The following is a 71010-nucleotide window of genomic DNA, read 5'->3' on the forward strand; positions in this document are numbered from 1 at the left end:
ATTATTTTACTAGTTTGCAAGTAACCTATAAACAAAATTTCTTGCGCATTCGAAAAAACGGATGCTAACACATTTTTGGCCGATTGCTGGACATGAACTCATATCGGAGCCGAATAACCAGGTTCACATCACTCTTTAGCCTCTTGCTTTGTTTTAGAATCATGGTGATAGATCTAAGACTCATCTATAGTCACAAATCGGCGCACGAAATCCGCTCTAAATGCTGCTGAGAAAGTCGCATTCGAATGTTTTTTTGTTCCATTGTTTGCGAATGGGACACCCATTGTGCACTGCGTATACAAACTCTCTGAAGCCCAATACTTCAATCAAAATATTGCTTATGCCCAGGTAATTAAAGATAGTATAACACAATTGGCGAGCCTCGTTAAATCTAGAAATAGACTTGTGGAAACATTCGTAAATACTCAGCGATAATTTATTCCTGCGCCTCCAATCGGCAATTGTTTAAGTCCTCATGCAACAAGAGATGAATATCGGTCTCACAGATGATATTACGAAAATGCTTCAAATCATTTGCATCAAGTAGAAAATTCGAAATTTCGAAACAGGAACTAATGTCGATTTCTAAAAAGTATAAATAAAAGTAAACCTTATAGCACACCTATAGACGCTATAAAAGAGGCCGACCGCAAATTTCGCATTCTTTTATTTCTCATCCCGAATTTTAACGAATTCTTCTTTTGACTTCGATTGCAATTTTTCAGCCATTCCTCGTAGTGGTTTTTCGATTTCGTCCCCTAAGTTGGTTAAAACTTTTTGTCATTCCAATGATTTACGCCTGGTCGCTGAGCTTTAAATTATGCACTTTATTGCCAAATCTGCGCTGTTTAAAAGTCCTCAAAAACTATTAGGAAAAAATTGCTCAAATTATATTTTGGTGATTTATAAGGTACTTTTTATTAAAATTATATTAACTTTAATTTTTTATTGTAATTTTGTTGCAAAACACAGAGAAAGCAGCAAATAGTCGTCACGAATGGAAGCTTTGCACTTTATTTGGCCGATGGAATAAATCGCAAAATATGGTTCATTAAGGCCACGTAGTGGAAAGCATTCGGCACGTTTTATTTCACCTAATACTCAAAGTACTTAAAATTTTTAACGCTTTATTTACTTCATCTAATTTCAATACAAATTATACTGTTTCGTATTAATAAGTTTTCATTATAACTTACCTTGCCTTTTTGTATAAATTTAATTCCAATTAGTCTTTTGGCTTTTGTGATAAATAATTAAAAATGTCTGGAAAGTCGTTCAAATTCAATGTGTTTTTTATTTAGTTGTGAATAATTCATCGTTTTCACAAAGTGTTCAGTCATGACTAATTTCATAAAAACCTGTGCACCTGCACCATTCCTTAGCCTTCGGTGTGAGTGACACTGAAAAGCAGTGGAATTCAGAAATTATTCTACATTGAGTGTCGAGACTGCCTATTTAATTAGTCGCTGAACGATAAACTCCATACAGATAATTGGTAATTTCACTTAACCCTGAAATAATAAGATGTTTTTGTAGTGCGTTAGTCATAAGAAACATAAATTTTATATGCCCACTACTCCTGGCCTAACAATGGAAAAATTAGTACTAGGTTGCTCAATAAGCTTTGTGGTTCGATAGGAGAAGGCTTAGCTATTAGCCTAAACTTGTTTTTGTTATGTTGGTACCACTCTACATACGTACGTAAGCGAAGTATCATTTCAATCTCTCATTCATTCTTTGTTTACAAGCCAGTATTTTCTACAATGGAAAAAATCAAATCTCAAGCAGTGATTGAATTTTCGATTTTAGAAGGTTTAAAAGCAAAGGAAATTTATGAACGAATATTGAAAGCGTATAAGCCATTAATTAGTACAGTAAAAAAATGGGTTGGTGAATTTAAACCTAGTCGTACGAGCCTTGAAAACGATCCACGTCAAGAACTTCCCAAAACAGCAACAAGACTAGAAATCGTAAAAAACATACAGGATATCGTATTGGAAAATCGAGAAAAATATTTAATAGAAAACCTCCGCATCTCATTGGGCAGTCTAAGCAATATTTTGACTGAAGTTTTGGGTTTTAGAAAGCTCTTATCCGCTGTGCACAAGGGGTGCCTCATTCGCTAACAATGGAACAAAAATACATTCGAATACGTCTTTCCCAGCAACATTTAGAGCGTTTTCGAACGGATGGATGAGACTTGGGTCCATCACGATTTTTTTTGTTTTTTGTTTTTTTGATGGCTGAGGTAGGATTAAAAATGCCTTCGCACTTTCAACGACCGTCGTCTACTGCGTCGTGTGGTGTGGCCACTAAAACAATCCCTCCTCTCCTTCTGGTGAGACACCCTTCCCGGAACAGCTTTCTATATTATCTAGTTCGGGAGTGCCAAGAACGGGATTCATAAAGCACCAATTCCATTCACCCACATCAGGGTCCACCATATTTGTAGCCAGCATTCATGCTATAGGCTCGTCTTCTTGAGTCTCTATCTGTGCGGCTTCGCTTTGTTGCACTGTGTCGAGGCACATCACCACGATCCTAAATCAAAACGCGAGGCTAATGATTGGTGTGAAAGTGGTTACTCGGCTCCGAAACGAGTTCGTATCCAAAAATTGGTCGAGAAGGTGTTAGCAGCAGTTTTTTGGGATGCGAAAGAAATTTTGCTTATAGGTTACTTGCAAACTGGTAAAACAATAAATTCTGAATATTATTGTAACCTTTTAGACCAGCTAAAGGAAAAAATTCGTAAAAAAAGACTCAGTTTGCAGAAGAAAGAAATTATTTTTCATCAGGACAATGCAGCGCCACACGAGCATTTTGGAAATGGCTAAAATCCATGAATTAAAGTTTGAACTGTTGGAGCATCCACTGTATTCAACAGATTTGGCCCCTAGTAACTTCCATCTGTTTCCAGACCTAAGAAACTGCATGCGTGGAAATCGTTTTTCTTCAAATGATGAGCTCATAACAACTGTGGAATCGTATTTTGCAGCCCTTCCAGATTCTCACTTCTGGCATGGAATTCATAAATTGCATTCGTGTTAAGCAGTTTTCGAGCCCTTTATCCAGTCGCGTTTCCTTGGTGTTTCTTAAATTGTGTGGTATCCAACGCGAATACACTTATTTTCACTACAAAGTTATCATGCAACATCCTATTGATATTCATCATACTAATTCTTCAATTTCACGGTATATGACACACCAATCTTGCGCAATCGATTCGCTCACCGCATAAATATTTTTTGGCCCAACAGATCTTGGACGACCTTCCCGTAATTCAAAAGTGAGCGAATAGTGTCCACAAGAAAATGCATTGTGCCAGTTTTTACGGTGCTAAAGGAAGGCCCGTGCTCCAACCATTTTTTTAAGCCAATGTAAAAACACTAATATGGCTCACACATCAACACTTTCTGAGTGCGTTTATAGCAAAATATGTAAAACTTTCCAATGGAAATGTCAGATGGCGCCTGATAACGCTAGAAGAGCCTAAGGCCAGAAATATAAATATATAGTAATCCTCTTATATATACATACATATATGTATGATTGTAAAATAAGTATTTTTTTCTTTTATTGAGTATAATAATAATTTTTGCATTCACAAAAAAATATATTGCATTAAATTATATAACATACGGTCCACACTTACTTAATTTGACGTTCATCACACCCTTCATGCGGAGCAATATGTAATTACTATTTTTTTTTTGTTTTTGTAATTTTTTCGTCATTACGATCAGCGCAAATAGTCGACTATAATCAATGTTTTAATTTATTTTTTAATTTTTTTTGTATAAAAATATAGGTCATTCTATAATAAAAACCATATTAAATCAAGTTTCCGATTTTATACCAGGTTTATAAAAATTCTACAATTTTTCATCAAAATTTCAAAACTTTAAAACGGAATTAAAAAAATTAGGTACGCAGTTTTATAGCCTATATATAAGTGATTCTAGAATACCAACTTGAAGCGAAAGTAGCGGAAAATTCTCGATGATATTTTCGACATATTTTCTCTATATAAAAAATATTTAATTTTACTAAAATGTTAGGTCTTTAACACGTGAACAAAAAAAACACGTTTTTTTTTTGTCCCAAATGAGTTTTATTCATCAACGATATTTCTTTATCTTTTACCTCAATATAGGCCTCAGTTTCAGCGATAATCTCTTAGGTTAGGTTAGGTTGAAGCGGTTATCCTGTGGGACACACTCAGGCTCATAGCCCATTGTGATGCCGCGTGAGAAGCTTGTGCATAGCTCTCCTAAAACCAGAGTGTGCTTTTCAAAAATTTTAGAATATTTCTGATTTCTGCAGAACTGAGATCTTTCAACTCATTAAAAAATTGTTTACCTGGAATAGTAAGCCCATGTCTGGATAGAACAGGGCAGTGGCACAGAAGGTGTAAGATTGTCTCTTCCTCGTCCTCATCTAGACAACTTCTACAGAAGTCATGTGTTTGCACACCCATTCTCTGGACGTACCTACCTATAAGGAAGTGCCGCGTTAGGACTGAAATCCGTCTACTAAGACTGTGTTTATTTTGGCTTAGCAGAGACTCTGTGTGTTTAGCATTGAGAGTCGGCCACAGTTGACGGGCGATTTTGCAGGTGACTTCATTACGCCATCTTTCGTTTGCTTCCTATACAATTTCTTCAAGGATGAGTAGCTTACATGTTTGTAAGGGTATCCCTATATCATTGTCTATGTACTCATCAGTCAATTTGGTACCGAGCCTCGCTAATTCATCGTCTCTACAGTTACCCTCAAGGTCACGATGGCCAGAAACCCATGTTACCTTTAGGTGAAATGACTCAGCCATCTCTTTAAGAGATGTGTGGCATTTCATGGCTACCTTGGAGGTTGTCGACTGTTTTGTGAAGGATTTTATCACCGCTTGGCTATCAGTAAGGTAATCTTTGCAATCGTGCGAAATTTCCCACCGGCGAGCATTTTTTTGTTTTTTTGGTAGGTCTACGAACAGCCAGTAGAAACTTTGAGCCAAATCTGGTGAATCCGGTGGATGTAGGCGCAATTTAAAGTTCAATTCAAGTAGTTTTGCAATGGTTATGATTGACTTGTGACACGGTGCATTGTCTGATGGAAAAAAATTATGAGCAAACGCGGCACCCATTTTGAACAGAGCTTTCTCATAGTCAAATGCTCATGCAATATAAAGCCAACTCGCACTTTTGATATCTTTGCGAAGTCAGCTAACTAACGCAACTTCACTTTTCGATTATTCAAAACGATTTTGTGGAACGAAATCCTTTTTGACCATTGTTTTGAAAATAATAAAAGTAATGTCACTCTGAGCGCAATAACTCACGAACTAATAAATAGAATATCACTAAATTTTAACAGCTGTCGTTTGCTAATACGCCAGGTGTGTAGTTCTTCTAGTTTTTCAACTTTTCCTGTAAATAGACCCGAAACCTGACACCATTTTTAATTGTTGTTTTTAAAACATATTACTCCTAAATTTTTTAGGATTGCTGCTGAAGTACCAGTAATGGAGCACAAACTGGCACAAGTGCCTTTCATGTTGTTGTTGTTGTTGTAGCAGTATCTTCGCCCTGTCAGTGAAGTGTAATTACCGGTCGTCTTCGTCTAGCTCATCTAACGGTAGGCCCAGGAAACTGGCAGTTTCCACGGGTTGGGTCCAGAGGGAGAGAGGTGTTAGATGAGTGGGTTTGGTGGGGCATGTGAAGAGGTGGTTAGAGTCGTGCGGGGTACCTTCACATGCTGGACATATGTTTAGTATGTCGGGGTCGATTCTGGATAGGAAGGAGTTTAACCTGCTACAATATCCAGAACGCAATTGTGCCAAGATTACGCGGGACTCTCGAGGAAGCTGGAGCTCTTCGTCTGCGATAGGTGGTGGTTGGACTCCGATAACGGCATTCGGGGGTCGGGAGCTTAAGAAGGTGGTAAGGGTATCCCGATGAATGTCGTTAATTGCCTGTCTGTATACTGTCTGATCCTGGAGTGGTCTGTCCGTTTTGTCCTGGATCTCGTCCACGTAGTTGAGGAAGTGTCTCCTGATGTGCCTGGGAGGTGGCTCAGGCTCGAGCAGGTGTCTGCATGGGTGAGGCCTACGGTGACACCCAAGCAGAAACTGCTTGCCGAGCATTTTGTTGTGCTCCTTAACCGGGAGCATGTGCGCCTCGTCATGCAAATGTTGGATAGGGGACATCAGGAGACATCCTGTCACGGTCCTGATGGCAGTATTCTGGCAGGTCTGAAGCTTGGTCCACTGCGTATCACTGGTTCCAGGCGACCAGACAGGCGCGGCATAGTTCAGAACCGGTCGGCCTATTGCTTTGAAAGTCGACAGCAACATTTCTTTGTCTTTGCCCCAAGTGCTGCCGGCGAGCGACTTGAGGACCTTGTTGCGATTCTGTACTCTCGTTGCAATAGCGGTTGTGTGCGCTGAGAAGGAGAGCAAGCTGTCAAAGGTGACTCCCAAAATTCTGGGGTTGTTTACCGTCGGTATTGGGGTGTCATCGACGTGCACCTGAAGTGGCAGCTTGACCTCCTTTGTCCAGGTGGTAAAAAGGGTCGCCGTGGATTTAGTGGGAGAAAGTTTTAAGTTTCTCGCAATGAAGAAGCGAGAAAGGCGGGCGAGGTAGTCGTTTACTTTTGAGCATAGGCCATCAATGTCATTGCCCGACGCCATTATCGTGCAGTCGTCGGCATATGAGACCAGTGAGACTCCCTCTGGTGGCTGGGGGAGTTTCGAAATATAGAAATTAAAAAGCAAGGGTGAAAGGACACCACCCTGCGGTACTCCTTGCTTTATTTTTCTCTGTTTTGAGGTTTGGTCTCAAAATATTACCGACGAGTGACGACCACTCAGGTAGTTCGCGGTCCACCTCTTCAGCTCTGGCGGGAGTGTCGACTGTAAAATGTCATCTAGTAGCGTGGCGTGGCTGACTGTGTCGAAAGCCTTTTGTAGGTCCAACGCTACTAGGACAGTCCTCTCGCAGGGGCGGTTTTGGTTTAGTCCGCGGTTTACCTGGGTGTTTATGACGGTGAGTGCCGTGGTGGTACTGTGCACTCTACGGAAACCATGCTGGTGTGGGGCTGGAGTCAGATGTTCAGTGAGGAGTGGGAGTAGAAGGGCTTCAAGGGTTTTCACTACTGGGGTAGGGAGAGTTATTGCCTTTCATCTCTTGCTTTGCTATCATTAAGTACGGTGAAGAAATATCAGACCCTGTCTGCTATTTTCCGCTCGACAATTTGAGAAGAGTGTCGTATCATATTTTCGGTATTCGAAATTAACCCATATATTCGCTCAGCTGTTAGTGGACTCCATTAGTTATTTCTCTTGTGCAGTATAGTGAAAAATTAAAGCTTTCGTAACAAGCCCTCCAACACAAAATGGCTACATTTATCCGCGACATAGAGCCCCATGCAATTACAAGTTAGACTCCCATATCAAACAGATGCCGCCAAATGATGTCAAATGAAATAAATTTGGTTTGATAAATTCATTGCGTATATTAATATGTACATAAGCATTTTGCCATAAAATGTAAGTAGCAGTAATAAAGTTATATTCTTAACTCTATGAATATGTATCTATGTATATACAAAAATTGTGAATATTCTGTCAAAAAAAATCCCTGAGTATTTTTATTAAAATGTTTAGTTCTTTTTAATGAATAAATCGAACGGTATGGCGCCCAAAAATAAATTCATAACGCGCAAGAACATCGGCTCCCAAGTGTCACGTGTCTGAGGCAACATAATTTTGTAGACCTGGCGCCAATATTGATTTACAAAGTCCAGAATAACCGCATCTAAAGGAGAGGGAAAAGGAAATATTATTAACAATTTTATGTAAAATATTAATTAAATGAATGCATTTTCAGTATTCAAAATCCACAATTAAGAATAAAAATAAATTTCCTTTAACTTTATTAAGTTAAATTGTATTTAATTAAATTCAAATAGAAGAATATTTAGTATTAAATAAAGTTAAAAATAAAGTATCAGAGCAAATTTGATCAAATTTATCCTTTGATTTAATCGAATTGGATCCAATTCAAATTAACTTTATTTCTTTTATAATTAATTTAAATTTGGTTTAAGTCATTTCAGTTCAATGCAATTTAATTTTATTTAATTCAATTCAATGTAATTTAATTTAATTTAATTTAACTTTTAATTTTTAAATTTTTTTTATTTAATTTAAAATTTTATTTAATTTCTGATTTCTTTATACTATTTTATTTTACTTGGTATCTATTTTATTTTATTTATTTTTATTTCATTTTATTTTCAATATTTATTTTTTTCTGATTTCTTTACTTTGCCTTTTTTGTTTTTTTATTTGGCTTCATTATGTTTTATTTAATTTAAATTTTTTTAATTTTTGATTTCTTAACTTTTTTACCTATTTTTGTTTCATTTTATTTTTAATTTTTAATTTCTACTTTCTTTATTTTATTAATATTTTATTTCTTTGTATTTTATCAAATTTTATTTTATTTTTAGATTTTTAGTTTCTGATTTCTCTTGTTGATTTTATTTTACTTGGTTTTCTTGTATTTTACTTAATTTTATTTTATCTCATTTTTAATTTTAGATTTTTAAATTTTTTTTTTGTTTCATTATATTTTATCTAATTTTATTTATTTATTTTTTAATTTATTAATTTCTGATTTCTATACTTTTTTATTTCTTTACCTATTTTTGTTTTATTTTATTTTTAGATTTCTAGTTTCTGATTTCTAATTTTATTTTATTTTGTTTTACTTTATTTTACGTTATCTTATTTTATTTAATTGTTTTCCTTTTTTATGTTCACATTATTTAATCAAATTTTTTAATTTCCTTAAACTTTTTTCTGTTAATTTTGTTATACGAGTATTTTATATTATTTTATTTCATTTTTTTATTTATTTTATATATTAATTTAATTTGATTTTTATTTGTTTTACCTTATTTTGTGTTATTTCATTTATTTTTTATTATTTTTGTTTTTACTTTTTATTTACTGTTTTTCCTTTTATTCCTTCCCCAGTTCATTTATTATATTTATTTTATTTGAGCTTAATCCATCTCGGCTATTGCCGGAGATTACACATCCCGGATAAAATTTCAAGGGATTGTGCTCTGGTGGAGCGTAGTCCAAGTTCTACGCCCATGCGATTACTATTGCTTAAATATTTAAAAATCTACGAAGTATTGCACATGTGTCCAGTATGGTCGACTTCCGCATGTCTTCTAAAAGGTGTTGGCAGTCATACTTCTTTAAATTTTTTATTAAATGCTTAGGCACTAATCCAGTGAAAGATATAATTATTGGTATTATATTCACTTCCCTCGCTTTGTATATTCGTTTCAGTTCTATGGCCAAAGCTGAATACTTCGATACTTTGGTGGAGTATGTGCTTTGGATGTTGCGATTAAGGGGCACCGCTATATCGATTACTTCGATCGTTTTATTTGTCTTGTCGAACAAGATAATGTCAGGTTTGTTGGCAGCTGCTGTTTGATCTGTGGATATAAATCTGTCCCAGTACAGTTTAAAATTTGCATTTTCGATTATTGCCTTTGGTTCATATTTAAAATACAAGACTTCTGCTTCTAAGAGACCGTGTTTTATCGAAAGTTGTTGGTGGAAGATCTTTGCTATATTGTTATGTCTCATGACATATTCACGGGGGGCAAGTACGCTACATCCAGCAATTATATGGTCGATTGTTTCACCGTAAATGCCGCACCTTCGGCATCTGTCTTCTATTGCCTCGCCATGTATCGACCTTCGGAAATTCCTTATTGGAATAACTCGGTCTTGGATAGCGATTGCGAAACCTTCTGTTTCAGAAAATAGCTTTCCTCTTTTCAACCATAAATTGGATGATTGTGCGCCTATCCATTCCATTTCAAGATCATGGGGATGGGCACCGTGTATTGTTTTTGCCTTCCATGCTGCGATCATTTCTGCTGGGGATTTAACCCCCTCAGGTACTGGGAAATCCTTCTCCATCAGACTTAGCGGGGTAAAGCCGTTATCTGCCATAGCGATAGCTTTAAATAGATGAGACTCGCTGCTTAGAAAATATGTACGTAGCTTTAAAGTTTGCGAAAAGTGTAGACGCGCTATATTAATGATTCCCCTCCCACCAACGTTTAGAGGAAGCGATATTCTTTCCACAGCGCTTTGAGGGTAATGGCTTTGGAACTTTGTAAAAGTGGTGCGTATCAGCGTTTCAATCCGAAGGATATCTGTCTGAGACCATTTTATTACTCCAAACGAGTGTGTCAAGAGAGGTATGGCCCAGGTATTAATTGCTTTGCATTTATTTCCACTGTTCAGTTTAGTTTTTAATACAGCTTTCAGTCGTGCCTCAAATGTGTTAATGAGGTTTTTCTTTACTAGCGTGTGGTTGATTCCTTTAAGTTGCAATTCCTAAATATTTATACGATTCGCTGCTATGCAAGTTGTCTATAATAATATTTTGATCTACTGCGTAGTTTTCTTCGGTTTCATCTAGCTGACCTCTAATTAGATGTATTATTTTGCACTTATCTGTCCCAAATTCCATTCCTACGTCATCACTGAAAGCTTTAGTGACATCTATCAGCTCATGGAGCTTATGCTTTTTGTTTGCGTAAAGTTTCAAGTCATCAACAAATAGAAGATGGTTGAACGTATGCTCTCTTATTTCTGTTTTGATTGTAAAGCCGTTTTGCTTATGTGTAAGAAGCCTGCTAAGCGGGTTGAGGCCAATGCAGAACCATAGGGGGCTTAAGGCATCCCCTTGGAATATACCACGTTTGATTGAAATTAGTTTTGAAACAGTCCCATTTAAAACCAGTTCAGAATTCCACTTGCTCATTATGCGACCCAAGAGGGCAACTGTGGCAGCATCGACTTTGTAAATTCTAAGGAATTCTTATTATTTTATTTTATTTTATTTTATTTTATTTTGTCTTACCTTATTTTATTTTTATTTTTTAATTTATTTTATTTTTCCCTCACCCTTTTTAATTTTCTCTTTATTTAAATAAAGTTTTTTATAGAATTATATTTTTTTTTAGTCTTTTTGTATTTGATATTATTTTATTCTATTTTCTCTTTATTTTTTTTTATTCAATTCAATTTTTTCAATTCTAATTAATTTAAAATTATCTACTTTAACTATTTTCCTCTATTGCTATACTTTTTTCACTTACTCAATGATGGATCTGGCACAAGATTGCTTGCATAGATTTGCATATCACCTATCTCCGGCTCGAAATTGAATTTCGTCAGCCGCAAGTAAGTGTGTCCGTCGCGCTCATAAAGTTCGCCTTCCGACTCGGAGCTCAGCAGAAGATCGGCTAATTAAAAACAAACAAAATGGACGCTCTTGTTACTTCTATTCTCTTTCTCTACTAGTTACTATTACTCTTCCCCCCCCCCCCCCCCCCTCTCTATCTCTCACTCTCATACTTACTCATAGTCACATTGAAGTAGCCCTTCGGTGTCATTTTCACTTCATTTATCTTTAAATCTGCCTTGTAATTACCCTCAACGTAGAGGCGTGGCATTTTGGTAACCAATTCCATGCGCACATTGTTGCCATCCAAATTGAAATTCACCTTCTGCACATCGCCCTCGCTTATGCCAAATACGCGGACATTACGTACCTGCACACGGCCCTGAGCGAAACTGCCGCTCACATCAATGTTGTTGCGCTCAATAATGAAAGGGTCCATGGGCGGTATATTCAATTCCTTGATGCCATCCTTTAGGCGGGGAGTCAGCTTTTGAAAGGCGCGTTTGATGCATTCATTGATATTTATGTCGCCCTGTTCGCAGGTAGGTATATCAGCAGCTAAGTATACATGAATAAAAATTGAAAAATAAGAATTAGTGAGCAGACGAAAGACTTAAGCGACGAACTCGCGCGCTTTTTCATACATTTTTACTATAGCTAAAGAATTCGTTCTAATGACAAACTATTATTAAGCTCGTCATAAATGTTACAATAAATAATTTCAGGTGTGATCACTGTGAATAAAGTCAAGTGTCCTTGGCACAAATATCGAAGTCGTTTGATATCACTGAGGTTAAATCGCAGCCATTAACTTGGCGTAATAGCAGCGCTGCGCAGTAAAACGTGTCATTTAGAATCTAATAACTTTATACAAGGCACATCGAAATCTGAAATTCTAAACACAATAAACGATTTGACTGCTTTTGGCGTCGTTGACACTAATTTAATTAAGTTACGACTCAATTAATGAGCCGTGCATGTTTGAGTATCAGCATAAGTTGGCCTATGCTTTGTTTGTGACTTTTGAAGTTTTTTTGTTTCTTTTTTCACAAATTTGGTTATTTCGTCTTTCTAAACAAATAAACCTCAGAAGTACAGAAAATCTTGATAAACATTTCGATGATCATACACCTACACACACACGTGCACCAAGGTTGCGGGTCTCCATTACAAAAATTATTGTATTTTATGACTTCCGCCCACATTTTTCGGAACAATAATTATATGTACGTGAGCTGGACCGACTTGGCAATAATTCAAAAAATCAAATTTATTATTTTACGCTGTAAATAAAATTAGTTTTTAAAAATGTTTTTCCAAAAAATAAAAGAGTTTAAAACTTTATGGGTTTGCCATTTAAAGGACTTTAAAATAGTACCAAAAAAGTAGTCGTTTTTACTCATAGCCACATTGAAGTATTCTTAATATTTTTCCGGATATTTTGTTTTTTTGTCTTCCATCTTAAGATGTAATAAATTTTATAATTTAATTCCGTTGGAAAACCAGTGCCCATTTTTTTTGTATGGAAAATGATGCACCCTAATGTAGGGCACACAATTTGTCAAGGAAGTGTTTTGAGATCTACTAATCTGCGAAATTCAGACATATTGCTTGAGAAAAAATATATTTTTTTCATGATTTTTTTTTTCAATACTTGGTTTTATTTGACTAATATAAATAATTCATAAGTCAGTAGTAAAAAATACAGCAATTTTGCTAAAAATTAGCACAAAAATAAAAAGCCAAAACAACATTCACTCCAAACACAACTGTGAAGAAAGTATTTTTGCATTTGCAGTTGATAGCTTGAAGTTGTATTGAAAAATGAAATGAGAATCAGTACTTTGCATGACTACCCCGAGCATCTACAGCACCTTGTAGTCTCCTTCTCATATTTGTAGGTCTGGAAAAGGCTTCCAATCGGGTTCCAAGAGGTCTAGTATGGAAGTCACTTAGAGAAAATCGTATTGCAGAAAGCACTGTAAACGTGGTTAAGGATACGAACTTACACAAGTCGGATGTGTTAGCGGTGTATCTGAGAAGTTTTCCATAGCGTAGGGGTACATCAGTGCTCGGCCCTCAGTTCCCTTATTTACAACCTGGTTCCCTCAATCCTCTTATTTTCAACCTGGTAATGGATAACCTTTGACACTGTTGTACGCCGATGATGTCGCGCTACTATCTGAGAATGCTGATGCTTTACAAAATAAATTGTCACATTGGGCTGAAGTTTTGGCAACAAATGGCTTACGCATAAACAGACAGAAAACACAACACGTCACTTTCGCTTTCAATGATAGTGGCCAGATTCTGAAATTTCATATCGATGCTGAAACGATATCCACGTCTGAGAGTTGCAAATATCTTGGCTCCATTGTAAGCGACCGCGAAGTGATGGACCGCATCAAACCGGCTGGCAAAGTAGGCGTACAGTGTCTGTCTTGTGTGACAAAAAGATGCCAATAAAGTAAAAAGGCTAAATTTATCAAGCTGCCGTTAGACCTGTAACCCAACTAATGAACCCATCCTCCTAACCATCCCACCACCACCTCTCCCCGCCCTCTCCTGTCAACCCATCGGTTTTCTCTTTTACCTTATCTCCTTCACCATGGAGTCACAAAGGACGAACTCGTTTAAATTCGTGTGATCATTACTTGGGCAGCCATTCCAACCTAACCTAACCTAGACCTGCAACGACGTATGCCTCAGAATTCTGGCCGTTGTCTGCTAAACAGGAGCAAAGCATCTACATATGTGGCGGAGATTCAAATGCTGCGATAAGCATCGAGCGTCACAAAACTGCAATAAACGCATCAGAGGTAGCTGTCATGTGGCTGCAATAACAGAGAAATTGGGAGAAAATCGTTTGCGCATATGGCACATTATGAGAGGACTGGAAGAGCTACCATCAATGGGACGTGGCCGACGCTCTAAGTCCTGACGAAACACCATAAAAACGATATGCAGTGAGGCGAAGTCAACGAAAGGATAACCCAGGATCGAGTACTAAAACTAATTTCTCTTGTCCGATTGATTTTAGATGAATCTCAAAGGGCAAAGGATGATCACCGTAAGAGACTCCTGGAAGAACGAGCTCCACACAAACAGCGATAACTTTAACAATTATTTTTTTTTTTTGCTAAAGTCAAGTCAAATCATGATGTATCAATGCTATGTTTTTATTTTTGTAAAATAAAGCAATTGACTAGGAAAAAAAAATTATTGAAAATCATAATTTTTTCGGGCCTCTGACTAACTCCATAAGCCACTGAGTACAGAATATGAATGTATTTACATTAGGGCGCCCTAAAAAATTTTTTTTTATTCCCCGCTGTAAATCGTATGACAAAAAAATCAGTCACAAAATTTTTTTTTTTTTCCTTTTTCTTCTATTCCAAGACTTTGAAAATTACTACTGAATTTGCATAGGAAAAAATACACTTCTCCGTGAATTTAGAACAAAGTGTTTGTAGATCGATTTATTTAATTTCCCTTTTTATAAGAATTTAACTACACAAACGTCCAAAACGTGATATCATATGCCTCATTAAACCAAACAAATTTTTACTATTTTTACGTGGCCTTGTGAAACCTCCAAAATTACAAAAAAAATATTAAAAAATACAAAAAAAAAAATATTTTTTAATCTCGTTTTGTTTATATATTTTAGCCTTAAAATAAATTTGGGAGGATAATAACAAAAACAAAAATATCCTTTTTGAAGAAAAATATCCTTTTTGTTTTTGACCACTCTAATGTACATATGTATATCCACATACATAAATATGTACGTTTATACCAAAGCCTCATTTTCAGATCATTGATCCATGTTTTGTAAAGCAAAAAAAAGGGCACGGGTAAAAACAAAATAAAAAGTATCAGATTAATATCTAAATAATGGCAAATCCAATACTTGGCGAATCAGTAAAAGATCAGGAAAACATTTTTGGAAATTTTACATCTATCTTTCAATAAATCGACATCAGTTAGTATCCTCACAAATTCCCTATTATTGTGGACGGGAGAGTTTCAAAAGATTAAAACCACAGTCCAGAAAAATTTTTCATGGTTAGTATAGGACAAAACCATAAAAAGATGCATTCAAGATGAGGAAGGTCATCATCAAATCTTCCTCCTCCTCAACAGAAAACTGAAAAAACTCCGGCAAATATCCAAAAATTCTACACAAAAAAATCATTTTGAGAAAGCCGTCGCACACATTTTCATATACCAAAAAGCCAAAAATGTTGAGCTTTCTTCAAATTCAATTTTTTTTTAAATATTGAGAAAAAATATGGGAAGTAAAATTTTTTTAATTGTTTTTTTTGTTTTTGATTCAAATCTTTTTTAAATATTGAGAAAAAATAAATGAAGTATTATTTTTTTTTTATTTATTTATTTATTTTTTTTTTAATCAAATTTTTTTTTAAATATTGAGAAAAAATATATACAGTATTATTTTTTTTTAAGTTTTTTGTTTTTCATTCAAATTTTTTTTAAATATTGAGAGAAAATATATGAAGTATTATTTTTTCACTTTTTTTAGTTTTAAATTCAATTTTTTTTTTAATATTGAGAAAAAATATATGAGATATTATTTTCTTTAATCTCTTTTTTAATTCAAACTATTTAACCTGCTATTTTATGGCTTTTAGTTTTTGAACCAACCTGTAAGTTCTGTAACAACAGAAATTTTTCTGGTTTCCTTAACAATTATGGCGCAATATTAACCATATTTTTTATAAACTTTTTTACTAAATAAAAAAAGTGATTTTGGCCTTATTTTGACCATTACGCGCTCCATTGCTTGTCGTGCAGTGTGTTGTGCAGTTCACAAATGTCAAATATGAGAGACGTACGACGCCATTTGCAAAAATTGTAAAATCTTCCGAAATGGTGATTAATTTTACTAGCACTTTTATTTTTCTGTCCAAAATATAGTCCTTGTATGACAGAAAAGAAAGTAAAAAAAAATAATTTCTTCCACCGACTATTTAGCATTTAAACTACTCATTTTGTCAAATTCAGATGACGATAAATAAAAATAAATCCCTGGAAATGTCAATCATGCATGAGTTTGTATGTCGCCGATTATTATTATTATTTTTTTTTTGTCACAAAATATTATTTGCATGTCTCTATAAAATTATTTCCTTATTAAAACCACAATTTATGGCATACATATGGGTTTTCTCTCGCATGCGATTTTTTCACACGCTATCTAGTTAAACAAAGACAACCCACTGAGCTTCATTCACAATACACACATACATACATACAATTATAAGTATATACACTGTTGCTTGTTGTTATTATTTTGAAGTGCAGATATATAACTGTTTTTATGTATTTATGCAATAAAAGTACGCGTACTTAGCACAAATTTATGAATTAAAACCGGAAATTGGTTGCACTCTTAATAGCTCTAGTTTTTCAAGAAGTTTAGTGACATACATTTTTTATGGTTGATTCTTTATAATTTAACAAATTATTGTTAATTTTTAGTAGTTTTATAACAAATTATATACATCAAGATTTCAAATTTTGTACAAGATTTATAAAAATTCAACAAATTTTCATCAAAATTTGAACGTTTTAAACAGAATTAAAAAAAAAATTTGGTCCATTAAAATGTAATATAAGAAATTTTTGCACTGCCCCGAAATTCTCATTGATTTTTGATAATATTTACCTAAATATAACCTAGGAGTATATATATGAATAATATGAAATAAAATATACTGCTTTTATTTAAATTAAATGCGCTCCAAACGCGAAATGACTGTCAAATACATTTGTAGACAGGGCTAGGCTTGCGAGCTAAGCTTGACAGACGACAGCGTTAATTTTAATTAAAAGCATTAATGCGCAACAACTCGTGCATTACCACCATACTAATGCACATTTTATTGTTGTTTATTTTTAATGCACATTTACTCAGGCGTCAACCCTCGAAATCAGTGTACAAACTGATATCAATTCCAATTTAATAACATCGTCGATAATTTACATCTATTTATAGAACTTAAAATTGATTTTAAATCGCCAATGACTCGTATATTAAAAAAAATATTTAAAAAATAAAAATTAATAAAATATACATTTTTTATATCGGTAATTACGCGTATATTAAAAAATAAAAAATTCATTTTGCGCCTAATTATAGCAACTAGTTTGAACAACTCTAAGCAAAGAGGTAAAAGCAGTTGATCTATAACGCCTCACTTTGATATGAAAACACGTCAGGGGTTTGCCAAATGCACAAAATTGTCGGCTGTCAGATAAAAATTGCAATGCACACTAGAGCATAAACCATTAACCCTGCCATCTCTTCGTCTGTTACGAGAAATGTACCCAAAGGGGTTAAGTGCATTTAGGGGTTATACGCAGTTATGAAGCAAATAAAAGACGGGTTGTCAAGGATTTATCCTGAAGAAACTTCAGAATATTTTAATTTGAAAATTTTTGGCGGTTATAAAAGCATCCTTCAAGAATGTAACAAAATTTGGTTATTTATGAAAATGTTGATTATAGAGCTCGCTGCAGGCGATTTCTGGAACCTCCTTTAAAAAAAGACGATTTACGGTGTACATCGTAACTCAGGATTGGATTATCTGAAATCAAAAAACCAAACAAATTTTGTTAATATATTAGATTATCTAGTAATTAATCGTTCGGCTAATCAAAATAGTGAATTTTCACAAAATGGCAGCTTTTAAAAGAAATGATTTCGATTTTTACGTTAAAATTTGGCCGTAAAGTGATTATAAAATGGAAAATAAGTATCAGACTTACAAAAGGAACGATTAATTACTAGAAAATGTATCTTTAAAGATTGAGTTAAAACGGTTGACCGATCAAACAAGCCGTTTTCGAGATATCGTGTACACCGACTTGAAAAATGCCGTTTTGAAAAAAAAACACGTTTAAAGTTTCAATACCTACCTTAAAACGTGCCGAGGCATCTCTACATATTTAGGTATAACTCCGAAAGTATTGCTTAGATCTACTTCAAATTTCGTGCGTATACTTTTGAATATATGTACATTACAAAAATGCAATAAAAAAAATCGATTTTTTTGAAAGTCATAACTGCGTATAACCCCTTTAGGCGGCTTACAACATGAGTTAATTTGCACTAAAGCCGTCTAAATGCGCATTAACCCTGCCAGTTGACTACCCTATGTAGGTATATCTTGTAAAAACTATTTATATTAGTAAAGCAGCTATGAATGTTAGCATTAACATTTTCTGTTAAGTCTGTTAGGGTAACAGACTTGTGTTACATGCGTTCTGAGAGAAAGCGTGCAATAATTGCATGAGAATTCCGACATTTGAATGCGATGTGTGTATATTTTTAAGCGTAAACTGCAATTAAGACTTGTTAGAAAGAAACTACTTTACACGCACATCTTCACTATTGATTTTTTTTGTACGTGTACGAATGGGGAAGATGCAAATCTGACAAGCGCGAGAAGCGAGCTTCTGATATACCACCTATCTACCGTTAAGAGGTTTTTCTATTATAAATTTCTCGAGAAATTCTCATAAGTGCTAAACTCCTGCACAAACTCATTACTTTTTCTTTACGTACGGTGTATTTCAGTGCCATTGCCGATGTTAGTTTTGATTCGGTTTAGCAGATCATTAAAATTCACTCCACACAAATATTATCAGGCCTTGAAAGTGAATGAAGTTCACTCTTCTCTTTTGAAGGATGAATGACTGGTCTGTTAACTATTTCCATTGCCTTTCGAGCACAGAACGGGGTAACAGTTATAACACGAGGAAGCAAAACGATTCATTCGATCAAATCGTTGCTTGTGTTCTGCATTTTTTTGTTGTTGTTGCTTTTCACATAGTAAAAAATAAAACGGCACTCCATGGAAGAAAGCGTTATTTTATTTTATTGATAAAAATAGTAATTTTAGTTAAGTATGTATATACATATGTATTAAATATATGAAATTATTAATTATTTTATAGCGGCCGCCGTAGCCGAATGGGTTGGTGCGTGACTACAATTCGGAATTCACATAGAGTACGTAGGTTCGAATATCGGTGAAACACCAAAAATTATATTAAGAAAAACATTTTTCTAATAGCGGTCGTCCCTCGGCAGGCAATGGCAAACCTCCGAGTGTATTTCTGCCAAGAAAACGCTCCTCATAAAAATATCTGCCGTTCGGCGTCGGCTTGAAACTGTAAGTCCCTCCATTTGTGAAACAGCATCAAGACGCCCGCCACCAAAAGGAGGAGGAGCTCGGCCAAACACCCAAAAAGGGTGTACGCGCCAATTATATATATTTATATATAGTGAGAAAATGAATTCTTCAAAAATAAAATCGAGAATGTTAGGTGGTAATATTTACAATATGCAATAAAAAAGCACATAACACTGTTTGGAGTGCTTCCGGTAGAGTTAAATTTGCAGGACTTTGTAATTTATACACCTAACATTGCACATATATGTGCATATATAATACATACATAAATAAATACTTTTAAACTTAAATGTACTTCTACCATACAGAATAAAAAAAATCTTTGAATAAAGTAAACTCTTCTTTTAACTGCACTTGTTTTTTTTTTTTGCATAGGTAAGCTCAACTTCACATGCAAATTTATTGTTGTATGCGATGTGAAAAGGCAACATAAAACTGTAGGTCCCTACATTTGTGGACTAACATCAAGACGCACGCCACAAATAGGAGGAGGAGCTCTGTCAAGCATCCAAAAGTGGTGTAAGCGCCAATTATATGTTTATATATTCGATGAGACTGGCTTTGAATCTATTGTGTTTCAAATCAATTAAGTTAAGTTATCAGTAGAATGAACTACAAAAGCAAAAACGTCTCTCACTGTAATGCAGCGTAGTGAGCTGCGCTCTTTTTCTTTATTTAGCTCAGATGCTGAGTTAGTCTTGTGCAGATTATGTAGCGGAGCAGATTCTGTAGCAAGTGTCTTAAAACGTCAGATGAATGAATTGTTGCTAGAACTTCACAAGTACCTTTATAATATAGGCATGATATATCAAATTTAACACTAGACTACTAATGTTAGTCGATTCGTAGTACAGTTTTTCGCTCACTTTGCCGATCGCGTAAGAAAGTATTCTTATAATTCGCGTTGCATAATTTACGCTTTTCGGATACTATCCCTACGCGATGCCAATAAGCGCGATGCTTATTGATTAACTTAAAATCATAGCAGAACAGGAGAGTAATCTTATCTTTGTCTTTCATTTTTGATTTGATCCGTGGTGCTCTTTACTGTCTTAGGAGAGAGGATTTTCTTTAATATACTGGCCAGAGCTCTTCGTGTTTTGGAGTTCTTCTATCTTGGTCTCTCAAAACCTCTTTATTATGTTCGTAATGCTCCTATTACTAGAGCCTTAATTGAGTTTAACCAAATCTCCAAATTTATTGAAATAGATTTTTTATTTTCAAAAGATCGCCTATTGAAATTTTTTAATAATTATTATAAATAGTTTAATTATACTTTATTTTTTTAAGGCCTATTAACATGGCCTATTTTAAGGCCTAGACAGATGAAATATGTCTACTTAGCCTATCAGAATCTGTTATACTATATGCATTGGCTTATTAAAAAAATAAATAAATAATTAAAAAGCTTAAGAGATGAATTTATTCAAAAATGACCTAAATGAACATGCAATAAAAGCAAGTGTGAAACAATTTTTTTTTCAACTTATTATTTTCTTAACACTAAATTCATGTGTGTGTTCAATTGCACTTAAAATTAAAAGGTTAAATTAAGGGTGGTTAAATTTCAAGGGCCGATGTTGAGTGTAAACCACACCTAAACGTCAAGTTTGTTTTTGCATTTCATTTGACATTTTTTAGTTTCAGACTAACTCAATTTGAACCATAGAAAGATACATAATCGAGCAGCGCGTTAAAGTTATTCAAGCTTATTATGGAAACGGGCGTTCAAATCAAAATGCATATCGCGCACTTCGTGATTTTTTTTGCCATTTTAATCGTCCAAATGTGCGTACAATCGGAAAAATTGTACAAAAGTTTGAGCAAACCGGATCTGTAGAAGATGTGAAAACACCAGTGTATGCTCGTAATGCAGAAAATATTGCTGCTGTTCGCGATAGAATGGTTGAAGAGCCGTCCACCTCAACTCGTCGTCGTGCCAAACAATTGCGCCTCTCACGCTCGTCGTTGATGAACATTATGCATAAAGACTTGCATTTACACGCTTACAAGGTGCAACTGACTCAAGAACTAAAACCTCTTCACCATTTCAAACGTCGTCAATGGTCAGAATGGTGGCAGGAAATGGCAACAGTGAATGACCAATTTTCGAAGAAAATCATCTTCAGTGTTGAGGCACATTTGCACCTCAGTGGATTCGTCAATAAGCAGAATTGCCGCATTTGGGCGAATGATAATCCAAGAGTGATTGCCGAAAAGCCAATGCACCCACAAAGAGTGACTGGTTGGTGCGATTTATGGGCCGACGGCATCATTGGGCCATATTTTTTCCAAAATGATGCCGGTCAGGCAGTTACTGTGAATAGTGTTCGCTATCATGAGATGATAACGAACTTTTTATGGCCCGAATTGGAAGATATGGATGTGGACGATATGTGGTTTCAACGGGATGGTGCCACTTGTCACAAAGCTAATGAAACAATGGCTCTTTTGCACGAATAACCTCACGTCGCGGCGATGTCAATTGGCCGCGAAGATCATGTGATTTGACACCGTCGGACTTCTTTCTTTGGGGTTATTTGAAAGAAAAGGTGTACGTCGATAAGCCAGCAACAATTCAAGAGCTAAGGGATGAGATAATTCGGCAAATTAATGGCATAGAACCTCAATTATTCCTCAGCGTCATCGAAAATTTGGACCATCGGATGGAGGTGTGCCGCCGAGGCCGCGACGGCCATTTGGCCGATATTTTGTTCCATACGTAATTGATCCATACCCATATTATCATAATGATAATTTCTTAAAAAAAATGTATTTTATTTAAAATCAACAAAGGCCCTTGAACCTTAACCATTCTTTATTTTTAAAATGTATTTTTTTTTTTATTTTAATTTAAATTTTTTATAAATGTACTTATTTATTTTTTTGCACCAAATCCCAAACAAAAAAAAAGGTTCCTTGCGAAAGTATTTTTAAAAAATGAATTTTTAAAACTAAAGTAATAAAAAAATAGCAAACTAATTTTCTTTTTTTGTTAGAGCATATTAAAATAATAATTTGTAGCTTTTGTTGATGAGGCATCGAAAAAATGAGTATTAAAGCCGTGTTAGTCGTATGATCTAAGAATTAGTATTTGCATATAAAAACAAGTATTAGTACCCTAGGGTAAAACTCACAAAACTTATTAAAGTTTGGCATCATCCGAAAAAAACTATCATTTATTCCATTTAATGACAGCTGGCTTTTCCCGTTTCCCGTTTTTAATACTCTTTAAGCCGGTTAGCAGAACAGCTAAAAAGTCGATCGCCCTATCAAATACACAAATGCATATGCAAGTACTTAGATCTGTATGTATGTATGTGCATACGAGTATATATGTGTGCCTTATATTTTTCAACTTGCTCGCCACGCTTGATTGCTCAGGCCCAACTGCACAAAACTGCAATTACATTGAACAATTACAAACATGCATCCATTATCTAAGCCGATTTGTGTCTCAAAAATGTAGTTAGCCCCTACATTGCAAAAACTATTCTACACACATTTGTAATAGATTCACACACACATAAACACATATGTATTCTATTATAACGATTCTAGTTTTTTTACGCCGTCCGCCTTGGTTGACCCATTCAGAGTGCAAGCAAGAGGTCAAATGAAAAATTGTGTAATTTGTATTGAGTATTGCGTTGAGTAATGTGTAATTGTTATACTTTGCTATAAATCACTTTTTTTCTCCTCACAACTGTCATTGAAATTCGAATTCATAGCATGGAGAATTTGTGGTTGAAGAAAAAACTCACGAAATTTACGATAGTTAAACATTGTTGCTATGTCTATGAATATTTTACAAACGATGTTCTCTTTTTTTTAACTCATGCCGTTTTTGCTTCTGAGCAATAAATCGTAACCATTCATAGAATATTTTCATTCAGATTTTACTAAAATAGTTTCTAAAGCCACAGTTGTTAATTATTAATAGAAATTATTAATATTAAATTGCCTCATTTTGTGTACTGAAAATTTAATGATAAATCAAGAAAAATCTATGCACCAACAACTAGTCGGTGCGGTTTTTGGGTTGGCGGCGGCATCGAATTGTGCTTCTTCGAAAATGATGCCGGTAATGCTAAAACGCGTTGGGTGACCGATGTACCTATCGAGACAGGATAACAAACCTTTTATAACCGGAATTAGACGCCTTGACCTTAGGGAATATACATCACTTGCTACACAGCGCATAATACAACGGATCTATCGTGAACGATGTTCCCAAAACGTATTATCTTACTCAACACAAATGGCCGTCGAGACCTTTCGATTTACCACCATTTGACTGCTTCCTCTGGAGCTGCATGCCTATGTAAGTAAGTCTGAGATGATTCCAAAGCCAAAGAACTAAATCATACGCGTTATAAATTATTTACAACCCGAATTATGCCAAAAAGACCCTATCGTCGCCATGTTGCAGCTCTCTTCTGATCAACTCCTGTAAGGAGCAGATCAAAAGTCTCGAACGTGCAGAAAATATTTCTCTTATCTGGATCCCCAGGCATGGGAACATAAAGAGAAACGAAATTGTCGATGAGCTTGCCAATAAGCGGTCGATAGAACCGGTTTCTCCTGTCCCCATCGCAGGCATCGGGACCCCCTTGAACGTTGTTAAAGGGAAACTGCACAATTTTTTTTTTTTTTTAAACTCAAGGCAGCTGGAGTTCTTTCTTATCGTGCGCTGTCTCAAAACCACTTTGACCTCAATACGATAGAAGCAGGAATGTTTAAAATGCTGGGAATCCCCGACATGCAATTCCCAAACTCATTCAAAGGGACGAATGAGACGTTCAAAGGAGGTATTTCAAGCTAACAGACTTAGCGCGCTCACAGTAGCATATGCGTACAGAACAATATCTGATGATGCCATCTGCGTTATAGCGAATAAAGTTCGCCTCGTCGCCTCACGTGGGCACAAACCAACATCTGAAGATGAAAGAACCGAGCGCGAACGTACGATAGCGAAGTGGCCAAATAGATAAACTCCCTCTTATCATCAAAAACGGAATAATCCGGAATAAATTTTTTTTGTTAAAGTTTAAGGAAAATAAAAAAAATTTTGGTTACACTGTAGTATTTTCTTCACTAGAACAAACAGTAAAAGTCTTGTCTTGTAGAACTTTTTTTTCTCATTAGAACAGACGGTAAAAGTCTTGCCGACGCAAGGTATTTTGAGTAGATCGCCCATTTCGAGCACTCAGTTGAATTTATTGATTGAAAACTGAAAATTAGCTCGGCATTTAAATGTTTGCATTAACAAATTCTAATAATTTTCGTGCTTTTGTAATATCTCTTCTTTTTTTTTGCTGAAAATACTTTTAACTTGCAATTCCTTGGCATATTCTAAGCGAATTCACTTTCAAATTCACACTTTCTCTATCGACGCTCAGGACACTCACGCAATTCACTGACTGGCTTGAAATCAGGCAATTCCGGCAGCTCGGCGTTCACCCTCAATTGTGCCGCACTAAAACCAATTAGGCAGGCAAACAAAATCACCAACGAAGCGCGCAACATTTTTACTATTTATAAATTTAGATGTAAAACGATTTTTTTATTAAATTTTTGGCGAATTTTCTTCAAAGGATTCGCGTAAGATTCGCCTACGATTCGCCTGCCTCTTTGTGCTGGATCACAAACACGATTAAAAGAAATTTCCCGTTTGCGTGCTTTTAATTCTATGGGAATCCGTGACTACCTCGAGACACGCGCAACAACACTGCAAATCGGTTTGAAAGCATCTAGAATTCATGCCGGCAGACACAGTGGTTTTTATTGCAAAACAGCGCTACGCTGTAGTACTCGCGCCCACCACCCTCCTCTTCACATCCCGAGCAAACGAGACACAAATGAAGTAAATATAATAAAAAAAAGAAATGATTTTTGAATACAATAAAAAAGTCGCTGCACGAGTATACAAATACAACACTTGTCCGAGTACTCTGTTAGAATAATGAATAACTATGTTAATATTGGCTGGGCATAGTAATAATTAGGTTTGGCGAATAGACTGCATACATACACACATACATACACACATACATGCATACATACATCTAAATGTCGAAACATTACCCACTGACTTGGTGCTTTATTGATTTGATGTTTGACTGGTTTTTGCAGAATATTATAACATAATTTTTTTTTTCTTTAATTATAGCCGATCAGACGCCACTGAAACCCGCAAAGCAAGTGGCATTTTCGTCTTTAAATTTTGTATGCAAAAAACGTACACAGTGAGAGTGATTTTTTTTCCGAATTGCAGATATTACTTCTGTATTGAGTATTCTTAAAGTAAATATGTACTTACAACCCTCTGGAAATCCCTGGTTAGCCATACGTCGGCTGATTGTATTCGTATGGAGATGCATAAATTATAGAAACTATTGACGGAAGTTCTACAAAGAGTTTGCATATGCATATGCAAATATTTATTAAATCAATCTTAACTTTTATTTACCTACTTACACACATACTCTTGCAATAAAGACTTGCAATGCCCCTGCAGGAAATCCACTATTGCGAAAAAAAGCGTTCTTAGTAAATTTATAGGTTAGGTTAGGTTATCTGGTTGTCCATGGGAGAACCCAGTTCAAGTAAAAAATTCAAATTTCATCTCTGGTGACACCATTCTACGAATGAAATGAAGAAAGACACAAAAGAAATGATGGGAGAGCGAGATTAAGTTTCAGGTTCATGGAGAGGACCGAACGATGCAAGGATGATTATTCGCTCTGTCGTAAGAGCATAAACAAACAAAAGGAAGGGAAGTGACTTGTTTGTCAAGCGGAATAGTAGGCGAAAGCAATGGAAACAACCAAACACAAGAAATTATACGCAAACACACACACCTTTTCTTTTCACGGCATCTTCCACATAAAATCGCAAAACACTGCATTTGGAAGCTTTATATTAATTTGTGCTTTCACAATTTAACACACGGCTCTTCGTTTTCATTAGTTTGTTTAGTTTATATAACCAAGCCATTCACTGAATTTTCACGAACATGTAATTTCCCCTCCTTTTGTTTGTTTTGTATTGGTTAGGGACCTGGATCTCGCGAAAAATAAAGTAACGGTTTTGGGAAGACGTCACCTATAGTATTCAATTCACCTTACTCACACACGATGGAGAGAGTCATTAGGTGGCGCCAATCGTGGTACCGCTACTTTGCTCTCAGCGATTTCGGCAGAATCGCTGTGTGTGTGGAGTCCACTTGTGCAATTTATGCGTATGTTGTTTGTGTGAATTCTTCTTTTTCTTGCATTCCTGTTCACATTTTCATATCTGTCTCATGCAACTGCACCGATTTGACGTCACGCCCTTACTGATAGGTGTACTATTGTTTCTATTATTCTTGATTCCCACACTCATCCAATCAGTCAGGATATAACCAACACAGTCTCATAAACAAAACGCTATCAGATCCGCTAGCAAATGAGCTCATTCGTGCAAAATCGCTGAGAGCCGGATAACAGCCTACTGCTAGTCGCTCCTTCAGAATTCTCTCCTGCGTGCAAATCATGATTACATACTAACGGTAAATTTATTACTATGCGTAACTACTGTTTTTTTTTTTATTACTTTTTTCTCTGGGCGGTCTTCATTTAGGCTTGTAGGGATATCCACTAGCGCAAATATTTTGAGCCTCTCATAAAGTCATAAATTACTATGAATATTTTTGCGCTTCTTCTTCCTTTCATACAACCAACTGGTCAGTTTTTTTCAGCAATGCACTTGGAGTTGAATTATTCCCTGAATCATCAATTTTTCGATTACTCGCAACTTGCAGTAATTTGGACCGATAAGGTCTAACACGCTCCAAACACTTTCTCAAAAGCTCCTAAGCAGACGCTGTAAAATAATTTATATATAATATATTTAGCTCAATCACAATATTTCCGGGGTTCTAAATGAAGTTGAAAAAGTGCGAAAAAGTAAATAAAATTATTAAACAATGCAGAATATAGCTTTCCAAATATTAGCAGATGCAGAAACTGCCGAGTTGGAGCGTCAGGCACCGATACAAAAAAGTTGAAGCAGGCATATTCGCATTTAAACAAACCCAAGATATGTAATGTAGTGTCAATTGCTTTTGAGTTAAAGAACCATGGGGGATAGTTATGGGTACCACATTTAGTTGGCTTTATAAGTACTTCATGATCAAAAAGTACCGGGAAGGTGATGCCGACTATTTTCTTCGATTGGCCAAGGTGTAGTGCACCATGCGTACTTGCCATCGGGCCAGACAGTCAATAAAGAATATTATTTACCCGATTTGAAGTGTTTGAAAGATGCTGTATGTATGTCGCAAACGGGCGGAAATGTGGGCAGCTGAAGAAGCTGAAGGACTCATGGAGGACTGGGTTAAACGTTGGAACATGTGTGCTGCTTCAGACGGGCCATATTTTGAAGGGGATAAAATAAATTTGCTTGAAATTTAACTCTGTTTTGTTTTATTTAAACATTCCCGGTACTTTCTGATCATAGGGCGTATCTACAAACAAACAAATTCCATGATTCCGCTTACTGCAGGCTGTATTTTGAGGTTCAGAGTTTTGAAGCACATCTGTGTAAGGTTCATTTGATAACTTTCGCAACACTAAGCGCAGAAATAGTAACAGAAGAAGCTGACACCCAATTTAGAGAAAGCACAGAAGGCAATTTTTTGGTCTCACTTCATTACAATAAAATACTCCAGCGGCCCAAAACATTAGAAAAAGAATAAGAAGCTCCCCATAGAATCAACTGTAAAGTAATAACCCCATATCCTAGAACTTCAAGAACTTTAATTAAAAATGAACGAAAACTTATTCAACTAAAATTAGTTTTTATTATTGTATATTTGTTTTTTGTATTGTAAAATAAACAATAAAAATAATAATACTCGTTCTTTTTCCTGCAGGGTATGCGCTACATACATGGCTATGTGCAAGTAAATATTTATAAGCTTTCAGTGCTCCTCCATTTTTTTGTATTTGCTTTGAGCTTCTCAGTTGACTTACGCTAAACAATGATTACTAATAATTTAATTAGATAGTTTCATTTTATTGTATTTGTATTTGTTTGGACTCGCATCTGGCTTTTACTTTTGCAATTATTTTTTTCATTTATGTAATTTCGTCACTGTGTGGCGTTCACTAGTCATTTAATTCTATGCTTAATGGCTTATGCTATTCTTACATTCGAGCTCTGTGACATATTGGCTATAATTACATATCTACAGAGGCACATAATCATACATTTTAGCGAAATTGTAGCTAATGATGGTTACGGTCAACCTACAGTTTGGTTGAATAGTAATTGAATTATTAGGCAATGCTGGTATTGAGAATTTTCGCAATTGGCGTTATGATGGATAAGACTTTTGCGATAAAATTTTTTTTTTAACAAAAACTATTCAGTAAAAATACAAATTGTTTTGGCGATGGATGTAAAGAGGCATTGTTCTGCGCACTTCCTGTTATAGTAACCCAAATACGAGTATTTATTATCAATGGCGAAGCTCGCGTTCATACGAGGTGTGGCTATTTGATTATAGAAAGAAAACTGGCAGCACTGTGTCAGCACCTCTGGAAAGAGGGGGCCAGCCTTTTGTTCTAGTTGAAGTTTGAATTGTTTGTGTTGTTTGTTCATTTTTCGAAAGTAGCTTCCGTAGTGGCGTCACTACAAACTTTTTGGGTGTTTGGCCGAGCTTCTCCCCCTATTTTGTTGCGTGCATCTTTATGCTGTTCCACAAATGCAGGGACCTTCGGTGTAAAGCAGCCAAGAGCAAATATGCAAAATCATTCTAAAATCAAAATATGAGCTGAAAGTGTCATGAATACCCTTCTTTCTCTAATTTATGCAAAAAAAACATCCAGCTACTGGAAATTCGTCGACGAGCCATAAAAGCCAATTAACAACTAAGAAGAAATAAAATCAGAAGTGTGAATACAATTACTTACACCTACGATAAAATCAAGAGTCCAAAAGTGCAGCGAGCTGTTAACAAATACTTAGAAAGAAGTTTAGTAAATTACACAAAAAATGGCCGGGGAATAATAAATTATTTTTTGCACTTATTTTTAAACGACTGAAATCGTTAAGCCAACGATTGCGAGGAAAAGATAATAATAAAAATTTATAAGCATAACCGGTAAATCGCATAAGGATTGCAATGCGAGCAAATCCAAATAATATTTTAAATATTTATTTTAATTATTAAAAATATACAAAACGTTGATTAAAAAAAATGAAAAAAATCGAGAATTTTTTTACTGTAAAAATTTAATTGCGTTATTTCAATTGAAACATTTTTTATTGAAAATTTATCGTTTTTATCAATATTATGAAGGCACTTAGCACTGCGACGCGAAAGATCTGTTGTTCCCTCTTACTGCATTCAGAGTCTATCTTTCAGCTCAACTCTCTCAATAAATTTTAGCTGTTTACCTATTCTACTAAGTTTTATTTCCTCCCCTGGTGAAAGTTTACGTAAGTTTGCCCAAGGTTTGTTCCGCTCAAAAAATATTCAGAAAATTCGAAATACAAGTTTATTACTCAAGAGTGATGTTATCGCTCTCAAAGTACTCCCCATCAACTGCAACGCACTTATGCCAAAGTTTGACCCAGCTTTCGAAACATTTCTGGACTTTATTTTCGGTATAACTTTCAGTTTTTTCCATTACTTCCTTTAGGCTGTTAAAACAAGTTCCTCGTAGTAGTTTGTGACCCGTAGTTTAGTGACTCGTTCAAACAGAAATTATCGCAGGTAGCCATATCAGCTGAATTCTGGCAAAAATTCGTGGGATACAATACCGGTATAATCCATAGAAAAACGTAAGCAGCGCTTTCTTTTTCGATTGAAATCGACGTGGTTTTTTGGTGTGTTGGTTCATTCGGAGTTCTTCACTCACTCGCCTGACGTCTAAATTGAGTGTCGTACTTCCCTCTCGTGGTAGTCGGGAGGGCCTTATCGAAACTACAACGCACTGTGGCCATCTGTTGCGTCGGAGCTTTTCCGACTACTTCAGGCCCGGCATTAGATGCTCAAATGGGTCTAGCACCACTTGATGCTTTCATCCAAGGATAGCCCTTGAAGGCGATCTCTTCTGAAGAGTTCATACCACTCGACTGTTTTCTTTAGAGAATCTTTACCGAAACAGTTTCTCAACATTTCTAAGGTTTCGCATCATTAAACCCATTTTTAACCTAGCGTTTCCGGCATTTTCGATTCGATAAAAATCATATGCAGCAGTGTTGGGCACGATGTCACCACATGTTTGACCATTCCATTTTTGCCCCTACAGAGCGTGGAAGTTCCATTGGACTATGGTATATTCCCACATTAGTAAGATGGTCACTCAGTCTACAATGCCAGGTTATAGTTCCTGTGATGATTTTAAAATTATTATTATTTAAAACCATACAATATTAAAAGTGGTTATGTTTATCATTGATTTAGATTACGAGTGTGGGTGAAAGAGAGTCTGTTGTGCCATGTCCCCAGTAACACAGTAATCCCACATTTACTTACAGATTTCAATGATAGGCAACGCTGAAATATAGGCTGTTTCCTCCGACTGCAAACAAGTCCGATAAACAAGTGCTATATCATTTTGTGGAGGCGGATTATTTAGTGACATCCGAGTCTGTCATCTCCACGCTGACCACTCGAACATGGGTGGCACTGATGGTATGGCTAAGAAAGCCTATGGTACAGCCCAGCCCTTCATAGATGCAAGTCAGCCACCACTCGTCAAGGTTTAGGTATCAGGGTGGGGTCTTTCGAAAATATCTTTTTTTATAATTTCAAAAATTTTTGTTTCTGAGGTATCATAAGAAAGCTATTGACAACAAATTTAGATTCTTTAACTGGCAGTATTTCTACCCATTGCCAGTAAAATGTTATATGTCCTTTTTCAGGGAACTCTTTTAAGTTGTCTGAATAAAAAAGTCAATTTGGCAGAAATGTGAAAATTTTTTTCTGAAATTTGCTTTCCAGTCATTGGGCTTCTCGGTTCCTCTACTTTCCTGCGAGCCCCTTTTGCAACTCCAAAACTTAAAAACATTAGTCAAAAATAGCCAGTCAGTATATGACTGTCCATAGCTTCTAGAAAAAATAAATTTTAAGACTCCTCAGAGAAGTCTTTGTTCCATATTTCCTTTCTAGGCAGAAAATGCTATGAGCCGCACGCCACAAATAGGAAGAGAAGCTCGGCCAAACACCCAAAAAGGGTGTACGCGCCAATTATATGTATATATAATATATATGATATACTTATATACTGTATCTGTCCCGTTCGCACCTGTCAAATATGTTTGATGCACGACGCCATTTCAAAAGTTGTAAAACTTCAGATAGGGTTATTAATTTTGTGCCATCTTGTACTAAACATACTACATATAAATACACTTCTTCTTCCTAATTTGCTATTCGTATTCACATATAAACGATTATACAATTTAAAAATAATATTTTATTAAAAATTTCTTTTGTTTGTTTTAATACAAATTTTGAACTATATTTGAAAATGATTCGCGGTTTCTAGTTGTTTCCAAGAGGTAGCCCACACGTTATATACCGGCCCACTGCCTTATGTGCCTCAACCAAGAACACTGCTTACCCCGGATAAGTCTTATGCCTTCTATCTAGCTCTGCAATATGAGTTGCAGCAGTTAATATTTCGCAGAAATTGACTCAGAGAGAATATTTTTCTACGTTTGAAACACCTTAGGCGTTGTCTGTCACCGAAACTCTTTGTATTTTTACTCTTGCCCAATTTCATATTATTTTTTAAAAAGATTATATTTTTGGATAAAAAAAAAATTGGACCTTGATGGACCCCATCGTTTTTTAAATTATTAAAAAGATTTGCGCAAGAGCCCCCTCTTATTTTCCAAGCGCAACTTCGGTGGAGGTTTTGTTATGGTTTGCCGTGCATTTACATCGAAACCAACTCTTGATATACAGTTTACATCATCGCGAATGAATAGTAGGGACTACAGCAACGTTTTGAAAAATAGTCTCCTTCCTTTTATTCAGGATAATCGGGAAGTGCCTTTCGTTTTTCAGCAAGACAACGCCCGAATCTACGTAAGCAGGGAAACAAGGCAGTTTTTAATCGATTTTTCCATAGAAACTATGGACTGGTCGGCGTGTTCTTCGAATCTAAACCCTATAGAAAACATTTGGGGTATATTAGTCAGAAGAGTATAGGCCAACAAACGCCAATTTGACTACACCAACAAGCTTAAAGTGGCAATTAAGGCAGAATAGGTTTCTGTAGATGTAGATTTACTTAAAAAGTTAACAGAATCGATGAGAAAAAGGTTATTTTTGTGTCGCTAAAGCAAGTGATGCTTCCATAGAATACTAAAATTTTCTAGACGACAAAAAACAAAAATTCGAAAAAAGTACAATATACTGATGGAAAGCACCTACTTTTGTTAATCGATCACTTTGATTGAATAGTGTCATATCATTTTGAAACGCCTGGAAAACCGCTTTTGCTAAAAATTTTCTTTATGTATTAAAAAAAGTTTTAAATTCTGTAATGAAACAGATAACTTTTGTTACTTCAATCGATGTGTAAACTTTTTATTTTCTTCTGAAATCTATAAATTAAAATACTTTGACAAATTAGAGGCGTCTTATGATTATGCAACGCACCTTAGTAGTTCTTCATTAGAAACTCGATTGGTCCCGGATATTTTAAGTAATCTCCAGAAAATCCACATTTCAAATGCTTGCAGTATCTTCATGTTTGACTATTTTGCGGTCCATATTTCCAAGCCACATAAAGCAGTATTGGCCACACATAGCCTACTAATACAGAGTCCTCCCGTAATGTGTAAGGGTGTAAAGGTGTAAAAATCATCTCTACGTAGATAACGCAATGTGCTAAAAAAATTTTTCAAATTAATTTATTTACAAAGGCGAACAAAATAATTATTTTTTGCTGCTTTATTATAAAGGAGATAATATCAATATCATTCTGGCGCGGCGTACAGGTATTATATAATTAGATATGAGTAGGTCACTTTGATGTAAGCGCAATTATTTTGCGGATTATCTTTTCATTTACATATAAATTAGGTATTACATATATAAGTACATCTGTATATGTACGCATGTTTATATTAATATTTGGTATGAGTTAATTGCATCCAACCCTTAATTAATTATTTTCTTAAATGCTGCAAAGCCTAAGTGATATTATAGTTTCACAGTTTTATTTTCTTTAATTGGAATAATAATTAATTTTTGAAACTAGTTTGCTATTTACCCTAACGTAAAATTATTTAAGGCTAATTTTTCTATAAGTAGACAGCACTTTGGCACCCTCCCATCACGACTAGGCAAGTTGTCGCTGATCTTTCGTATGTAAGTAGTTTCTGTGTAAGCCCAACTTCATCCAGTGTAAGATGATTAATGAAAAGCTGATAACTTTATGTACTAATTGTTAATTACTAATAATACTCACGTAGTCAAACGTGAGGTGAGTACTAAAACAAAATGTAAACAGAATAAATACCTGAAATACGAGAGTCACTAATTACTTACATTGTGTGAGCTTAATAAAAACCCCATTAAACGCAAGAAATAGGTATAGATGCGTGAATCGTCATCTCTCACGATCTGAGCGTATGTATATGTATAAATCTATATATAGAGTAGATATCTTTGAAGCATCTCAAAATTTTTTTTTCTTTTTTTTTCTTTGCTTTAGAATAAACAGCTTCTTTTGAATATTCCTGCGGTGGAAGTTACATCCCTAGTTGACTTCCGGTGACAGCTTGGAGGCATTCGATTCAGTGGAAGTGAAGTTATAGCGTCTAAAGTGTCAGTGTGTTTGTGTCATCGGTACAAAAATGAGTTTCGAACAAAAAACTAATATCAAATTTTGTTTTAAAATCGGTGATGAAATTAATGAAAAACATTTATGGTGATGATTGCCTATCTCGTGCCAGAGTTCATGAGTGGTTTTCACATTTCAGAGATGGCGGTGAGGACATATATGGCAATGAACATAAAAATCAGTAATCACCGAAAACTCCATCGAAATTGTTTGTAAATTTATCAAAAATGAACCGAAATCATCAACAAATTCATGAAATCGGAGTTGAATATCTCCAAAACATCGATTTTTCGCATTTTAACTAATCATTTGGGCTTACGAAGGGTCTGCGCACGTTCCATTCCGCACAAGTTAACTGAGGACCAAAAATTGCTCAGAACTCAACATTCGAAAGACCTCATCAAACGGGCGAGGAAAGACGAGAACTTCCTTTACAACATTGTAACTGGTGATGAAACGTGGTGTTTCCAACATGAACCTGAAACTAAGCGTCAAAGTGCCGAATGGAAGGCCCAGACGAGTCAAACCCCAAAAAATCGCGTTTGGAGAAGTCAAAAAATAATTCGATGCTCATTTGTTTTTACGATTCCAAGGGAATTGTCCACAAGGATATCGTGCCAACGGACCAAACCGTCATTGCAATTTTCCATCTATGCGTTTTGAAGCGTTCGTTGCATCGCCCTGAATACCGCGAAGGAGGAAGCTGGCTTATTGCATGATAATGCACCATCTCATCAATCCACTCTTGTGACTGATTTTTTGATTAGAAGTCGCATTTTCACCATCAATCACTCACCATATTCGCTTCGTTTTTCGTCCGTAGAGGCCATCCAAAAGGCTTGTACGACATCTTGAAGGGCATCCCGGTCAATGACCTGAAACACTTTTTCGAAAAGCTTTTAGATCGCGCAAAACAGGGTATCGAGGCCAGAGGGGACTTTTTTTGAATAAATAAACTCGAAGTTATCAGAACAAAGTTCCTGTCGTTACTATTTTAGCTCAATCCTGTTTGTTTTGGACTTCACCTTGTATGATGCCATGTATTTATCCGAACATATTTTACATAAGAGCTAATGCATGTAACTCATCGTCGTACGAGCTCAGCCAGCAAGCAGGCAGCATGCGCGACGTCGTTCTTCTTTAACCGAGCTATGTATTACCGTGTAATACTTGGATTTAAAAAAATTTATTCGAGATGATGTTAAGCCCTTGGGTTGTGCATATGTATAAAAAAACACTGGCAACGTGTCTTTTAACCATCGGGACATGATCGATTTAGTTTTGCGTTTGCCAATCAGGAGACAGCCACGAATGTCTTTTTTCTTTGATTGCTCTTTCTGCACTAAAACCAGATAGTCTAGGTCTTAAAAGTTCTCGAACCCTTTTGAAGAGGATCATCAGCCTTGGTCCGTGAGCGAATGTTTCGTTACTGAAGCTGGATTTTGAAACCGAAGCTGGATTTTTCCTCCGTCGGGACGGGATGTGAATAACAACACTTTTTACCAAAGTGGGTTTTATACTTTGAATCTTAAATGAAAGAAATCATAATGGGATCTGTACTATATTCAAAATTTTAAGTCTCTAGTTCATCGGCATCGGTAAGCTGCTTAAAAATTAACTGCTATGCTCCTGTTAAGATCTCGGATAAAGACTCAAGCCAAGCAATGGCTTGAAAAGTGTTATGGCGACTCCGCTCCATCAGAAAAAAAAAACAATAACAACAATAAAACGATGGATTGCTGACCTCAAACGTGGTCGTAGAGGCACCGATGATGCACAACGCGGTGGACGTCCAAATGAGGCGGTAATTCCAGAAAACATCAAAAAATCCACATGTAATATTCATCGATTCATCTTCATTCATCAGCAATGAGTATTGTATAGCGTTATTGGAGCTTTTGAAGGCCGAAGCCGAAGCAGAGAAACGTCCGCATATGGCAAAAAAAAAAAAATGTTTTTCATCAAGGCAACGCACCGTGACACAAGTCAATCAAAACAATGGCAAAACTACATGAATCGTACTTCAAGATGAATCGTACTTCGCAGACCTCGCCGGTAAGAAATTTCGCTCGAATGAAGAGTTTATCGCTGAAAGGGAGGCCTATTTTGAGGCAAAAGATAAATCGTTCATAAACTCCCAAAACGATAGCATTTATTTGACCGACCGTTCATACGAGAATTTGACTCATCGATTGACCACCAAAAGGCAGCACCTGTCACAGGTAATGGGCGCTCTCCAATCGTTTTCATCGAGACTGGCGTCAAGGTAAATGCGAAATATTATCGGGAAAGTATTCAGGAGTTTGCTTTGTAGCAGACAAATATTTCGACGTGGACGTTTCAACAGAACTCCTCACAATGGCTCTAGAGCTCACCAGACGTGGATCCGGTGGATTATTCTCTTTGGGCCGTTTTGGAGAGCAAGGTCCAAACTAAAAGATTCACCAGTCTCGAGGCGCCTCGAGTGAGCCAAAATTTCTGCACGTCGCATTCGGGCAGCTTTCGATTCGTTTCTGGACCGTCTAAAAGCCATAGTCAAGGCAAAAGGTGGTCATATCGAGCAAAAGTAAGTAAAAGTTTATTCTTAATTTTGTATTATTTTCACACATTTTTTACTTTTAATTGAATAAAAGTATTAGGTACGCAACTAGGTTCTCGCTGTTTGTCAATAGATGCCGCCAGCAGTGTGTCGATAATCTAAACGTCATAAAGCAAGCTTACTTTTGGTTTTATGAAAATGTCTGATTTTGTACCGAATAATCGTCATTTGCGGGAAGTGTTGATTTTCCTCTTTCATTCGAAAAAAAGCGGCGGCTGAAGCGCATCGAGAGATACAAAAAGTTTATGGAGATGCTGCTTTAAGTGAAACAACGTGCCGAGAATGATTCCTGCGCTTCAAAGGCGGTGATTTTAATGTTGACGACCGTCCACGTGAAGGAAGGCCAAAAACCTTCGAAGACGCTGAATTGGAGGCATTGCCCAATGAGGATCCCTGTCAAACGCTAGAAGAGCTTACTTCAGTATTAGGAGTTAGCCGTTAGCCAAACCATTTCCAAACGATTGCTTGCTTTGGGAATGATTCAGAAACAGGGGACTTGGGTTCCTTATGAGTTAAAACCAAGGGAACCTGTGAACAACTGCTCCAGCGGCAAAAAAGGAAGGGTTTTCTTCATCGTATCGTAACGGGTGATGTAAAATGGATTCATTACAGCAACCCAAGGAAAAGAAAGTCTTGGGGACTGCCCGGTCATGCTTCTATGTCGTCGCCTTGACCGAATATTCACGCTGCGAAGGTTATGCTATGTATTTGGTGCGACCAAGTTGGTGTTATTTATTATGAACTGTTAAAACCAAGCGAAACCATCACTGGGAATCGGTATCGACTTCACTTGATGCGATTGAGCCGAGCACTGCGCGAGAAGCGGGCGCAATACGCGGAGAGGCTTGAAAAAGTGATTCTACAGCATGACAACGCTCGGCCTGACGTTGCCAAACCCGTTAAAACCTACCTAGAAACACTAAAATGGCAAATTCTACCCCACCCGCTATATTCCCCAGATATTGCGCCGTCCGATTATCACCTGTTCTGACCGATGGCACATGGTCTAGCTGACCAGCAGTTTCATTCATATGAAGACATCAAAAAATGGCTTGATCCGTGGATAGCCTCAAAAGATGAACAGTTTCACCGCGACGGTATACGAGATCTACCATAAAGATGGGAAAAAAGTAGTAGCCAGCGATGGGCAATACTTTCAATGAATCACTTGTAACCATTTTTTCAGAATAAAGTTGTATTTTCATAAAAAAAAACAGCGACAACTTAGTTGCGCACTTAATAATTTCCCAAAATAAATGTTTGGCCTTTTTAATTGGTTACACTTCGAGTGCCGGACCCTGTACAATGATGAATAAAGCTAATTTTGAACATAAAAAAAGGTGTTCTTTGTTAGGCCCGGGACTTTTCAGCCCATGTGTTATGTGGTAAGGAGCTAGCGGGCAGGCGATCTTGCTAGACTGAGCGGTTATTAGTGAATCGCAAATCCACAAATCGGTAGCAACCTATTATGGAACACTCCAAGTTACCTTCCCAAATATTGAAAATAAAACTTTTGTATTTTTCTTTTGCACTTGTTATTATTTTTTAACCAAATTATGGAGCAGTGAAATTTGATATCACTACAAACCAACAAAAGGTTCTTAATTGTAAAAATAAATAAAGACAAGCAGTCTAACAGTCATATACACATTAAATAGTTTGGGGAAAAGTAAATCCATTATTAATGTAATTAAAAAATAATAAAATCCATTACTAATGCAATTTGAAAAAAAAAAAATAGTTTACAACTGTTTTGTGGTCGCCTACTACTACCACGACTTTTAGCATAGTGTGAAAAGTCACCTTGACAAAGCGCATAAACTTTACATTACTTGATCGATCACTACACAGCCATCTGCCGAGCAAATAATGGATATCTTTTTCCCCAAACTAATATCTTAAATAAATCTTAGTAGTTTCAATAAGAAACTACTCTTGGTTATTATCTTCATTCGGGACTCCTAATATGTCCGCTATAGAGAAGCGGCTGGGCGCACGTTGTTCCGGTTGCGCGGGTAGCACAACCTCCGCATTGCAGCTCCCATCAGCAGCGCCCAGAACATCCTTATTTAGATACTTCAGATACTCATTGCCACGCACCATCACTTCCACCATTTGGTCGTAGATCTCCTTGATTTGCTTGTAGTGCTCGCCAATGGCAAGTTGCTGCAATTTCCTCACACGGCGGCTTAAGCGACAAGCGATGGTATTTTTATCACGCCGTTCTTGGTCTTTAGGCGAACGCTCTTTCTTCGGAAACGAACGCACCATGTTGCCATGATATGCGCAAATGCTGCGTAGCTTATTTTCATTGATCAACGACAACAAAGAGGTGTCGATGTCGGGTAGTGAGCTGGCAGTGGTGTCTGTAGCGGATTTGCTGCCGGTGGGCAACTGTAAGGCGCTGCCCGCCGTGGATTTTATTAAGGCTTTAATGGCCTGGGCCTTAAATCTTATGTTTCTTCTTGTGGTGCCGGTATTAGCTCTTTTGTTGGCGCGGTTGATACTTGCGGCTGTGGCGGTGGTGCGAGGCTTCTGCTTATTATTGATGGTGGGCGAAATTGATGCTGGCTGCTGTTTTTCAATGCTTTGCTGCTCGCTCGGTGACTCTGCGAGTGATGATAACTTTAACTTGCGTTTCGTGCGTCGAAGCAATGGTGTTTCGTGAAGTTGTTGTCTTTGCGATGTTACGGAGATACCGCTATCCTCGCTGGGATTACGCGTTTTCTTGTATGGAGTGCTGCTGGATGCACTGAAGAGTTTCGCAAATTCAGCGTACTCTGAATCGTCGGAAGATAGTTGAGAAATGGAGCTTACTGCGCCTGGGCTGCGCTGGTCGTTGACTTGCTTCAAATCCTTTCGTGCTTCTTCGTCTTGGAAGCGCTTACAGCCACCGAACTTCTTATGATGATACGAAATGTTCGCAGTGGTTTGATTCAAAAACTTAGGCATTTTTACTGTTGTGATTTTAGTCAAAGTTAGTTTGCACTTATTTGTATTTTATATTTTAATTTAATACGTAAGAATCTTTTCAGTTCGCGGTCGATATCTTGTCTGCAGGATGTGATTTCCAAGAATGAGCATTTCCACCGAAAACATCTATTATTTATACGTCTAGCGGTGGCTGTGCATCTCAGCAACAACACTATCAACAAAAACATTAGTTCTGCTTTCTCGCTGATAAGTGGCAAACCGCAGATATGTTTGTAGTAGTTGTTTACGTTTTTTGGTGCAAAACAATATCTAACTTCAGCAATAACAACTTTCGCACAAAGAATTGCCATTATCCTTTCTTACGCTTTGCACCTTTCGCTATTCAAGTGGCCGCGCGAGGATCAAAATTGTTTTGACCAAATAACTTGCTGAGCCTTGTTTACGCGCCTAGGCTAATATTTTTTAATTGTTTTGTTTACATTTTGTGTGCGCGCTGACAGCCTTGAGTACCGTGACAAATGTTTGTCAAGTAACTGTTTGTTATGTTAAACAAAATGGGTCATGTGTAGTAAATATGGCAATCCTAATAAGGATAATGGAAAACTTTTTTCAAATTATTGCATTGTCATCGGTCCTTGATAGGTGTGCAAAATTTCAAGTCGATCAGATTTTTAGAAGCCAGTGAAAATTAAGCTCAAAGATTCCGTTACATGCATACATACATACATACATACATACATACATACATACATGCATACATACATACATACATACATACAACCCGACCTAATAAAAGTGTGTTAAAAATTATCGTAATCGATAACACCTCTTTAACTTTGTTGTGATAAATTGGCACTTAAAATTATACCTCCACAATTAAACAACAAACAAGTAAACAATAATCAGCTGAGTAGTTGTAACGCCTCGAACACATAGCGCCCAGAATTGTATTGTTTCAATTCCGCTTTTTCTAGGCGAGCCAACAACAACTACATATTATGTAATATTACGAAAAACAAGCATGTTATGACAACTTGAGAATCTCCTAAAAACAATCAACAAATTTGAACAAATCGCTCAAAAGGATGGTGCGCTTAACCTTTTGTCTCGTGCACACCACTGGTAGTACAACAACACGAAGAAGGTTGCTGTCATTCTTAATGCTAAAATATTGAGATATTTTGTTTTTGTTTAGCTACACAGGAGACTTCAGCGTTGCCATTATGTCATTGGTACAGAAAACAATAACAATAACAATGCGCCATGCTGTTATTTTTGTTTACATTTCCCCAGTTTCCCTTTGCCTACTTGTTTTGCTGTTTTTCACTTGTAGGGCAGTACCTGCATAAACAAAAGCCGCAACCACTATTTGCTTCGAAGCAGCTCCATTTTGTTTTTTTTTTTTTTGTTTTTTTCAATGCACTGCACAAAATGCATCTCCACAATAAGAGAGAGTTAGAGCCAATCATAATCATTTATTCGGATTTTACAATTGATTATCCTGTAGAGTGTCCAAAATGGTGGTAAGAGCTTTTGTTTGTTTTTTATTTATGTATTAAGGGGTTATATACAGTTAGAATGTTCAAAAAATCGATTTTTTTATATCTTTTTTTCTTAATATCGTTCCGGTGAAAATTTTCGAAGTTACACGCAAATTTGAAAAGGCGTTTCAGAGTGCTTGAAAAATGATTTTCAATTAGTCTCAAATTTTAACAAGAGCTTCTTAAATATATTTTTAGTAACTAATCGAATATTTTTTCTCACCGATAAATATTTTGTTTTATAAACAATTTAAGGCCGAAATTTTGGTCAAAAATCGATTTTATTTTTGAGAAACGACCATTTAATCAAAAAAATTTATTTTCCTTATACCTTCTATTAGTAACTAGATTTAATATTACTTTAACGAAATCTGTTTGGTTTTAAATTTCCAAGGATTCATTTCACCGCAAAACGTCTTTTTTGAGAAGAACTTCCGAAGATCAGCTGTAGCTCCTTTCCAAATTAATATTTTTACTAAAACTAAGTCGTAAAATATAGTTAAAAAATAACAGAATATGTGTAAAAATTTGTAGGTCAATAAATTTAAAAGTTTTCTCAGAAAAAACTCTGGAATACTCGCTTTCTTCGGCTTTCTAACTGTATATAACCCCTTAAGGCTGCATTAAGGCTTAATACTGTAGGCTCCGCTTCTTTTGCGGAAGAACATCAAGACGCACGCCACAAGTAGGAGGAGGAGCTCGGCCAAACAAATGACAGAAGTATACGCGCCAATTATTTATTTTATTTATTTATGTATTAAGATAGTCATTGGCGATTTGCTTTCGTTTTTTGCTCATCTAAGTGCGCCTTATTGTGTAAACAAATAATTAGTCATTGTTATCTTTTACTTTAAGATCCACTTGGCTGATACTCTTATGCACTATTGTATAAATGTAACCACTAAATGTGTTCATTATGAATGCTGTGAAACAAATACTAACACTATTTCACTAAATCTACCACTACATTCTTACCAGTGGCTACCAAGGGGCGGCATTGGTCTTACTCAGTGGGTGGCAATTTTGTTTACGCTCGCATTTGTTTTCGGCGCGATCACTTCAGCTACCTATATTCTCTTCAAATATTCGCTCAGTTGGCTTGATCTTTATTTGCACTTTGTATGGCGAGAATGTCTTGCAGCCTTGCATACATATGATGCCACTGCATGATCACGCATTACTTACATGCATAGAAAGGTAAATAGTTGCATGCACACTCTTGCTCGAAAGTGTTATCACCGTATTTACGTTTATCCTGCTGTGCAGTGTAGCACCCAACTTAGCTTAGTTTCAATCTGCTTTTTTTATTCTCGAATTTCATTTTACATATTTGTTCTTTCGCTTATGTCGTGTGTCTATTTATGTATGTAGGTCCACATAATTGTTCAATTTGTCAGCAATGGAGTAACGGCAATGCACTAGCGTACTTAAGCATACGAATTAAGTAGGACAGGAATGCATCGGCATGTATCAAAAAGGGAAATTAATCTTTGTTGATTCTAAACCAACTGAGCAACAGATAAGGAAAAACGCTCTTTATTTTGGTAACTTATTTACATTTGAAATATTCAAGGCCTAATGGCGTCATACAATTAGAATTTACATAAGTATATTATCGTTTCTGAGAATTGTGTGTTGACAAAAATGATCATTTTCAAATTAACAAATATATTTATTCTTGGAGTATTCAAAGATTGAATATTTATTATTTTTAACGCAAGCGGTATAAAGCTTATCAAGGAAAGTTTGTATTGTAACATCCATGACATGGCTTGCGATGTAAAAACTCTGATGATAATGTCGCATTTGTGCCTCCCTGTGCCAAAGCTATTGAATTTTCGTATTCTTTGCTCAAGCTGTTGTACTCTGACCTGCTCTGACCAGCCGAATGTGAGACATTTTCTACGCTCTCCAGAAAGTGAGGGCGAATTTTGTTTATCTGTGTACACGAAATCGTCTAAGTAGTTGTGCGAAAACTTTAATTGTTGCAAAAATGCAATAAAATGTTCTATATACATATATTGTAATTAAATACATATGCATGTATGTATGCATATTCTATTACATTAAATATTTATTTTGTGTAAGTTTTGTATTTATTTTGTTCTATTCGCATATGAAGTACGCAACTTTTTCACAGGACAATATTTTCGTGTTGTCGGCGTATACTGAGCAGACATTTTTTTTTTTTTTTTTGAGAAATGAAAACACTGAGCTTTCTCACACACTCATAATCGCTTCTATAGGTAAAGTTTATGTATCCTCCTTTAAAAGTTGCATCTTTACGTATGTATATACATGCATCCGAGCGATTCCATGTGAAGTGGTTCAAATATTTTGAATAAAAATATACATACATATATACATACAAGGTGAACAATGATGCCTTTCGAATGCTGAATTCTGAGCAATTTTTGGTCCTCGGTTAACTTGTGCGAAATGAAACGTGAACAGACCTTCCGCAAGCCCAAATGATTAATTAAAATGGGATAAACCGATGTTTTGGAGATATCGAACTCCGATTCCATGAATTTCAACAATAATTTCGGTTCATTTTTGATAAATTTACGAACAATTTCGATGGAGTTTTCGGGAATTACTGATTTTGGGCGGCCCATATGTTCAATGTCATTTATGTCATTTGTTCGAAACTCATTTACCGATGACAGAAATATACTAACATATTAGACGCAATAACTTCGCTTCCACTGAACCGAATGTCACCAAGCTTTCACTGGAAGTCAGCTGGGAATGTAACTTCCAACGCACTAACTCATTAAAAAGATGGCGCCATCAAAAACATTTTTATGTTTATTTTGGACTTCACCTTATATATATATATATGTATATATAATTGGCCGCGTACACTCTTTTTGGGTGTTTGGCCGAGCTCCTCCTCCTATTTGTGGTGTGCGCCTTGATGTTGTTACACAAATGGAGGGACCTACAGTTTCGAACGGCAGATATTTTTTATGAGGAACTTTTTCATGGCAGAAATACCTATAGGTTTGCCATTACCTGCCGAGGGGCGACCGCTATTACAAAAATGTTTTTCTTAATTTTGCTATTTTCACCTTCACCTTATAGTATTTGAAAAAAAATTGGTATTTTGATTCATACGATTTTTATCAAAAAAAAAATTTAAAAATCATGAAAAATATAGCGAATATTGTTAAAATATGAGGTGAATTAATTAGTGAGCACAAGTGCATATACTTGTACATCCTGTATAACAAAACTCATAACCAATCCAAGCGCAAAACAACATCTGTCATAAAGCGTCTTTGAAATTCGTTCGGTATGAGCTTTTGTGAGTGATCGCGAATGGACTACCTGAATTGTTTTTTTCATTCATGAGCGGTCACCATTGAATTTCTAATATTCGTTAAAAATACAGAATGTAATTATTTTTTCTTATCTTTCCAGCCGAATTCGCTGTGTCGTACGAGCCTATGAATAATGCTGAAAACAGTGAACACCGCACGGAATCCCTTACCGCAGTCCCTTACCGTGCACAAAAACTCACCCCCGAGAACAACTGCGTTCCTTTAATTACATACATATTTACACAATACATCGGATGATGTTTTTGCTTTGATATTTTTGCTTACACACTTTTTCACACATCCGCGTTGTCAGTTACAATTTTTGATTGTTTAATAAACCAAAGCCGAAAACCAGCAAATGCAAATAGTTCATTTATCTATAATTAACATTATTCAACAGTATTTTTAAGCTATTTTAACAAAAATTATCATTTTTCTAAGTTTATTTTGTAAATGATTTCGAAATGTATTGCTTGGCAGCACTGTGTGGTGAGAGAGCAATCAGCTGCGTCGATATTAAGGGATTTTTTTAACAATCGTGAAATAAAATCTACGGTACTACGATACGGAAGAGAGGAACTTTTCATTTACATGGGGTTCTCATTAGTTTGATCGGAACAGCTGAGTAAGGATTGCGTTTACGGTGTTCAGTGTTTTCAGCATAAACAAACAAAAAGAAGGGCAGTTACTTGAAAGCGACGCCTAGGGTACTCAATTCGCCTTGGGTGCACCTGTGTACCTGTTCAGGTACAAACGCATTTTGCTCTACAACTGCATACATGCGCCTACCTACCCAGCCAGCATTTTTAGAGTTGTTCAATAGGTGCGCTTCAACTTTTTTCCGATAGAGAGGGCGAACGACGCAATATTTTTTATTTTTCGCTTGTCATTTGTAAACTTCATTAGTATACATTTCATCATGGAACGCTACACACTTGAGCAACGATTGCAAATCGTGCAAATTTTTTATGAAAATAATCGTTCTGTTGCTGCTACTTTAAGAGCATTACGGCCATTTTACGGTCCATTTAACAAGCCGTCCCGTTTTGGGGTTATGTGAAGTCATTGGTCTACAGTAACAAGCCGGTGACGATTTGTGAGCTCAGAGCCAATATTGAACGCGAAATTGCTGGAATTTCGGCCGATTTATGCAAAAGAGTGGTCGAAAATTGGGTTCAACGATTGGACTTCGTAAAACGTGCACGCGGTGGTCATGCAAAAGAAATCGAATTTCATACTTAAATGTATATGTTCAAACTCGATAATAAAAAAAATTAATTAAAAAAGTCAAACCGTTTGTGTTTTATTCAAAAAAGTTCAAAAGTTGAAGCGCTCTTACTGAAAAACCCTATATTATCGTGTGGTATCGAAGTAGCGAATAAGTAACTTCAAGGGTTAGGGGTAGTTAGAGGCACGAAAAAATGATGATTTTTTTATTTATTTTAGATATTGCTATATTTAGCAAAATTTCAAAAAAAATAATAACGTTAAAAGTTATCGCTGTTTGTGTGGAGCCCGTTTCTCCAGAAGTCTCTTGCGGTGATCATCACAAGTCCTTGGAGGTTCATCTAAAATCAATTGGACAAGAGAAATTAATTTTATTAATAGATAATCTTGTGCCTGATCGAAGCTTTTTTTTCAAAATTAACAATATGGCGGCCTCTGGAAATATTTTTCAAATTTTCGAGAAAACCCCGAAAATAATTGTTTAAAAAAAAATCGAAGTTTTTGAAAAAAAAGCCTTCGATCACGCACAAGTTTTTTATGTTTTTGAAAAGCAGTATAAATTGTATTGAAATCTACCAAGCGGTTTTTAAGTTACAGTGATCACCAGTTCAAAAACATAGTTTTGAGAAAAACGCATTTAAAGTTTTGCTATCGATTTATGTAGAGTTATACGAATAATTTAATTATTTACGCTGTGTGATCTAATCCTGGGCCATATAATAGTTCTTCAGCCGTCATAGCAGTATCCAAAATATCGATTTGCTCCTGAGCACCCGAGCGCCCTTTGCTAATTGTTGCATAAATCGAAAAGTATTTGTCCGATTCAATCGTCAACGCGCTCTACCGTTTGATAGAAACTCTAGAGTCTAGAATGAATATACATATGTGCATAAGTATGCGTATGTATAGTATGTTCGTGTACCGTACGCTTGCTTAGCGCTGAGGCGAAGACAAAGCGACACGTCACTTGATTCGCTGCGTCGTGTATACGAGCTTTTACTTCATCTCCCGTCGTGATGATTTGCCTTTCTACCCGCCTTTTCAGCCCACCGCCTACATCTACATATACATATGATCGTTGGCCAAAACTCCAGTGATCGCGATTCTATGCTATTATTTACTATCATTTATTTATCTGTGGTTGATCATATTCCACTATCCCTTCGCTGGTAGTGCAATTTAGCTTTCGGATCTCTCTCAATACAGCTACAGAATTATGCACATACATTCGCATATACATACGTAGAAAACGAACTATTAGAAGACGAGCAGTTGAAGCAGGGTTCTACAGTTGGCGGACGGCTAAAAAAATAAATTAAAAAGGTTAGACTAGAACGATTTTACAGGTATGTTAAACTTTTGAAATAAAAAAGGAATTGGCCACAAGTATGTTGTTTTAGTAAAAGTGAATATATAAACAAAAATAAAATGCAAACAAAATTTGTTTTCTGATCTCATTGTTTTGAGAAAATCAGCAATCGGTAATAATACACTAGGAGGTACTATAGTTTTGACCAACACTGTATATGTACTACTTATACATTTATATCGCTTTCCTAATATTTTTATATTATTTTAGTATAATTATGCACCAATAATTATAATTAGTAAAATTAGTTAAATTTCAAAGGCGGGATGTTGAATGTGAGCCACACCTAAACGTCAAGTTTTTTTCTGCATTTCATTTGACATTTTTCAATTTCAGACTAACTCAATTTGATCCATGGAAAGATACACAATCGAGCAACGCGTTAAAGTTATTCAGGCTTATTAGGAAAACGGGCGTTCAAATCAAAATGCATATCGCGCACTTCGTGATTTCTTCGGTCAATTTTATCGTCCAAATGTGCGTACAATCGGAAAAATTGTGCAAAAGTTTGAGCAAACCGGGTCTGTAGGAGATGTGAAAACACGAATGCTTGCTCGTGTAGCTCGTACTGCAGAAAATATTGCTGCTGTTCGCAATAGTGTGGTTGAAGAGCCGTCCACCTCAACTCGTCGTCGTGCCCAACAATTGCACCTCTCACGAACATTATGCATAAAGACTTGTATTTACACGCTTACAAGGTGCAATTGACTCAAGAACTAAAGCCTCTTGACCATTTCAAGCGGCGTCAATGGTCAGAATGGTGGCAAAAATGGCAAGTGATGAGACACATTTTCACCTCAGTGGATTCGTCAATAAGCAGAATTGCCGCATTTGGACGAATGATAATCCAAGAGTGATTGCCGAAAAGCCAATGCACCCACAAAGAGTGACTGTTTGGTGCGGTTTATGGGCCGGCGGCATCATTGGGCCGTATTTTTTTCCAAAATTAGGCCGGTCAGGCAGTTACTGTGAATAGTGTTCGCTATCGTGAGATGATAACGAACTTTTTATGGCCCGAATTGGAAGATATGGATGTGGACGATATGTGGTTTCAACAAGACGGTGCCACTTGTCACACAGCTAACGAAACAATGGCTCTTTTGCACGAAAAATTTGATGGCCGAATAACCTCACGTCGCGGCGATGTCAATTGGCCGCCAAGAGCATGTGATTTGACACCATTGGACTTCTTTCTTTAGGGTTATTTGAAAGGAAAGCTGTACGCCGGTAAGCCAGCAGCAATTCAAGAGCTAAAGGACGAAATAGTTCGGCACATTAAAGGCATAGAGCCTCAATTATGCTTCAGCGTCATCGAAAATTTGTACCATCGGATGGAGGTGTGCCGCCGAGGCCGCGGTGGACATTCGGCCGATATTTTGTTCTATGCGTAATTGAGCCATACCAATATTATCATAATAAGGAGAAATGATAATAATTTCCTAAAAAAATAGTATTTTATTCAAAATCAACACCGGCCCTTGAAACTTAGCCACCATTTACATACATATACATATGTACACTGATTTATCCATTCATATTTAACCAATCGTGGTCAACATGCTGGCAGCGTAGTGACGCAGAATTGTACAATACATACATACATAGTAGGTCTGTTCATGTAAAAATGATCCAGTAACTTGCCAGTAACTTTATTTCCAAGAATTCGCTCTAAAAGAGAAAACATCAAAAAAAGTATACAAAAAACCAAAAAGTACACCGAAAATCAGTAACAATTTACAAGTTTTATGAACAACTGATTAAATTAAGGGCGGGAGAATCACAAAATTTAAAATTTTTTTCAGTTGAGCTACTGCGTATTAAATACTGCAGCAACTGTGACTGGATACTTTATAAATTGCTTCCTAAAATGTATTTACTTACATTCTCCATTTTCAAAACTATTTTTATTTAAATTTAAAACTTTCAAAAATTTGCATTCGTGTTTAGTTTTACTTTGCGATCTGCTGCTGTTTTTCTCACTTGCAAATTCTTACAAGTAAAAACTTGCAGCTTCTCCTCAAAATGAAATGTCATTTTGATCTCTCACTATCCCCTACTATGCAAAATTTTTGGATACATGGTCACCAAAAATGGATAGTTTGTATAACAATTGCTACAAATTATTTGCTTCATTAACAAACCTAGTGATTACAGCTGCGGCTGTATGCAAGATTTGCAAGAGATGACAATGACTGTGACAGCGAACGAAGAAAAGAAACGGATGTGACTGCGATAGTGACGGCGCTCTAATCCTCGATATATGTATAACTACGCGGCGGATGATGATAATACTTAACGCATGTGGCAAAACTCGCTTAATAGTGACTGGTGTTGCTGTGGTATCTGCCACACGGGCTTAAGATAAGCACGCAGCACCTGGATGCTGTTGGGTATGATATAGCCAAAAGTAAGTATATATTATAATAACGCCTTAAGCATCTAGAACGACTTTCCTGGTGAGCCCATACATATATGTAAATGTGTATACAATGCAACTCGCCTTTGAAGAGTAGATAATTTGTATGCTAACCTTTTGCATGCAATTACAATATCTGCGAAGTAGCGAAATCTCTTACGCGATTATAAATACATTTAAGATTAACGAATTTTATTGAAAATACAGCTGTTTAAAGTCCGAAACTATCTGCTGAAGCATGAATAGTAAACAGATCTACGTATCTCCCGCTATCGCTTTCAAATTGTTTACACTCTCCCGTTTATTAATTTTTCTGTGCAAAGCGAACAATGCCGTTTCAGGCGATAGTGAAATCTTCTGTGTGGTACTCCTATGTATAAATATTGTACAATCTTAGACTAAATTCAGAAATATATTTTGGTATGTCTCAAAAGTCATTATCGCCAGCATTTCAATTTGCAAAAGCAGCACCAGCTAAGAGTCTTTCTTCCCCATAACAATGCGAACTCTGGCTCATATTTGACTGATCAATATGTTAAATTGGTCGATTTTCCACTATACAGACTTTGGAGCACCTACTTTGCTACTGCCCTGCTCTTTGTAGGACTCGATAAATGTGCCTGGGATCAACATATTTTTCATCCTTGAAGGATATTGCTGGCAGAAGGCAGAACGGTTTGTTAAGACTAGTTGATATCTTGAACTCCAAATATTCAGCACTGGCAACACAATGGGCCCTAGAGGTCTAAATAAGATTTTTTTTTACAGATCAGCCAGGTTACCTAACCTAACCTAACATATTATACAGACATTATTTCGACCCAAGAAAACTGCTTGGCTATTTGGTTTAAATTATCACCGTATTGCAATTGATCAAGAAAAGAGTCGTCGCTAATTAGTCCTATCACTGCATTAAGGGGGCAGATACCTGTAAAATTTCGAAACAAATTTTTTTTTCATAAAATGTTAATAAACGAACGTAAATTTAAGTATTTCTTATATTATAGATCGCCAACCATGACGACTCTATTCTTTGCGTTCAAGCGCTGGGAGAGGTACAGTTACGTTGTATTCGAACTTTAGACGCGTTTTTTTCTCAAAACTATGGCCCCTATTATGAGTTGTATTCGATCTTCGATATTCGCTGGTTGTCGAAGATCGAAAATCGAATGTCAATTTGGTATTATGAGCGGTGCAACCCTATCGAAATTTTCGTTGTTTACCGAATTTAGAGTCGAATGCAATTTTGCTTTCGATCGTGTAGCGTATAGTGGGAAAACTTGTTAAAGTGTAAGTTGTTTGCGATTATTTATGGTTTTATAGTAACCAAATAATAAATATATACTAATTTTGTTAATATTATGCAGGGCGAAAGTCGTGAGTACCAAACAACAATTAGAAAGGCGAATCCACAATTCGCAAAAGGGATTTGCACCAAACTTCAAGCAGCAAAAAAATGGGAGGAATTTACAACGGAGCTGAATTGCTTGGGACCACCAGTGAGAACGGCAGCAAAATGGATTAAGCTTAATAATGGTTTTTTTTTTTGTGATGTTTATAGAAATACATTTTCATATTTTTTTCGAATGACGAATAATTGAATAAAGAAAATTTATAACAAAAATAAAACAGAAACTGTGGTGTAAAGGTTTCTATTTAATACTTTTTAGATTTTTCTATAATATTCTCAAAATTTCATTTCTTATGTTTTCTAATTCTCCGTTATTTGACTCCACTTCAATATCTTCAGCATCATCGTACACCATGGGTTGAGCAAGTCCTAGCATACCTTCATTACCAATACTCAATTGGTACGATCCCTGAGCACAAACTCGCAGAACTGTGGCTAGCTTTAAAATATTTGGAATCAATTTGGCTCGGGTGCACTGCTGCAACTGGTTTTCTGTACTGGACAGTAGGTTCACAAACGGCTCTTTAGATAATCTAAAGTTCTTTAAAAATCTGTAAGGAAATTTCTGTAATATTAAGTACCTCAACACATTTTGAAAATTCTAAATTTACTCAGTGGAAGCCATTTCTAGGTGGTTGGATGCGTCCCTCAACTGTTTTCTACTTCTAGCTAGTTCCACTAATCTTTCATCGTCCGATGAATCGTCGAACCACAACTCCGTTGTACTCATTTTCACAAAAAATACTTTTTTTACCTTTTAAAAATAATGTTAGCAAAGAATTTCAACACAATCGGTTTTTCTTTTATTTTGATTTGCTGTATCAGCTGAGAAAAAATTATCTATTGTAAATGCGTCGAGCGATCGAAATTCACAATAGTCATATTCTTCAACGAATGAGCACCATAATACCAAATGAAAATTCGTTCGATCAGAACTTTCGACTACAGTCGAAGATCGAATGTTGCTCATAATAGGGGCCTATATTTTTCGAATTGGCTTACACGACAACTCGAGAAGTTACTGACCAATCTCCCTGAAATTTTGCACACAACTTTTTTATGATAAAGGGTGGCTAAACGTCACATAAACGTCAACGACACCGTTGGACTTCTTTCTTTGGGGTTATTTGAAAGGAAAGGTGTACGTCGATAAGCCAACAATAATTCAAGAGCTAAAGGATGAGATAATTCGGCACATTAACGGCATAGAACCTCAATTATGCCTCAGCGTCATCGAAAATTTGTACCATCGAATGGAGGTGTGCCCCCGAGGCCGGGGGCGGCCATTTGGCCGATATTTTGATCCATACGTAATTGAGCCGTACCAATATTATCATAATAAAGAGAAATGAAAATAATTTCCTAAAAAAAAATTGTTTTTATTCAAAATCAACACCGGCCCTTTAAACTTAACCAACCTTTATTACTTTCTATGCGAATTTACAAGTTTTCGCTGCGACCTTCCGGTATACGCCCATCCATTATCCTCAGTGCTATTTACAAGTACTTCTTTAATGACCTGTTCACAAGTACATCTTTCGGTCTACTTTCTCCACTGCCTTTTGACTCTTTAATGCATTTATAATCATTTTTCCTACTCTACGGCTTTGTAGAGTTTCGTACCAGCAGAAAATGCCTTCGCACTTTCAACGACCGTCGTCTACTGCGTCGTGTGGTGTGGCCACTAAAACATTCTCTCCTCTCCTTCTGAGGAGACACTCTTCCCGGGACTACTTTCTGCGTTACTTCGGGAAGGCCCAGAGCGGCATCCATAAAGGACCAATTCTATTCACCCACGTCTGGTCCACCATATTTGTAGCCAGCTTTCATGCTAAAGGCTCGTCTTCTTGTGTCTCTATCTGTGCGGCTTCGCTTTGTTCGAGGTCTATCTTTTTTCCCGCAGTACGTCCTCGATGTATCTCTTTACCGCGTTCCAGCTGTCCTCGCGCTCGAGCATTTTGCTGATTATGTTACTCGGCACGCTGTCGCCAATCTGCTTTCTCAGAGCACCTCTTTCCGCGCGCCATCTGCCACCACTAAAAAACGATATGTACTTATTCTTTGGCAGTTCCATGACTGTAATGTGGCTAACCACGAATATAAAATGCTATTTACAAAACCGGAACGACCCGGATTTTTATCCCGTCAAAGACTGTCCAGTAGACTCTAAATTTATAGGGAATCTCTTTGGCTCGCAAGCGCCCCTTCCCACGGTAAGGCCACCTTTACTCCTCAATACGGTCCAGTGTCGAGGAGACTCCGTTCTAAGACAGCCGAATTAACCGCCTAGCTGCAAATCATCCAATTAACAGGGTGACACATAACACCCTAGATTATGGGGTGCTCTTGGTCATCGTTCTCAAAGCATCAGGGTAAACATAGAACGACAAATCCTCCCGATGCCTGGATACGGTTTGAGATTAGATTAAGCATATTCGACGAGGTGGGCATGAAGATGTGAAAACCGCCGAAATATAAAACAATGCATAGTGGGAAGTGCTTAAGGTGATTAATCACTTGACGCTCGGATTTATGTGTTTACCAAAAATTTAGTCAAAACCATCAATTTTTTTTTATTTTGTATTTAAAAAGTGTATATGTATGTATTGTTTAAAAATAAAAACAATTAAAAATATATCAAAAAATAGTTGTATTATTTATACCCTTTGTCGGGTATTTGGCCGAGCATATCCTCCTATTAGTGTGCCCCTTTTTGTTTTTCCACAAATGGTGGGACGTATAGTTTTAAACCGACTCCGGATATTCGATATTCCACTTCCATTACATTTATGAAATATAAATAAAATAACTAATAAAAATTATTAAGTTGATTTTGTATATATAAAAACATGGCTCCAAACGTAAACCAACCCAAATTTCGACTTTATAAAATAAATCAGAATAATATATTACATAATATATAATAAAAAATAAGAAAAAAAACCATACACAGAAGCCGGTGCAAATGTCAAGTAGCGATCGGCAAGCACAATTCGTTCATGTGTCGCATTTAATACAAACATGTCGAAACTTGCAAGCAGCACTCGGGTTGGTGCGTTCGAGTACATACATACATACATATGTATGTCCACCGCACGCGAGCGCTCTTTGTTCAAAATAGTTAAGCGGTTAAATTAAACGATAAGTAATTATAATAAAAACAATAATGGCCCTTATTATGAGCAACATTCGATCTTCGACTATAGTCGAAAGTGCTGATCGAACGAATTTTCATTTGGTATCATGGTGATCATTCGTTGAAGAATAGGACTATTGTGAATTTCGATCGCTAGACGCATTTACAATAGATAATTTTTTCTCAGCTGATACAGCAAATCAAAGTAAAAGAAAAACCGATTGTGTTGAAATTCTTTGCTAACAATATTTTTAAAAGTTAAAAAAAGTATTTTTGTGAAAATGAGTACAACGGAGTTGTGGTTCGACGATTCATCAGACGATGAAAGATTAGTGGAACTAGCTCGAAGTAGTAATCAGCTGAGGGTCGCATTCAACCCCCTAGAAATGGCTTCCACTGAGCAAGTTTAGTATTTTCAAAATGTGTTGACGTACTTAATATTACAGAAATTTCCTTACAGTTTTTTAAAGAACTTTAGATTATCTAAAGAGGCGTTTATGAACCTACTGTCCAGTACAGAAAACCAGTTGCAGCAGTGCACCCGTGCCATGAGCTCTTCACTATTCTCCAAAAAAAGCAACACAAATTATTAATTTGTGTGCAGCTTTGCACAACATTTGCTTGTTTTATAATGTTCAACTTCCGGATGAAGAGTTATCCGATGAGACCCTCAACGATGAAGCTGAAGATATTGAAGTGGAGTCAAATAACGGAGAAGCAGAAAACATAAGAAATGAAATTCTTAGAATATTATAGAAAAATCTAAAAAGTATTAAATAGAAACCTTTACGCCACAGTTTCTGTTTTATTTTTGTTATAAATTTTCTTTATTCAATTATTCGTCATTCAAAAAAAATATGTATTTTAGTTCCTCTACGTATATCAGCCCATACCTGCCAAGGGAAAATAAAAATGTATTTCTATAAACATCACAAAAAAACCATTATTAACCTTAATCCATTTTGCTGCCGTTCTAACTGGTGGTCCTAAGCAATTCAACTCCGTTGTAAATTCCTCCCATTTTTTTGCTGCTTGAACTTTGGTGCAAATCCCTTTTGCGAATTGTGGATTCTCTTCCATTAATGCAACTAGCCTTTCTAAGTGCTGTTTGGTACTCACGACTTTCGACTTGCATAAAATTAACAAAATTAGTATATTTTTATTATTTGGTTACTATAAAACAATGAATAGTCGCAAACAACTTACATTTTAACAACTTTTCCCACAATACGCTACACAATCGAAAGCAAAATTGCATTCGACTCTAAATTCGGTATGCAACGAAATTTTCGACAAGGTTGCACCGCTCATAATAGGGGCCAATAATATACTTGTATTGTTAGTTCCAGCAAAACGACCCAGTCACCACTAAAATTGCAATGTACGTATTTTTTTTTTATTTAAATTTAATTTCACAAATTACGGCAAAACTATAAATTAATGAAAGTGTGTTTATGTTTTATGTTCTTATACTTAGAGTTATTTATTTATAATGTAATCATATTACTGCGTTCTTCTTGATTTGAATTTATTTAGAATTATGTGAAACTCAAAAAAATTTCTTAACACACCATAAAAAATTGTAAATTAGTCGTTTATAAAAATATTAGCTTAACTATTAAATCCCAAACGATCGAAAACTGATCCAGAATTTTTTTGTTGTTGCTTCCTTTGCATTGCCGGTGAATTCCTCGAAATATTCACTTTGCTGATGCGCTTTGAAAGTGATGACACAGACTTTCCTTGCATTGAAGTGTTGTTCATATTGCTTCCACCACCCAAGCGACGATGTACTGGTATTTCTTGGCGCATCATAATCTCGTCGGACTTTAATCGAATAGATTTGATTTTAACTGGACTAACGCGTGATTTGGGACTGATATTGCTGGCAGCCTTTAAATTGTAAGCTTTCTTCGTGGTGTGCAAGATTGTGTCTATTAATAGAAGTAACATACAATTTAAATAGTGACATATGCATTTATTAAACTTAACAATTTTTAAGAGACTTCTGGCCCTTTCAATAATTAAATTCAATTTCTTTTAACTCACTTAAACCCAATCTGGACTTAACGCCGCCTGGAGCTTTTCCGTGATGTGTGCCGCCAGCTGACTTAAAGCGAGGCTCCGGAGCTATTTCATGCACCTCTGCCGTAGACGCGAATTTGACAATTTTCTCACTGCTGCTCACAGCATTTGAACTGGTGACAATGTCATCCATATCCATATCATTAGCACTATTCATTGAATCATTATCATTGTCATCACTTTCGTTGGTCTTCAATGGCACTTTCTTCACTAGTATAACCTTTTGCTTTTGTGTATGTATGCGCACTGGTGATATATTTGAGGCGACAGTCTTAGCCTTAATAATTGCAGAACGATTCTAAAATGAAGCTTCATTTAGCCAAGCAGCTTTGTTTTTATTTTAAACTATTCTACTTACTGTTGTTTTCGATGCATTTTTCAGTATGGGCTTAATATGTTTCGCTATGATGAGATCATCATCTGCATCTACTTGAGTTTTCCCACCCAAACGCGAAAATATGGATGAACTGTTTGTTGTTTTGACATCTTTTCCACCAACACCAGTAATTCGTACTCGCACGTTACGTACGGTAGTACCTTCAAGATTGTCACTGTTGCTGCAGCAGCTACTCTTACTGCTTATTTCACCCTCATCTGTATCATCATTAGCCAAATCTATAGTTGAGGCAGAGTTCTTGGCTAGACGTTCGAAGACATGCGAGCGTTGCATACTTTCACGTTCTGAATACACTACAAGAATGTAATTACTTCGCTATAACATAACACAAGCGATACAACATAAAACAAGATGAACACTCACACTTTTCTTTTGTTGCAAGTATTTCACTACTGCGTTTCGTACTGCCGGTGGGAAGCTTTATTTTATATTTGCCTTCATGCTCAGGTAAAACACGCCGCGCTTGTTTTGGAAGTGATGATTCAAAATCTTCGGAGGTCTTGACGAAAACTCTATTGCTGCCGCTGCTCGATGTTACTAGTGCCGCTATATTAAATGTGAAATATTGTTTCAATTTTTAGTTTTTCAAATATATGTCTAAATAAACTGAACAATCTGAAATAGCACGAGAAAATTTATTCATACTCACACTTTGGTTTTACTTTGGTAGTCGTAGAGGGGCGCTCATGTGATAAATGAGGATTTGCTGGTACAGCCGCGATTGGTACACACACTTCAGAATTGGTGAGTACTTTTTCTCGAGCAGTTTGATCACTGACATTTTTGGCATGTCTAAAATTAATTGCAAAAGTAATGTCACAGAATATCATATAATTTTCTAGCTATTGTTATTGTTGTTATAACAGCGTCGCCCCAAGCAATTTCCTGACGCTGCTGGGTTGATAGCTCTAGACTGGTTTCAATTCCAGATAGTCGTGCTACCGTGGACTTGACCTCCATAGTTGTTAGTTCTATATCAAACTAACCTTAATATTGCGATTATATCGCCCATTGGTGTTATACCCATTTCTCGCAGATATTCTTTATTGAGATCCATTAGCATGTCGTTCTGTATGCGATTCTCCACAAATATGTGCGCGTAGCTGGCTGCCGCCGGAGAAGGTATACCAGACGCATTGAAAAATTTCACCCATTGTGCTGTTGAAATAATTTTCATTTATACCGAAAACTATAAACAAAACTGAAATGCTCTTCGACCTCTCAACTGATGGCCACAAGAACTTTATACACACCTGCAGCTGCGTTGGCCATATTTGCGACCCTTACAGATACATTTATTTATAAAAATTCGTTATATCAATTCCTTTTACTTTTCCCAAAAAAATCTTTCACAAGCTAAAAATAATTTTCCGTTTGCTGAACGGCAGCCATTAAAGTTTTACCACTGAAAACGTCATTTTGGAGACGTCAAAAAAAAAGTGCAGAGACATTGCCATACAGTACTTTTTCATATTCAAAACTAGAGTCGAATAAAAATAGCTAATAGATAATAGCTAATGAATAAAAATAGTGACTGATCGTATACATCATAATATGCAAATTATCATATCTGCTTACTCAAGATCATCGAAACAATATATATGTATTTATATTATATATAAACAGTTTGAGTATGTATATATATATATTTATATAATTGGCGCGTAGACCCTTTCTGGGTGTTTGGTCGAGCTCCTCCTCCTATTTGTGGCGGGCGTCTTGATGTTGTTCCACAAATGGGGAAACCTACAGTTTCAAGCCGACTCCGAACGGCAGATATTTTTAATGACGAGCTTTTTCATTGCAGAAATACACTCAGAGGTTTGCCATTGCCTGCCGAGGGGCTACCGCTTTAGAAAAATGGTTTTCTTCATATTAATGTTTCACCAATATTCGAACCTACGTTCTCTCTGAATTTCGAATGGTAGTCACGCACCAACTCATTCGCGGTTTAATTGTTATAAAAATGGAAATAAATCAGCTAATTTTATTGCACGAAGGCTTAAGCCCTGAAGAAGAAGAAGAAAAAGGGATTTTGTTGTACTCACCATATATAATTATATAATCTGTGGAAGTGTTGAATTTTTCTTGTTATACTCTCTTATGAAATATGCAACATTTCGAAGGGCGTATGACAATATTTTCGTAATGTTGTTGTACAATGAATTGACATTTTTTTTTTAAGAAAACACTAGAAATCTAATTACAGTAAACTTTTACGAGTAAATGTAATGGAGTGTTCTTTATATTTATAATTGTATAAATCATACAGAAACGTCACTAGTGTCTATTAAGTGATAGAAAAGGAAGTTGAAAGTTTGGAATACTTCATTTTCATATTAGGTACCAGTCAAAAATTTAAACTTTTATAGCATTGGCAGGCGGTGGCGTTGATCCGACTTACCGGGATAGTTAATCTGATTAGAATTGTAGTGTGACAAACGGTTGGTACGCTAATTAATGAATAGCTCATTGACCCGCAGCCAAGAAATACGGATATTGGCTGAACTGATACTAAAAAATATTTACTTGTTAAAAAAAATCTTAAATAACTGGTTCAAATATTAAAACGTTTTATTTAATGCCGATTATGTTAGTGCAAACTAGCATTGCCTAATAAAACTTTGATTATTTTTCATTCACAATAGTTATTAACTGTCGTTTTCGGCAGTAAGGCCCAGGAAAATTCCCCTAAATCACTTAAACTATAGGAATTAAGTCTAGTAGTCGATCCGGATTAGTTACACTTAATTCCTGAGAAAATTCGGCATTAAGTCGTTAATTCCGATTAGCATCACCGTCTGTCTATGCTGTTAGATAGCTTCTTTTTTGAAAATACAAGCTTACCACCTACTACTTGGGCTCTACTGCACTCAATTTTGCCACATTGGAGGTCTCTGTACCATTACGCAAGAATGTTTAGAAATATGCTTATAATATATCTTTTCTCAAAAGGTAAGTATATATTTTGTTGAAATGTTGTATTTACAGAAAAATTATTACACTTAAAATTCTTGCAACTTGGTAGAAATGAAATTCCACTTTACTCACCCTACTTTCCTTTCCTAGCAAGTGATTTGGGTATGAAAACACAAAAATGTGATAGTTTGTAAAATAAAAATAAAAATAAAAATAATTAGCGCTTACAATTTGGCGCGCGTCTTGATGTTAACTCCGAACGGTAGATATCTTTATGAGGAGTTGTTTTTCTTAGCAGCTCTCTCGGTTTTTCACGCTCTCATTTGTGTTCTCTTCTAATAATCTCAATAATCTTTTGTATTAAATGTACCTACTTATGTACCTCGTTTTAAATACCTATTATAATTTCTAGAGATTAGTTGAATATTTTTTCAAACTAAAAAATATTTGATGTAGATATGTGAAGCTGCACCCAGTACACTTTTTGCGATAATTACACATTGTGAAACACAACTATTTTCATACTCCTGGCTGTCAGATAAATCAGCTGATGTTTCTTATTGTAAATAGATTAACCAAAAATGAAAGAATCGCACTAAAGCATATATTTGCTTATATTATTGTAGCAAAAGTTTATTTTAAATTAATAATTAATATTAACACATAGACAATTACATCATGTTTTTGGGGAAAATACTAACGCGAGGAATGGTGCACAAATTCAAATGCATGGTTCCACTGGGAACTCAATCACAACAGAAGCGTGTGTTATCACTTACTACCAGTTTGGCCAACAAGGAGCCACTGAAAGTTTCTGATGATAAAACACAAAAATATTTAGAAAGTTTGCGTGTTGAGTTCTACAACTTACGAGCAAGCCCTACAGCACACACGCGAACACGACTTAATCGGCTAGACGGTGTTGTTTCCGCACTTGAGCAATATCGCTTACTAAAATCGAAGCTCGCAAGCAAAGAAGATATTGAAAATGAAAAGGATGAGGAAATGCGTCAATTATTGCAGGAAGAAAATGAAGTAAAGTTTCACCAATAAATTTTTATACAGTATTTGTTCTACTAATGTGTTCAACTTGCAGGTATATGGAGACCTTTTGCGACAAACTGAAGAAGAGCTTCTTAATCAGATGCTTATGCTAGCCGAGGAACAAACATATAACTCACTTATATTTGAGGTAAATGCTGGAGCAGGGGGACAAGAAGCAATGCTTTTCGCACGCGAGCTCTTTGACATGTATACAAATTACTTTGATTATAGTGATTGGTCCTATGAAATTATTGATAACGAGAAGACAGATATCGGAGGTTTACGGCATGGCAATGTCATTGTGCAGACTCGCGATGCTTACAATCAGCTGCAATATGAAGCTGGTGTGCATAGAGTTCAACGTGTACCGTCAACAGAAAGATCTGGTCGTATTCATACCAGTACAGCTTCAGTCACCGTAATTCCACGACCTGACGATGTTGATGTCAAGATATCTGAAAAAGATTTGAAAATTGAAACGAAACGCGCAAGCGGGGCTGGCGGGCAGCATGTAAACACCACAGATTCGGCAGTACGTGTTGTGCACTTACCCACCGGCCTAGCAGTAGAATGCCAAGCAGAACGGTCGCAATTAAAAAATCGTGAACGAGCCATACAGCGTTTACAAGCGAAGCTGGTGCAGCGAGAATTGGAGAGTAAAGAAGAAAATGAAAAACGCACACGGAAACAGCAGCAGGGGAATCTAAATCGCAATGAGAAAATACGTACCTATAACTTTCCACAAGATCGTATTACTGATCACCGTATTCCCAATGGGACAGTATATAACTTAGAAGAGTTTCTCGAAGGAGGGGAAAGTTTGGAAAAACTAAATCAACAAATTGCTCGGGAATTTCGGCGCGCAAAACTAGCCGATTTGATTAATAATTTTAAGCCTATAATGAGTGAAACAGAAAATGAAGTGACAAAATCTAATTTATTACCCAAGAAAAGTGCCGATATCGAGCGTGGAGTTAATTAAAAATATACCTACACGAGAGTAAATTTGATAATCTTAAATTTTATTATTTTTTTTTTATCCACTTAGAAATTAATGTTTATTCATAGAAAATTATTTTGCAATATTACTCCAGTCTCCAGCTGAACCCATTTGCATCAGATGCTTTCGCACTTCTTTTTCCATTATAGCTTGTATTTCTCGACAACCATTCAACGCCTGCTCCATAACGGCTGGCAAATTGTCAAGGTGGAAACGTTGCGACATTTCCATAAATGCAATTTTATTTGATGTTGGCAAAGATGCGACCGTTAATGTTGGTCCTCCCGAAACTTCCTCGACATGCGAAACATCCGTAAGTGGTATATTATTTTTACTTAATGAAGCCGTACAAGCCACAACATATTCCTTAAGGCATATACCTGCATCCACCAAGGCTAATGTAGCGGCATTAAGTGCAACTGCATAATTTGCACCATCTGCTTGTAAAACTTCCACATATACATCGATTTGTGAGCGTGGATATAGTTCGGTCTTGATCGCAGCACAAAGTGCTTGTCGTAGATATAGTGTGATTTCTTGCGATTTTCGGTCGCCACGTGGTCTATTCTTACGTTCTGCGGTTGAAAATGTCGCCATACTATATTGACAATTAATTACCACTTCATTAAGATCAAGTTTTTTCATTTGTGCCTGATGCGGACCGTACACAGCTGCAAGCACCTTGGTGTTGCCTTGCTCCAAGTATGCACTGCCATCGGGTTGCTCAAATACACCCAGCTTACATTTAATACAACGAAGCTCATGCGGCCGTCTACCATCTAGTCGCAATCCCTGCTCACTAAGTAACTCAAAACTGGACATTTATTTAAATATTTATAATTACTAATTAATAACACAAGAAAAACAACTGAATTTGTTCCCTATATGAAATGCACGCGATTTTAAAAGTCGCTCTGAGAATGTCAATCCCCTTTTGTTTTGATCGAAGAGGTAGAATGCAAACGCAGTGTTGCATTAAGAAGAAATACAAAAACATAAAAACAGAACTTATATGTTTGGCTCAAAGTTCTGAAAATATAGAAAAAATTGCAAGCGCATATATTCTTTACTAGCTCTTTGGTCGGACCTCTCCAATTTGTTTTAAGATATTGTCAAACGAAAGAACCCGGCAACTGAATGTCAACATGCAGAAGATAGTTTTGCGAGAAACATTTTCCCTTGGTTTTTTTTATTATTATTTATATTAAATAATGTTTACCTGTGCTATGCAAATGATATACAAATGTGAGCAATAACATTAAAAATTTGTCAAATAATTTAAATCTATTTTTTTACATATTTAGATTTTGGTTACATATTTCAGTAGTGAAAATAATAAAGCGTACATCATCATCATAGTATCACAGCTCGAGGTGAACAATTGCTTTTTTGACCACCTTTTTGCTTAATCAAAATATCGACTTGGTATCACTGATTATATGTCAAAAGTGAAGTCACGAAAATTTACAATGGGCGTTTAACAGTGATAAAACAAATATTTTCACGTTATATTTGCATAAAAAGCTTGAATACGAAAATATTTTCAATATAATACTATATACGTTACACAGTGGTGTAAGTTGAAAAAGTAATATGATATTAGTAATGAGGGACGAATGGATTCATTGTTTCCATAAACCCTAAAAGAATTTCTCTACGCAATACAATTGCTGTTTGTCTGCCTACATACATATCCCACATATCGCCCACCACCCAACGCCAATATTCGTTTTCATACTGCCTGCGGACATTAAAAAAATTTGTAATTCACAGTACAAAATTTTGTGGTCAGTGATAGTAATTGTGAGCAACTGCACCAATTAAGCTTAATTAAATGCAATTGTAGTGATACTTGTGTGTTTGTCTTGGGGCTCGTAAAGGCGTTGAGGCATTGCACTTCTTAGATGTATTACTTATACATTTTATTTATGTATATAGCAGAGTATTGTAGTGATGCAAGTTAAAGAAACGCAAGCCAAATTTTTGTGCTCCACCACTATAAAAATATGCATAAGTAAAATATTTTTATTTTCAAAAATAAAAAAAATATTAGTAATGGAACAATAAATAAAATGAATTTATTTTTGATAGGATAAAACGTATAATATCTTCAAATAAACGGTGTAAATCTACAAATCGCATCGCAATGCCACCATTGAAGACCTATTCACCGCACAACGAATTCAATGCAAACTGTCACAATGGCAATAGTACGACCACTGGTGGTGATGGTGAAGGTAACAGCTCGACAGCAACGGCAATTGCAACATCAACCACAAGTGATATATGTGGCGCTGTGAGTAATGCTGGTGCACAACAACGCGCTAATCTGCCTTGCTACAGTAACGCACAGTTTCCCTTCAAAGTGTTGGCCAATTTAAATCAGTTGCGAACAGAATCTCGTTTTTGTGATGTGGAAATTGTAGCTGGCGGCATTACATTCAATGCTCATCGTGCTGTATTGAGTGCAGCCAGCGCCTACTTTGAGGCAATGTTTCGGCCTGAGCTTGGTTTGAATGAAGTGAACCAAAAATCTGTTGTATTACATACCATAGATGGAGAAATCTTAAGTATTCTGCTAAATTTCATATACACGGGGCGCTGTGAAATTACCCAGGTTTGTACACTAATTTGTATATTTTTGTAATATGTTTTTTTTTTTTTTTTTAATCTGTACGCTTATGACCAAGAGCTCTGTTAATATCCCATTGTTTTTTCACGAATCCTTTCAAACTATTTTATTATATATCTACAAATTATATTTGAATTGAAATTTTACGCCATAATGCAAAAAAGTGCATGAAATATTGTTGTTGTTATGGCATAAAAAATTCACCATTTTGAGCGAATGCTGCTGAAATGAAAACCCTTATCCGGTAATAAATCCGTGCCGTTTCGGTAACATAATATAGAAGCCACTGTCGTGGAAACCGCATCCTTTTTTTCTTTTATTGTGCAATTTTTAGTATTCTGTGTAATTTTTACTAATAAAACATTTTAATAATATTGTTGATATTGAATTGCTACCTTCCAGTCGAATGTGCAAGAGCTCCTAGCTGCTGCTGACATGCTTCAGTTACCGGAAGTGGTAGATGGTTGCTGTGATTTTCTATGCCGCGAATTGCATGCCACCAATGCATTGGGAATTCTACGCTTCGCAGAAGCTCATAATTGTGAAACATTAAAGAAAAGCGCTTTGAATTATGTGCACTCCAATTTTCCGGCGGTAAGTTTATTTTATATACACATATGTATTTACACATATTTACTTAGAATTACAATTATTTTTGTATGTATGTGCATACGTAAGGTGGGAAAAAAATTAATTATAAATATGAAATTGAAAACTTTGAAAAAAAAACGGTAATATTGTTATTTGGTATATTCAAAGACTTGCACTGCTTTAAATGTAAGTCAATATAAAAAACACCAACCATTTTATTAAGTCATCAAAATATTGCTATTAAAATAATTGACCAATAAGAAAAAAGTGTAATCTAAAAATTATATGTACATAAAAAAAATCTTATTACCGCTGTCATTGTTTCCGGCCGGGTTCGAACCGGCGACCTTGTGCGTGTGAAGCACACGTGATAACCACTACACTACGGAAACTGTTACAAAATATCTGATATGTTGCGCATTTCAATTGAAATGTGTTAAAAGTATACAGCTATGGTCAAACGTTTAGCGCACTTAAAAAGAGTTCAATATAATGCTCGATTAAATGATATGAAACCAAATTAAATCCAGTTTTTTTAACTAAATATATTTAACACTTTATTATAAGACAAAATAACTTAAAGTAGACCGTTTTCCCTAGTAAAGATATGACATATAGAAGTAATTCTTATTTGATCATAGTGGGATTTGGACAAAGACTTAGCGCAGTTTTGATTTCTGCAAAAAATATTAAATATTTGTAAGAATTGGGAAAACATTGTTGACTATTATTATTTACCATATCAATATTTGGTAGAATAGCCATTATTCTGTATAACTGCTTCACACCTGCGTGGTAAACTCTCTATTAACTTTTGGCACCTGTCCAAAGGAATAGAGTTCCATGCTTCCTGTACACCTTCCCAAAGTTCATCGATATTTTTAAATTTTTTTTGTCCAACCATCGTCTTCACATCATTCCACAAGTTTTTGATTGGATTTAAATCCGGACTTTGTGCTAGTCAATCGAGCTGGGTAATATTTTCCTGCGAAAGCCAGTTTTTGACCACTCCCGCAGTATGTTTGGGATCGTTGTCGTGCATAAATATCCAATTTACTGGCATAAACTCGAAGAATATGGCTCCATATTATTTCTAAGTATATTCAAATACATATGCTTTTCCATATTTCTTTCTATCTTGACCAGCGGCCCAACCCCGCCCCACGAAAAAGACCCCCAAACTTTTAAATTCCCACCGCCATGTTTCACCGTCTTTTTTGTGTACCGTGGATTGGTTTCCTGATTTTTTTCACGATGTACATACGTTTTTCCATCAGGACCGATGCGGTTTATTTTAGTTTCATCCGTAAAAAGTACTCGTTTCCAAAACTCTGTCTTTTTCGAAGAGGTGCCTACGCGCGAATGATAAACGCAAATATTTTATTTTCATTCAGACGCCTTCGCACGAGCTTACTGAACACAACTAAGCCTAATTCTGCCCTTACTTCAGCCGCTATCGTTCGTGAAGACATAAAAGGATTCGATCGACTTTTCCTTACAATTATTTGATCCTCACGGGGGGAAGTTTTACGTGGCGGAGCTTTACGAATTTGTTTTTGTTTTAATACAATAACATCCAACTTGACATCTCTGAACAATGCACTATTCTGGAAATCTTCACTTGATTGGTCCCCATTTGGTAAAGGTTCCATATTATTTTTCTTTGTTCAACTGAACATTACTTTCCTCTAGCCATTTTAGCAAAAATTTAAATAATAGTCGTTATTAATTAAATATTTACCACAAAAAATAGTTATTTGCCGAACCGATCGCATGTAAGAGAAAAACACGTGTAAGTGCGCTAAATAGTTGTCCAACGTAATTGAGACAGAACTCAAGAAAAAATAAGCAATAACAAATACGAAAGAATTATAACGGTTATTTTTTGGGCATTTGAAGAGACCCATAAATAACTCTTATCATGCTGAAAACAAAATTAGGAAAATTTGCACTCTCTTAGAAGTAACTGCATTATTTATCAGTATAATATAAAGTGCGCTAAATGTCTGACCATAGCTGTATATACATATGTATATGTAATTGGTGCTTACACTCCTTTTGGGTGTTTGGACGAGCTCCTACTCCAATTTATAGCGTACGTCTTGATGTTCAACAAATGGAGGCACCTATAATTTTAAACCGACTAGTAAGGCAAATGGTTTTTTATGAGGAGTTTTTTATGGCAGAAATATTAGAGAAAACTTTTTCTATCATTTAGTGCAAATGTATTGCAATTCCTAATTTTCATATGAAATATTTACATATCCGCATTTTCACCACAGGTCCACCCCAGACAAAATATTAAAAGTTAATAATATTACATTATTTTAGCATATTTTCATAGGGAAAGAATGAAATTACATATCGGCATTTTCACCACAGGTCCACCCCAGACAAAATATTAAAAGTTAATAATATTACATTATTTTAGCATATTTTCATAGGGAAACAATGAAATTGAATGCAGAACATTTTAATGTATGCATGTACATCTGTATTCATAATCCATTTTGAAATATACCAATGCAAAGTCATGCAAGCGCAACTTGAATATTCATGATGCAAAGAATAATGAGATGGCGCCCATCGTGGTCCCGTTACTTTGCGCTCAGCGAATTTGACAACTAGTTACGTGATTTTAGCTCCAGTATGGCCAGATTACCATTTTCGTAACTTGATTTAGCATTTTTTTTTTGTTATTTTTATTATTTTTTGTCTCGGAGTTTCTTCATGACATTTTTCTAGCTGTTCTAATTAAAATGTCATGTTTATAATTTTGTAAAATATACATTTTTTAATAATTATTTAAATAATTCACTCAGTTTTATTTAGCTTTACTTTTTTTTAACATCTGGTGGCATTGCCCGCGATTGCCGGTGTTGTTGGTGTTCTTCTGCTTTCGGCAGTCAAATCTCTCTCTCGCTACTGCAGAGTTGCCTAGCTTTGGATATAAAAACGCACTAAATGCCCATTTAAAGAAAATAAAACACGAAATTTTTATTGTGTTAAGTAAGAACTTTGTATGCGTGACAAATTGTCTGTAGAATGTGCGTTTTTTTTAAATAAATGTGTTATGCTTATGTACAATTTAATTTATGAGTTTTTTTTGTTAAGCGAAATTCTTTTGTTAAGGAAACGACTTTTTTGCTATATTTGAAGTTATGTAACTAGATAAGGTACTCTTTTTGTAAAAATGTCAGTATGGTTTCTTTAGTATTTTCTGGTATTTTGTTGGTTATTTTTACTATGAATACACCTCTTGATGCTCTATGTCTCACTAAGGATTGATGACCGGAAGAAACGATTACACCTCTATGGTTTCAATTCGCATTCAATAAATTCAAAGGCTTTTTAAAATGTGTAAAAAGGTTTTCAATCTTAAGAAGAGTTGAGAGAGGGGCATTTAATATTTTTGCATAGCCTTAAATGGAGCCAAAAATTAAATTTGCACTTTCAAATTATCAAATTTTATAAGAGTAAAAAACTTTTCATTAGCTTAGTGCTTCTTCTCAGAGTGGCCTTTTTTAAACTTCTTTTGTATAATAATACAGTTTTTTTTCAACTTAAAGTTTCGGTAGCCTTAAATTAAAAACAAAAAGAAACAAACACCAAACTTAAAAATTGTCGCATTTTCGGTATAAAAAAGCACTAAATTTATTGCGAAGAGCAAATGGTTGGCAATACTGCACAACTCTGCAAACGTGACTTCACGTACGCTCTGATGGGCGCAATCTTCTTTCTATAGCGCCCTTTACACGATCACACTGTGTGACAAACATGGTGTGATGAGAAAAAAAATTGCTTTCGTTTAAACGGTCACACATGTTGTCATACTTAATTTCTCTGTTATTTGTGAACGAAGCAACATGGCACGCGCATTGGTTGCAGCACTTGTATTTGACATTTTAGAAGAAGACGAAATAGAACAAAAAAAAAGCAAAAAAGACAGAGAAAAACTTGGGTAAAGGAATGGCGATCAAGAAGACCACTTTTTTCACATATAAGTTTATTAAAGGAACTTGAACAGTCCAGCCCGGCGGACTACAAAAATTTTCTCCGAATGGATCCTTCTGTATATAAGGAACTTTTGGAAAAAGTAACACCTTATATAGAAAAACAAAACACTCTTATGCGAGACGCAATTTCGCCTGATGAACGTCTCTCTGTAACATTGAGGTATTTGGCAACTGGAGAGAGCTATGAAAGTTTGAAATTCCAGTCGTATATTTCAACTGCAAGTTTAAGCAACATAATTATTGAGACATGTGAAGCGTTGATTAAAGTTCTTAAAGATTTTATTTCAGTAAGTATATTGCATGAAAACTGACATAACAAAAATAAAATATTTCTTGAAATCATTAAAAAATAAAAATAAAAGTTTGCTTAAGAATATTCAGAGTCGTTTAGCAAGTCCGAAAATGTCCGATATTCTGTGTTGTTTCCGTATTGTTGAGTATTTATGGTTTCCTGTGGTTGTATATTAATGCTGGAAATTTGTTGATATTGCTGTGGCTGAACTGTGCTATGAAATCTGGTGTACTGAACTTGAGATGCAGGAGTAGATATCAATTGCGTTGGACTCGGAAGTGGGGGAGAAATAATGTATTCCGGACGATTTTGCACTGTACTTGCAACAAAACATGTGGACGAGTTGTCGCTATAAAAAAAAGGTGTTGATGCACGATTTTGCATTGTTCGCTTATCAAAACATGTGGACGAGTTGTCGCTAGAAGAAAGAGGTCTTGATGAACATCTTGTGTTTGGTACGTTGAACAATTGATGGGAGTTTTCGTTCAACTGACCCAAAGCTCCTTGGTACAACACCTCCATAATTGTTTTATTCGCAAATAATTGTTGAGTAGGGTCAAGTTTCCTGAACAGGACTTCCCAAGTCGAACTGAAGGTACTCGCATCGTCATTTGGCCGCGTCGAATCTTCTAAAGCTTTGACTGCTTTCTTAAGCAACTCTTCTTTTTCTTTTTTACCAAATTCTGTTTTGGCTTTTTTTGCGGCAGGTGCATTCTAAAAATAATAAATAAAAATAAAAACTATTATCTTTTCAGTTACCGAAAAGTGAAGAAGAATGGAAAACGATAGCTTCTGAATTTTATGAACTGTGGAATTTCCCGAATTGCCTTGGCGCTGTCGATGGAAAACATGTAAACATTACGAAACCACCGCACTCTGGAGCATACTATTTCAACTATAAGAAGACTTACAGTATTGTTTTGATGGCCATAGTCAATGCAAAATATCAATTTATAATGGTTGAAGCTGGAGCAAACGGAAGAGTGTCTGATGGTGGTGTTTTGGGAAATACGACATTTTCGGCTATGTATAATGACGGAAAATTGAAAATACCTCCCCCAACAAAGCCGCCTGGTTTTGAAAAGGAGCTGCCGTTTGTTTTTGTAGCAGATGACGCTTTTGCACAAAATGAACATTTTATAAAACCCTATAGCCAAAGTGGTCTAACTCAGCATCAACAACAATATAACTATCGTCTGTCACGGGCAAGAAGGGTGGTTGAAAACGCGTTTGGAATTATATCTTCCAGATTCAGAATACTGCTGACTACAATACATTTATCTCCCGAAAAGGCATCAAAAATTGTTTTAGCAATTTGCTATTTACATAACTTTTTAAGCACAAAAAGTACTGAATCTTATCTTCGAATGATAAATGATATAGGTGAAAGGTCGGAACCTGCTTTGATGCAAATAGAAAAAACCAAAAATCGGAATAGTACTACCAACGCCAAGGAAATTCGAAACTCATTTTGTGAATACTTTAATGGTGTCGGATCAATGTAATATAATTTCAAATTTCTTTTTATAAATAAAAATATATGCATAAATAAATAAAAATGTCCTGTTCTTTTTACTTACGTCTTCGAAAGTAGTGTCCTCATGTTCTTCATTTTCTATTGATGACAAACCAGTCCTCTGTGTTTCTTGTTCTTCCAAGAATGATAGATCATCAAAGTACCACAAAGATGACACATATACGTCATCAACTCCT

The 71010-nt window shown here is 35.9% G+C and overlaps 9 protein-coding genes and 1 non-coding gene across 11 annotated transcripts in view; 3 read left to right on the plus strand and 7 right to left on the minus strand.

Annotated features, from left to right (window-relative positions):
* Positions 1 to 7651: 7651 nt before the first annotated feature.
* LOC128863474 (uncharacterized) lies at positions 7652 to 25274 on the minus strand. Its single transcript, XM_054102642.1, has 4 exons — positions 24919 to 25274; positions 11460 to 11840; positions 11197 to 11343; positions 7652 to 7811 (listed from the first exon to the last, which is right to left on the minus strand). The coding sequence occupies exons 1-4, from the start codon at positions 25034 to 25036 to the stop codon at positions 7657 to 7659; spliced, it is 801 nt and encodes a 266-aa protein (XP_053958617.1). The 5' UTR covers positions 25037 to 25274; the 3' UTR covers positions 7652 to 7656.
* A 13214-nt stretch (positions 25275 to 38488) lies between these two features.
* LOC128863920 (uncharacterized) lies at positions 38489 to 40023 on the minus strand. Its single transcript, XM_054103341.1, has one exon. The coding sequence runs from the start codon at positions 39911 to 39913 to the stop codon at positions 38891 to 38893; it is 1023 nt and encodes a 340-aa protein (XP_053959316.1). The 5' UTR covers positions 39914 to 40023; the 3' UTR covers positions 38489 to 38890.
* Positions 40024 to 51414: 11391 nt separating this feature from the next.
* LOC128864156 (uncharacterized) lies at positions 51415 to 52084 on the minus strand. The gene is made up of 2 exons (XM_054103678.1): positions 51797 to 52084; positions 51415 to 51736 (listed from the first exon to the last, which is right to left on the minus strand). Exons 1-2 carry the CDS (start codon positions 51913 to 51915, stop codon positions 51451 to 51453), a joined length of 405 nt encoding a protein of 134 aa, XP_053959653.1. The 5' UTR covers positions 51916 to 52084; the 3' UTR covers positions 51415 to 51450.
* A 3619-nt stretch (positions 52085 to 55703) lies between these two features.
* LOC128864229 (uncharacterized) lies at positions 55704 to 58222 on the minus strand. Its single transcript, XM_054103795.1, has 7 exons — positions 58057 to 58222; positions 57790 to 57961; positions 57453 to 57595; positions 57167 to 57349; positions 56765 to 57096; positions 56371 to 56704; positions 55704 to 56255 (listed from the first exon to the last, which is right to left on the minus strand). Exons 1-7 carry the CDS (start codon positions 58073 to 58075, stop codon positions 55933 to 55935), a joined length of 1506 nt encoding a protein of 501 aa, XP_053959770.1. The 5' UTR covers positions 58076 to 58222; the 3' UTR covers positions 55704 to 55932.
* Positions 58223 to 60279: 2057 nt separating this feature from the next.
* On the plus strand, positions 60280 to 61809 carry LOC128864025 (peptide chain release factor 1). The gene is made up of 2 exons (XM_054103495.1): positions 60280 to 60757; positions 60819 to 61809. The coding sequence occupies exons 1-2, from the start codon at positions 60401 to 60403 to the stop codon at positions 61746 to 61748; spliced, it is 1287 nt and encodes a 428-aa protein (XP_053959470.1). The 5' UTR covers positions 60280 to 60400; the 3' UTR covers positions 61749 to 61809.
* On the minus strand, positions 61768 to 62739 carry LOC128864026 (exosome complex component RRP41). Its single transcript, XM_054103497.1, has one exon. It carries the CDS (start codon positions 62586 to 62588, stop codon positions 61839 to 61841), a length of 750 nt encoding a protein of 249 aa, XP_053959472.1. The 5' UTR covers positions 62589 to 62739; the 3' UTR covers positions 61768 to 61838.
* Positions 62740 to 63213: 474 nt separating this feature from the next.
* LOC128863025 (actin-binding protein IPP) overlaps positions 63214 to 71010 on the plus strand; it is a 14806-nt gene continuing 7009 nt past the window's right edge. Inside the window, exons 1-3 of one of the 2 annotated variants that reach the window (XM_054101917.1) lie at positions 63214 to 63341; positions 63858 to 64383; positions 64801 to 64992. In XM_054101917.1, coding sequence (XP_053957892.1) covers positions 63913 to 64383; positions 64801 to 64992 — 663 coding nt within the window. In that variant the 5' untranslated portion in view covers positions 63214 to 63341; positions 63858 to 63912. Of the gene's footprint in view, positions 63342 to 63365; positions 63554 to 63857; positions 64384 to 64800; positions 64993 to 71010 lie in introns of those variants that run through there. The other variant, XM_054101918.1, reaches the window with a different exon arrangement.
* Positions 65309 to 65381, minus strand: Trnav-cac (transfer RNA valine (anticodon CAC)). The gene has a single exon. It is a non-coding gene; the product is annotated as a tRNA-Val (tRNA).
* On the plus strand, positions 68742 to 70850 carry LOC128863027 (putative nuclease HARBI1). The gene is made up of 3 exons (XM_054101920.1): positions 68742 to 68950; positions 69005 to 69292; positions 70053 to 70850. The coding sequence occupies exons 2-3, from the start codon at positions 69050 to 69052 to the stop codon at positions 70800 to 70802; spliced, it is 993 nt and encodes a 330-aa protein (XP_053957895.1). The 5' UTR covers positions 68742 to 68950; positions 69005 to 69049; the 3' UTR covers positions 70803 to 70850.
* LOC128863026 (uncharacterized) overlaps positions 69260 to 71010 on the minus strand; it is a 2187-nt gene continuing 436 nt past the window's right edge. Inside the window, exons 1-2 of the mRNA XM_054101919.1 lie at positions 70878 to 71010; positions 69260 to 70011 (exon numbers count right to left, since the gene is read on the minus strand). The exon at positions 70878 to 71010 is cut by the window's right edge and continues 436 nt beyond it. Of these exons, the coding sequence (XP_053957894.1) occupies positions 69373 to 70011; positions 70878 to 71010 (772 nt within the window). The 3' untranslated portion in view covers positions 69260 to 69372. The remainder of the gene's footprint in view (positions 70012 to 70877) is intronic.

Source organism: Anastrepha ludens, chromosome 5 (assembly GCF_028408465.1).
Source record: "Anastrepha ludens isolate Willacy chromosome 5, idAnaLude1.1, whole genome shotgun sequence".
In the NCBI taxonomy this organism is placed as follows: Eukaryota; Metazoa; Arthropoda; class Insecta; order Diptera; family Tephritidae; genus Anastrepha; species Anastrepha ludens.

Excerpts from the sequence above, each read along its gene's own strand:
- LOC128864026 (XM_054103497.1), bottom strand. The coding sequence starts at position 62,588 with ATGTCCAGTTTTGAGTTACTTAGTGAGCAGGGATTGCGACTAGATGGT.
- LOC128863920 (XM_054103341.1), bottom strand. The coding sequence starts at position 39,913 with ATGCCTAAGTTTTTGAATCAAACCACTGCGAACATTTCGTATCATCAT.
- LOC128863027 (XM_054101920.1), top strand. The coding sequence starts at position 69,050 with ATGGATCCTTCTGTATATAAGGAACTTTTGGAAAAAGTAACACCTTAT. Across the intron at positions 69,293-70,052 it reads TTCTTAAAGATTTTATTTCA|TTACCGAAAAGTGAAGAAGA; the intron begins GTAAGTATATTG and ends TTATCTTTTCAG.
- LOC128864156 (XM_054103678.1), bottom strand. The coding sequence starts at position 51,915 with ATGAGTACAACGGAGTTGTGGTTCGACGATTCATCGGACGATGAAAGA. Across the intron at positions 51,737-51,796 it reads CTAGAAATGGCTTCCACTGA|ATTTTTAAAGAACTTTAGAT; the intron begins GTAAATTTAGAA and ends ATTTCCTTACAG.
- LOC128864025 (XM_054103495.1), top strand. The coding sequence starts at position 60,401 with ATGTTTTTGGGGAAAATACTAACGCGAGGAATGGTGCACAAATTCAAA. Across the intron at positions 60,758-60,818 it reads TATTGCAGGAAGAAAATGAA|GTATATGGAGACCTTTTGCG; the intron begins GTAAAGTTTCAC and ends TTCAACTTGCAG.
- LOC128863474 (XM_054102642.1), bottom strand. The coding sequence starts at position 25,036 with ATGTTGCGCGCTTCGTTGGTGATTTTGTTTGCCTGCCTAATTGGTTTT. Across the intron at positions 11,841-24,918 it reads CAAGCCAGTCAGTGAATTGC|CTGCTGATATACCTACCTGC; the intron begins GTGAGTGTCCTG and ends ATGTATACTTAG. Across the intron at positions 7,812-11,196 it reads TGTGCCAGATCCATCATTGA|ATGCGGTTATTCTGGACTTT; the intron begins GTAAGTGAAAAA and ends CCTCTCCTTTAG.
- LOC128864229 (XM_054103795.1), bottom strand. Across the intron at positions 57,097-57,166 it reads ACTTGCAACAAAAGAAAAGT|TGTATTCAGAACGTGAAAGT; the intron begins GTGAGTGTTCAT and ends ACATTCTTGTAG. Across the intron at positions 56,256-56,370 it reads TAAGTCCAGATTGGGTTTAA|ACACAATCTTGCACACCACG; the intron begins GTGAGTTAAAAG and ends TTCTATTAATAG.